Source organism: Onychostoma macrolepis, chromosome 01, assembly GCF_012432095.1.
Source record: "Onychostoma macrolepis isolate SWU-2019 chromosome 01, ASM1243209v1, whole genome shotgun sequence".
Lineage (NCBI taxonomy): Eukaryota > Metazoa > Chordata > Actinopteri > Cypriniformes > Cyprinidae > Onychostoma > Onychostoma macrolepis.
In genome coordinates this window covers 12,785,645-12,857,733 of record NC_081155.1, presented here as the reverse complement: position 1 = coordinate 12,857,733, position 72,089 = coordinate 12,785,645, and the positions used below count along the sequence as shown (strand labels likewise).

General features: G+C 39.8%; 4 protein-coding genes and 1 long non-coding RNA gene across 5 annotated transcripts in view; 4 read left to right on the top strand and 1 right to left on the bottom strand.

The window, feature by feature from the left end:
- LOC131552519 (uncharacterized) overlaps positions 1 to 3,533 on the bottom strand; it is a 13,825-nt gene extending 10,292 nt beyond the window's left edge. The window contains exons 1-2 of the long non-coding RNA XR_009274000.1: positions 3,466 to 3,533; positions 3,009 to 3,161 (exon numbers count right to left, since the gene is read on the bottom strand). This is a non-coding gene — a long non-coding RNA (uncharacterized LOC131552519). The remainder of the gene's footprint in view (positions 1 to 3,008; positions 3,162 to 3,465) is intronic.
- A 9,079-nt stretch (positions 3,534 to 12,612) lies between these two features.
- Positions 12,613 to 14,682, top strand: LOC131543650 (mucin-5AC; the record flags this gene model as incomplete). Its single annotated transcript, XM_058781213.1, has 3 exons — positions 12,613 to 13,201; positions 13,751 to 14,304; positions 14,473 to 14,682. Coding segments are annotated over 3 exons (1,353 nt in total), but the record flags the coding sequence as incomplete, so codon positions are not given.
- A 7,306-nt stretch (positions 14,683 to 21,988) lies between these two features.
- LOC131543646 (mucin-2-like) lies at positions 21,989 to 25,918 on the top strand. Its single transcript, XM_058781200.1, has 3 exons — positions 21,989 to 23,023; positions 25,631 to 25,689; positions 25,850 to 25,918. The coding sequence occupies exons 1-3, from the start codon at positions 22,051 to 22,053 to the stop codon at positions 25,916 to 25,918; spliced, it is 1,101 nt and encodes a 366-aa protein (XP_058637183.1). The 5' UTR covers positions 21,989 to 22,050.
- A 3,452-nt stretch (positions 25,919 to 29,370) lies between these two features.
- LOC131543641 (mucin-5AC-like) lies at positions 29,371 to 46,165 on the top strand. Its single transcript, XM_058781186.1, has 15 exons — positions 29,371 to 29,429; positions 33,023 to 33,081; positions 38,600 to 38,661; positions 38,996 to 39,152; positions 40,052 to 40,263; positions 40,446 to 40,507; positions 40,850 to 41,007; positions 41,906 to 42,111; positions 42,292 to 42,353; positions 42,681 to 42,838; positions 43,739 to 43,944; positions 44,127 to 44,188; positions 44,521 to 44,678; positions 45,577 to 45,821; positions 46,067 to 46,165. Exons 5-15 carry the CDS (start codon positions 40,060 to 40,062, stop codon positions 46,163 to 46,165), a joined length of 1,620 nt encoding a protein of 539 aa, XP_058637169.1. The 5' UTR covers positions 29,371 to 29,429; positions 33,023 to 33,081; positions 38,600 to 38,661; positions 38,996 to 39,152; positions 40,052 to 40,059.
- Positions 46,166 to 61,680: 15,515 nt separating this feature from the next.
- On the top strand, positions 61,681 to 65,125 carry LOC131543631 (mucin-2-like). Its single transcript, XM_058781173.1, has 4 exons — positions 61,681 to 63,966; positions 64,124 to 64,185; positions 64,333 to 64,490; positions 64,606 to 65,125. Exons 1-4 carry the CDS (start codon positions 61,681 to 61,683, stop codon positions 64,725 to 64,727), a joined length of 2,628 nt encoding a protein of 875 aa, XP_058637156.1. The 3' UTR covers positions 64,728 to 65,125.
- Positions 65,126 to 72,089: the final 6,964 nt, after the last annotated feature.

The window sequence follows — 72,089 nt, the reverse complement described above, 5'->3', positions numbered from 1 at the left end:
GCAGGAGTTCCCCTAGTGCAAGTGTCCAGGCATGTTGTTGTGTCAGCGGATGCCTCTGCCATGGGCTGGAGAGCCATGTGCAACGGGCGTGCAGCTGCGGGGCTCTGGATAGGGCCCCGACTGCAGTGGCATATCAACTGCCTCGAGTTGCTAGCAGTATGGCTTGCTCTGCGCCGCTTCAAATCATTGCTACATGACAAGCATGTGCTGGTCTGTACGGACAACACTGCGACCGTTGCGTACATCAACCACCAAGGCGGTCTACACTCCCGTTGCATGTCGCAACTCGTCCGCCATCTCTTCCTTTGGAGTCAGAAGCATCTGAGGTCGCTTTGTGCCATTCATGTCCCAGGCAAGCTCAATCGTGCAGCCGACGAGCTCTCACGTCAGCCCGTCAGCTTCCGGGAGAATGGCGACTCCACCCCGAGACAGTTCAGCTGATTTGGAGAAGCTTCGGGGACGCTAAGGTAGACCTGTTTGCCTCCCCGGACACGTCCCAGTGCCAGCTGTTTATCTCCCTGTCCAAGGGGACCCTCGGCACGGACGCACTGGCACACAACTGGCCTCGATTTCCCCATTGAGCCTTCTCACACAGACTCTATGCAAGGTCAGAGAGGACGAGGAGCAGGTCCTTTTAGTGGCGCCATACTGGCCCAATCGGACTTGGTTCCCAGAAGTGATGCTCCTTGCGACAGCCCCTCCTTGGCAAATTCCTCTGAGGAGGGATCTCCTTTCTCAGAGAGGAGGCACCCTCTGGCACCGGTGCCCAGACCTGTGGAATCTCCATATATGGTCCCTGGACGGGACGCGGAGGTTCTAGGTGGGCTACCTCCAGCGGTAGTAAACACCATCACTTCAGCTAGAGCCCTGTCTACAAGACACGCTTACAGGCTGAAGTGGAACCTGTTCGTCGATTGATGTTCTTCCCGCCGGGAAGACCTCCGTAGATGCCCGATCGTGGTCATGCTCTCTTTTCTGCAAGAAGGGCTGGAGCGAAGGTTGTCTCCCTCCACTCTCAAAGTGTATGTTGCCGCACATCACGATGCAGTAGATAGCAAGTCTGTGGGGAAGCACGACTTGGTCATTAGGTTCCTCAGAGGGGCGATGAGGTTAAATCCTCCACACCCTCTTCTGGTACCCTCTTGGGATCTCCCCTCGGTCCCGATGGCCTTGAAGGAGGAGCCCTTCGAGCCTCTGCAGTCATTGGAGCTAAAGTTTCTCATATTAAAGACAGTACTCCTCACTGCTTTGGCCTCGGTCAAGAGGGTAGGGGACCTGCAGTCATTTTCGGTCAACGATTTGTGCCTAGAATTTGGACCAGGTGACTCTCACGTTGTCCTGAGACCCTGGCCCGGATACGTACCCAAAGTTCCCACCACACCTTTCAGGGATCAGGTGGTGAACTTACAAGTGCTGCCCCGGGAGGAGGTAGACCCAGCCACTGCTCTGCTCTGTCCCGTCCGCACCTTGCGCATTTAAATGAACCACACGCAGAGCTTCAGGACCTCTGACCAGCTCTTTGTCTGCTTCGGAGGACAGCAGAAGGGAAAGGCTGTCTCCAAACAGAGACTTGCCCACTGGATAGTGGAGGCTATAGTCTTGGCATACCAGGCCCAGTGCTTACTGTGCCCCCTCGGTGTAAGAGCACACTCTACGAGAGGTGTGGCATCTTCTTGGGCATTGGCGCGGGGCGCCTCGATAGCAGACATCTGTAGAGCTGCTGGCTGGGTGACACCTAACACGTTTACGAGATTCTAAAATCTCTGTGTAGAGCCTGTGTCTTCCCGTGTACTCGCCTCAGGTGGCCAGTAACACCGGACCCGCTCAGTGTCAATCACGCTTGCTGCGCCATTCCCCTCTACGGACCAGATACGTGCGCTTTTACTACTTCTCAGTTCAGTTCCCCTTGGTGAACCCTGTTGAAGTTCCTCCCGCACCCAAGGCAGTCAGGCGTGGCGGAGTGCCAGACGCCAGGTCCAGCACTCGTGTGTATGCCCAAGGTCAGCCCTTGTGCTGGGCTATCTGCCCATGTGTAGTGATTCCCCTTCGGGCGATCCCACCTGTGTATTCTTCCACGGTACGGCTCCCCTCACGGTGAGCCCATGTCTTTCCCTGGCAGAGACCTTCTGCCGTCTCTGCTGTGTATTTATCTCACCCAAGGCTGGCTAAGTCTACCTCAGAGACTTCCATATGTAGTACTGCCCTTGGCCAGACCATATGTGTAATCTCCACATAGTACCTCCTTTATGCAGGATGTGGCTTCCGTAGCTTTCCCCTACTTGGAGAACGCTTTCCCAGTGTTATCCAATATTCACTGTACGGAACAGCAGTGGCTGTCATCTCTGCCTAAGCCCTGTCCTATCTTCCGTCCCAACTGGTGTGGGGAGACTTGCTGAAAAACTGATGTGCATCTGTACGCGCACTCCTTTTATACCCGTGGTACGGGGTGGGGTGCGCGATGCAAAGCACGCACGGCAACTGTCATTGGCTTGTTTTGTTAACACTCGAGCAAGGTCCCATTTGGGTCAGCCACTCTGATGTAACATCTCCATTCCCTCCTTCAGGGAACGAGGGTTACCTATATACCCGAGACTTGATTGGGTGCGCAAGCCTTTGACGTCAGTAACAAATAGGTTATAGGTAGCATTATCTCCTACCTTTTAAAGTTGAGAAGCCTGTATATTGTTATGCCAGCTATGCTAATGACAATAATAAACTGCAACTAACCGTAAAATTGTGAATTGTATTTTCTCTGCTGTTTTGACTGTTATACATTAGCATTATACATTCATTTCTACACCCATTATTATCATCTTGCTTATCACTTCTACTAGGTTAAGTAGAGTGAAGTGGACGTAGTGGTTAACAAATGATTAATGAATGTAACTTTCAGAGCTGGTGTTTTGGGGGGAAACCTATGAAAATCTGAAGTTGCCTCTAATCTAAACAACATTTCAGGGCATCATAGATGCTGCCTAAAAATTATTTAAAGTTAGGAAGCACCTTACTTTGGAAACAGCCCGCATGCATTCCGTCTTCAGTCCAGTTCACCTGCTGTATATGAGGAAAAACATACTGTGGGAATTTTGTGTGACTCATCAAGTTTGTTGACATTTAGGAGTAACAATCAAGTCAGTCCCTGCTGTGTGCACCGTGACCATCTGAGAGAAAGAGAAAGTTGTTTAATTACCTGCTTGAACAATTAGTCGAACTTTTCTATTATTACGAGGACAAGATACAAGTTACACCCACTCTACTGTGAAATATTTTGTCAGGTAGTCTACAAATACATCCCTTTTAATTGGAACACAAAAGAAAAGATGCTAGGAACAAACTTCCTGTAAGCTACTTTAAAAATGGAGAACAAAAAGGCAAAGGTTGCTCACATCAAAAATGAATTCAATTTGTTATTAGAAATAATTGATAAATAAAACCTGTCAGAGTTATTTTTGAAATCATCCTCACATCCACACAGCAGTTTTGTGCCTGGAGCATTCTACCTTGGCTGGTTGGTTGTTCCAAGCATTTTACAGAAGTTGCCTGCTAGAAGTTTCTTCTTATGAATTTAGTCTGTCTCAACTGCTTTTCTTCACGTAATCCCCGGCAGGCATGGTGAAACCAGATCTTTGTGTGAACCACAACTGCCATTTGTAGAACTCCTTGTTATTGAACAATTTCAATAATTTCACAATAATTTCAAAGGGAGTGTTTGGAAATCCAAAACTGATGTTTCCTATCGTGGCCCACTAAGCAAAAAGTAATTTTTGTGCAATATACAGTATATGTTCTATGTGTGTATATTTGTACATTTAGTGTGATTTAGAATAATGTGATGAATACATGATTGATTTGCTTATGTGTTTGCTAAAATATGCAGACGTGGCTAAAGTCTCTGGGCAACTACTAGAAGCTCTATCCTTCCATGCATTTTCAGATAACTTTCAAATGTTTCTCAAATCTGTGTTACATTTTCTGAAGAGCTTGAGAGTGATTTTTTTAATTTTTCTCTAATAAATGTGATTTCGCCAAGGAAGACATGTTCCTGGATCAACATCTTTTGTTGATCCTGGATCAACATTACTGTCCAAAAATACAGACTTAACCCAATCCCTACCCCTAAGCCTAACCCTACCCATAATTTATCCCTAAAATCAAAGGGAAATGATGATTGAATAACAATGTAGAAGCACTTAACTCCGGTAGTAAGGCTAAAATGGACATTTCCTGTAAACTTATCCCTCGATTCTGATTGGTTGATTTGAATGTTGTTCCAGGATCAACATGGATGTTGATCCAGGAACATGTTGCACTTGGTGAAATCACATTTACCCCCTGGGGATCTGTATACAATGATCGAACTAAAAACAGAAGAGATCATTTTACATATCTCATGGTATCATGTTAAGCACAAGCACTTCATATGAATTAATCTTGCATTGTGAACTCTGAATGAAGCCAAGTATGCCACTGTAAACCGTTTCAATGACATGCATTTTAGGTGACCTATGTGACGTCTGCAGGCAGTTTGGTTCATTTAGTCTTGCATGCTTCCTTTGCCAGGTCCCCAGTAAATAACACCATTGTGACTAATTGCCAAACTTCATAAGAGAGTGACACCTAAGCACTGAGAAAGTCTCTCTTTGTGACTTTGGGTTTTTGTTTATTTTATTCCAACTATGGGTGGAGACAGCTTCATGTTTATGTTGTGCATGACATTTGCTTGCAATGTCACCTTCAAAACTTGTAAGGTTTTGGTCCGCAATCCCCACACCTCCATCCATGTCACAAAATGAAGTTACAAGCATAATATAGTGTAACTGGCAAATTTCCTTTTTTTTTAAATTTAATTTTTTTAAGAATAACACATTTTACTATTTGGTCAATTTTATTGTTACCTGCTCTAACAGGTACTAAAATAGGATTTGGACTCATTGGCATGCAGCCTGTCTAGTTGGACGCCTGAGCCGTGTGTCATCTTTTTAAAGCCTAGTTGAAAGCACTCTGCTGTTTCTGATATGCTGATTAAAAATACAAGTATCCTGCTTGTCAAGTTTTAGATAGTTTCTTGTTATTTTAAATAATGGCAGCAGCAATAATACAATTGAACTAAACTTCCTGAAAGGAATGACAATGCTTTCAAAAGAACCATTTAAATGCGTCACGAGCATGGCAGGATATGACGAGACTGTATAATTGTTTGCTGTGTGGGATGTGTTGGTATGTGTTGTCCTGAGGGAACCTGAGCTCTTTAGATTCTAGATTTTTTGTAAAAAAATTTTATGGGCTCTATTGTCCATCTTGAATTGTGTTTAAAAACTTTTTCACTCTTTTTCAGTGGTGTTACAGAGAGTCAATGCAGCTGCATTCTCATTTTGTTAACAATCTTAATGAACCTCTTCAGTGTGCTAAAACTGATCACCTTCGCTCTTAAAAATATTTTTTTGGCATCTGTGGTTCCATGAAGAACCGTTAATGCCCAGGGAACCTTTCCATTGCACAAAAGGTTCTTTATAGTGTAAAACAGTTGTTTAGACTAAAAACTCACTTTGGAACCTTTATTTTTATGATTGTCGTTTCCTCTTTTTTTTGCCATAGTGCATTTTCTTTGCTTCCCCTCTATATCTGCACTCATTTAGTTAAGTCTCTGAATTTTGACTTTCATTGTAACATGATCACTTTTATTATCCCACAATTGCTGATGGTGTTGTTGAATACATGGACCCTCTTTCGACTGTTGAGCCTTTCAAAATGAGCATCATGCAGATTCAACAGATTTTGCATGATGCTTATTAGCCACACCAAACACGATTATTCATTTGCATTAGGATGAAGCTCTGAGGTGGAGAACAAGAGGTACACGACATCAAACCCAATTTTCCTTTTTGTATTTTGGTGTGACATTTAAAATATGCTACTTCTTGCTATTATACTCTAAAAGATGTTTCAGCATTCCTATGTAGAAAAGGGTGCGTTGGCTATGTAAAGAAAATGCATTGATTTCTTAAGTGGAAAATCGTATGTCTGATTATCCTCGTAAATGGTTATGAGCTCAATCTGTAATGAAGTAAACAATCCCATTGGAAAGGCAGATTAAATATGGGGTTTCGAGAAGAACCACTTACAGCTTCAAATGCAGAGGAAGCAAATAAGCATTGTGGTGAATTTTTATTGCTAAATTAAATTGTTATGAATATAATTATTGCTGACATCATAATGGATATACTGTATTTATATTTTCAGGAAATAACCCTATGAACAAAATTTGTCTTTATTATGCAATTATTTATGCAAATGATTTAGCCTGGAGGTGGGCCGACTAATACACACAATGAAATGCAGTTTCATTTATGTGTAATTCTGTCACACCCATGTAGGATTTAAAACACTGTCATGTGACATAAGAACCCGGCACAAGCATGATACACGGTGGATGAACCCTGGTCATTTTGTACCCATATTTATTCATTCATTCATTCCCGCACAATGTTAATGTACGAAAACATATTAGTGTAAATTTGCACCCACCAATAGCAACCACTCTCCTTTTACCATTCCCGTATCACATTTAGATGCAGTTATTCACAATACATATTAACACTGCACAACCATTCAATAAAATAACAATTAATACATATAAAATGCATACATATAAATAAATAAATAAATATATATATATAAATAAAATAACTTCAAAAATCAGTCGCATCATCAGAAAACCAGTACATAAACCAGTACAGTCATATCAATTAAATAATTTTCTTTGCTGCTGTCAATCCAGAGAATAACAATGAAAAATCAAAGGCTGAGTTATCGTGTACAAGCAGAAGTTTAGGGCAGCATGGTATATCAATCTCAAAAATATCCTTTAAAATTAAAGTGCCAAAGGAGCCTCTGGAAAATAAATTACAATTAAAAGTTTCATTAAACATTTCCCATGCAAATGAATTAATTGGTAGTTAAGGCTTCTGTGAGAAGTCTTAGATTAGCTGTTGCTCCCACATTTGTGATAATGTATGCATCAAATTTTAAATTAGCATAAGGGCAATGAGCTGCAAATCATTACTTTAAATTGTCAGACAAATTATTCTGAGGTTTCCTGAATATCAGTATTATGGATTGATTTCCTATTGTCAGAAGGAACTGTAAAAGAATATGATATCCAATGCATCTGATGATTGCAATATTGATAACATAAAGACTGTTACAATATTATTTGTAGACATTAATAATGTTAAAATCAGTAAAGTTATGAATTATTCATTCTAAACCTATAATCATTCTCAGAGAATTTTCATCTTTTGAATTCATTTTTAACAAGTATAACAATTTCTTTGCATTGCAGATCCACAATGTGTAAGAATGGAAATGTAGCACTGACAAAGAGGTACAATAAAATGTATTGTATTATAATAATATTGAATTTGTCTGTCAAAGCCTACTGGATCTTGTCAAAATGCAAACATTTACTCTCGCACGCTCTGATGTTTTGTGACATTTGCTTCAGATCCTCACCCCGGAACCTGCTCTGGAGCAAGATAAGTACACAGAAGAGGTTGCTATTATTACTAGCACACCCTGATAATTAACCTGGTTAAGGTTAACATCTACAGATATGTAAAAATGTATGTAACACGTACACACGCACACACACACACACACAGAGAGAGAGAGAGAGAGAGAGAGAGACTTATTGGACAGCATATACAGTATATTAGACAATACAGTACCAGTTCCATTATATTTTACTATTTAATATAAAACATCTCTCCTAAGTCTGGTTTCATATCATGTCCACAGCATCCCTTTGCAGTTTCAGAAAGTACAAAATGGTGGGTGGTTCACAGTAACACCCACCACACCCATCTATTCACTTCTAAGACTTGATTGTAATGGCAAGAATGACAGCTACTTGACTTTACTTTATAACAAAGTGACACTTAAAACAAAATGACTTGAAGACTAAACTTTATACTTAACACTTTTTATGACGTACTCTAAAGCTGCTTATTACTTGCTATTCAGCAGTTTAATTTAAATACCTGTTTATATTCAATACCTATATTCAGAAAATGCCATTTCTGATTTTAAAAATATTTGATTTGTTCAAATGTAATATTTTATTTCTTTCTACATCTCTAAATATTGGATTTCCACTTAAAATCATTCAAAATGTTTCTAAATATTTAAATTTTTTATGTTTTTAATTCAATTTAAACTCATAATTGTGAAAAATTACACAATATGAACAAACAAGTAAACTTATTTTTGATCATACCTACATGAATATATGGACAAACTGAATTACAGAGTACCTGTGCAGTATATACACTATTTTTCTAACTGTAAGGCCTGATATATAAAGCAATAAATCAATTTCAAAAGATCCATGTGAGAAATTTTCCCAGAAGCAGTGAATGTGAAGAATGCTTTTGGTTAACCAGGTGTCTCTTGACATCTTGCAAGTAACAAGCATGAATATTTGACGTAGGAAAAATAAACACGCATATGAAAACATGCATCTACATTCTTACCAGACATGAATCTAAGTCTTCCAGTTTTATATTTGTTTCAATTGCAAATTATTGTTTTATTCAAGGAAAACTAAATATGCATGTAATTGGTACAATATTAATAAAAAAAGAATAAACCATTTATTATTTAAAGCATTATTTATTAACATATGACTATTTTGTTTTAAACACATATGAAATAACTATAATCTTGTGAATCAATCATGCAAACAGAAAGATAAGCTTCTAACATCACAAAGAATATAATTATTTCAGCAAAAACAACAACAACAGCAAGTTTATAATTACTCTATAAAAGTAATCTCAAGGCTCCATAAGAAAATACTCTATAAAATTCTATATCGTATATTGTCACACTTAGATTTGATCATAAACCTTGTGAAGACAGGGTTATCAAGTCGTTTAACAACCTCTATTTATAAACCTGGCAAACCTTCCTTTAGCATCATCATCACAGCTGTAATAAATTGGTCTGGAGAGAAAGAGAGAGAGAAACCATGGTGTTGACAGACACAGTAATACAACAAATCAAAGCCCCTGCCAAGCAGCATTCCAGTGTTTATTTATGCATTTCAATAAAGGAGAAAAAGCTAACCACGTCATGCAGTCTATTTAAGGCAGTATTGCTACAGGTGAGTAAAGAAAATTGCTGAAACTTGAGCAAAGGATAACTAGTCCTTGAAGCAGTTGAACCAACAGTGGATTACCTAACTTTTTTAGGATTTTTATTTCACAGTTCAGTGAAAGATATTTGCTCAAGGATAAGGTAAGGACATTATATAACTATATTTTTTATTAAGGATGTTTGTGTTAATTAGGATAACAAAAAATGCATTAATTTCCAAAAATGGATTTGTAGTAAATTATTGGTAGCACAAATCTGTAGTATGTGTACTGGTACTAAATGTATTTTGTGAGATATTCAAGTTAATTTCTTCAGTTTACACATGGTCTTGATTTAAAAAAATAAATAAAAATAAAACAGTTTTAACTGATACTCTAACTTTATTTATGGCAATGGGTAATATTATTTTATCAGATAACAGAGAGTTGTCTGAATTGACACCTCTATGGACTGCAGTTATAATTTATTTAATCATTGGTCCCACTTTATATTAGGTGGCCTTAACTACTATGTACTTACAATTAAATTAATCATTTGATACAGTGCACTTATTGTGTACATACATGTTTTTAAATTGTAATTATATTTAAAAAAGAATACCTGCATGCGATTATATCTGTAATTAATTTCTGTAATTACATTTGCATATGCAAAATAAAACATATTTTTGATAGACCTTTTTGGTCTGAATGTATTTTTCCAGTATGCAGACAACATCGGCTACCTGTTTAAATACACTGTTGACCCATCCCGTACACCTTACATCAAACCTGTTCCTAACCTCATCCGTATCCCACTTCAATAGCAGCAAAAGTATTTTGCAATACAATATGAACACAATAAGTACATTGTGCTTTTTTTTTTTTTTTTTTTTCATGTAAGTACATAGTAGTTAAGGCCACCTAATATAAAATGGGACCTATTAGTTATTTAAATTTTGCTGTTTTACACAACCATCACCAATTTTAAAGTTTTTTTGAGGAGTAGAGCTTGTGTGTTTGCATTTGTGTGTTTCAACTAATACAGTAGATGGCTAATTTCATGTTTTATTGTATTTTATGTGTTTTATTTTTTCCTTTGATTAAGCAAAATATATGTGTGTATATTTTTTTTTAAAGTGATCTATTGCTTACTTTACAGATACTTTTCTTCACCACTTGACACTTTCCATGATGGAGTGGAGAGCTTTTGTTATAATATGGATTTTTATCTGTAAGTCATTCAACTTCACAGCAATAAGTATTTCTTTTTTTGTATTTATTAGAAAAAAAGACACCTACAAGCAAAATTAATTGAAAGGGTGGGTCTAAGACACTTGTGGAGAACATGTCTTTAAATTGACAAATCTGAAGTTAGAGATACTGAGGAAAGAGTAGTGAGGCTGAATAGTTCTGATGATATTCTTTACTTGAGGCGCCCTCTATCATTGGAAATGTATATCCTTTTTGTCCTGGTGTCCATGTTAACTGATATTGTAAATACTATATTGCCACCTTGTGGTTGATTCTCGTGAAATAAGGTATACAGTTTGTGTAGGGGCTAAAAAATATTGACATTAATAGAACTGTTTCATAGATATTCATAGTTAAAATATATCTTTTATTTTTTTTTTAGTTGGTGCAGCAGAAACATCTACAACAACAGAGACTTCCACAATCACAACAACTGCACCTGAAACATCTATAACAACAGAAACCTCCACAATCACAACAACTGCACCTGAAACATCCACCAATAGTGCAGCAGAAACATTTACAACAACAGAGACTTCCACAATCACAACAACTGCACCTGAAACAACCACCACTACTGCAGCAGAAATATCTAAAACAACAGAGACCTCCACAATCACAACAACTGCACCTGAAACATCCACCACTAGTGCAGCAGAAACATCTACAACAACAGAAACCTCCACAATCACAACAACTGCACCTGAAACAACCACCACTACTGCAGCAGAAATATCTAAAACAACAGAGACCTCCACAATCACAACAACTGGACCTGAAATATCAACCACTAGTGCAGCAGAAACATCTACAACAACAGAGACCTCCACAATCACAACAACTGCACCTGAAATATCCACCACTAGTGCAGCAGAAATATCTACAACAACAGAGACCTCCACAATCACAACAACTGGACCTGAAATATCAACCACTAGTGCAGCAGAAACATCTACAACAACAGAGACCTTCACAATCACAACAACTGCACCTGAAACATCTACCACTAATGCAGCAGAAACATCTACAACAACAGAAACCTCCACAATCACAACAACTGCTCCTGAAACATCTACCACTAATGCAGCAGAAACATCTACAACAACAGAAACCTCCACAATCACAACAACTGCACCTGAAACATCCACCACTAGTGCAGCAGAAATATCTACAACAACAACAGAGACTTCCACAATCACAACAACTGCTCCTGAAACATCAACCACTAGTGCAACAGAAACATCTACAACAACAGAGACCTCCACAATCACAACAACTGCACCGGAAACATCCACCACTAGTGCAGCAGAAACATCTACAACAACAGAGACCTCCACAATCACAACAACTGCACCTGAAACATCCACCACTAGTGCAGCAGAAACATCTACAACAACAGAAACCTCCACAATCACAACAACTGCTCCTGAAACATCCCCTACCTCTGGAGTAGAAACATCTACAACAACAGATACTTCAACAATCACAACAACTGCTCCTGAAACATCCACCACTACTGAAGCAGAAACATCTACAACAACAGAGAGTTCCACAGTCACAACAACTGCTCCCGAAACATCCACCACTAGTGCAGCAGAAATATCTACAACAACAGAGATCTCCACAATCACCACAACTGCTCCGGAAACATCCACCACTAGTGCTGCAGAAACATCTACAACAACAGAGACCTCCACAATCACAACAACTGCTCCTGAAACATCCACCACTAGTGCTGCAGAAACATCTACAACAACAGAGACCTCCACAATCACAACAACTGCACCTGAAACATCCACCACTAGTGCAGCAGAAACATCTACAACAACAACAGAGACCTCCACAATCACAACAACTGCTCCTGAAACATCCACCACTAGTGCAGCAGAAACATCTACAACAACAGATACTTCAACAATCACAACAACTGCACCTGAAACATCCACCACTACTGCAGCAGAAACATCAACAACAACAGAGACCTCCACAATCACAACAACTGCACCTGAAACGTCCACCACTACTGCAGCAGAAACATCTACAACAACAGAGACCTCCACAATCACAACAACTGCACCTGAAACATCCACCACTAGTGCAGCAGAAACATCTACAACAACAGATACTTCAACAATCACAACAACTGCACCTGAAACATCCACCACTACTGCAGCAGAAACATCAACAACAACAGAGACCTCCAATCACAACAACTGCACCTGAAACATCCACCACTACTGCAGCAGAAACATCAACAACAACAGAGACCTCCACAATCACAACAACTGCACCTGAAACGTCCACCACTACTGGAGCAGAAACATCTACAACAACAGAGACCTCCGCAATCACAACAACTGCACCTGAAACATCCACCACTAGTGCAGCAGAAACATCTACAACAACAGATACTTCAACAATCACAACAACTGCACCTGAAACATCCACCACTACTGCAGCAGAAACATCAACAACAACAGAGACCTCCACAATCACAACAACTGCACCTGAAACATCCACCACTAGTGCAGCAGAAACATCTACAACAACAGAGATCTCCACAATCACCACAACTGCTCCGGAAACATCCACCACTAGTGCAGCAGAAACATCTACAACAACAGAGACCTCCACAATCACAACAACTGCTCCTGAAACATCCACCACTAGTGCAGCAGAAACATCTACAACAACAGATACTTCAACAATCACAACAACTGCACCTGAAACATCCACCACAACTGCAACAGAAACATCAACAACAACAGAGACCTCCACAATCACAACAACTGCACCTGAAACATCAACCACTAGTGCAGCAGAAACATCTACAACAACAGAGACCTCCACAATCACAACAACTGCACCTGAAACATCCACCACTAGTGCAGCAGAAACATCTACAACAACAGAAACCTCCACAATCTCAGCAACTGCACCTGAAACATCCACCACTAGTGCAGCAGAAACATCTACAACAACAGGAACCTCCACAATCACAACAACTGCTCCTGAAACATCCACCACTAGTGCAGCAGAAACATCTACAACAACAGATACTTCAACAATCACAACAACTGCACCTGAAACATCCACCACAACTGCAGCAGAAACATCAACAACAACAGAGACCTCCACAATCACAACAACTGCACCTGAAACATCAACCACTAGTGCAGCAGAAACATCTACAACAACAGAGACCTCCACAATCACAACAACTGCACCTGAAACATCCACCACTAGTGCAGCAGAAACATCTACAACAACAGAAACCTCCACAATCTCAGCAACTGCACCTGAAACATCCACCACTAGTGCAGCAGAAACATCTACAACAACAGAAACCTCCACAATCACAGCAACTGCGCCTGAAACATCTACAACAACAGAAACCTCAACAATCACAACAACTGCACCTGAAACATCCACCACTAGTGCAGCAGAAACATCTACAACAACAGATACTTCAACAATCACAACAACTGCACCTGAAACATCCACCACAACTGCAGCAGAAACATCAACAACAGAGACCTCCACAATCACAACAACTGCACCTGAAACATCAACCACTAGTGCAGCAGAAACATCTACAACAACAGAGACCTCCACAATCACAACAACTGCACCTGAAACATCCACCACTGGTGCAGCAGAAACATCTACAACAACAGAAACCTCCACAATCACAGCAACTGCACCTGAAACATCCACCACTGGTGCAGCAGAAACATCTACAACAACAGAAACCTCCACAATCACAGCAACTGCGCCTGAAACATCTACAACAACAGAAACCTCAACAATCACAACAACTGCACCTGAAACATCCACCACTAGTGCAGCAGAAACATCTACAACAACAGAAACCTCCACAATCACAACAACTGCACCTGAAACATCCACCACTAGTGCAGCAGAAATATCTACAACAACAGAGACCTCCACAATCACAACAACTGGACCTGAAACATCCACCACTAGAGCAGCAGAAACATCTACAACAACAGAGACCTTCACAATCACAACAACTGCACCGAAACATCCACCACTACTGCAGCAGAAACATCTACAACAACAGAGACCTCCAACAATCACAACAACTGCACCTGAAACATCTACCACTAGTGCAGCAGAAACATCTACAACAACAGAGACCTCCACAATCACAACAACTGCACCTGAAACATCTACCACTAGTGCAGCAGAAACATCTACAACAACAGAAACCTCCACAATCACAACAACTGCTCCTGAAACATCCACCACTAGTGCAGCAGAAACATCTACAACAACAGAAACCTCCACAATCACAACAACTGTTCCTGAAACATCCACCACTGGTGCAGCAGAAACATCTACAACAACAGATACTTCAACAATCACAACAACTGCACCTGAAACATCCACCACAACTGCAGCAGAAACATCAACAACAACAGAGACCTCCACAATCACAACAACTGCACTGAAACATCCACCACTAGAGCAGCAGAAACATCTACAACAACAGAGACCTCCACAATCACAACAACTGCACCTGAAACATCCACCACTAGTGCAGCAGAAACATCTACAACAACAGAAACCTCCACAATCTCAGCAACTGCACCTGAAACATCCACCACTAGTGCAGCAGAAACATCTACAACAACAGAAACCTCCACAATCACAGCAACTGCGCCTGAAACATCTACAACAACAGAAACCTCCACAATCACAACAACTGCACCTGAAACATCCACCACTAGTGCAGCAGAAATATCTACAACAACAGAGACCTCCACAATCACAACAACTGGACCTGAAACATCCACCACTAGAGCAGCAGAATCATCTACAACAACAGAGACTTCCACAATCACAGCAACTGCACCTGAAACATCTACAACAACAGAAACCTCAACAATCACAACAACTGCACCTGAAACATCTACCACTAGTGCAGCAGAAACATCTACAACAACAGAGACCTCCACAATCACAACAACTGCACCTGAAACATCCACCACTAGTGCAGCAGAAATATCTACAACAACAGAGACCTCCACAATCACAACAACTGCACCTGAAACATCCACCACTACTGCAGCAGAAACATCTACAACAACAGATACTTCCACAATCACAGCAACTGCACCTGAAACATCCCCCACCTCTGGAGCAGAAACATCTACAACAACAGATACTTCAACAATCACAACAACTGCTCCTGAAACATCCACCACTAGTGCAGCAGAAACATCTACAAAAACAGAGACCTCCACAATCACAACAACTGCACCGGAAACATCCACCACAAGTGCAGCAGAAACATCTACAACAACAGAAACCTCCACAATCACAACAACTGCTCCTGAAACATCCCCCACCTCTGGAGCAGAAATATCTACAACAACAGATACATCAACAATCACAACAACTGCTCCTGAAACGTCCACCACTACTGCAGCAGAAACATCTACAACAACAGAGACCTCCACAATCACAACAACTGCACCAGAAACATCCACCACTAGTCCAGCAGAAACATCTACAACAACAGAGACCTCCACAATCACAACAACTGCTCTGGAAACATCCACCACTAGTGTAGCAGAAACATCTACAACAACAGAGACCTCCACAATCACAACAACTGCTCCGGAAACATCCACCACTAGTGTAGCAGAAACATCTACAACAACAACAGAGACTTCCACAATCACAACAACTGCTCCTGAAACATCAACCACTAGTGCAACAGAAACATCTACAACAACAGAGACCTCCACAATCACAACAACTGCACCGGAAACATCCACCACTAGTGCAGCAGAAACATCTACAATAACAGAGACCTCCACAAGCACAACAACTGCACCTGAAACATCCACCACTAGTGCAGCAGAAACATCTACAACAACAGAAACCTCCACAATCACAACAACTGCACCTGAAACATCCACCACTAGTGCAGCAGAAACATCTACAACAACAGAAACCGCCACAATCACAACAACTGCTCCTGAAACATCCCCTACCTCTGGAGCAGAAACATCTACAACAACAGATACTTCAACAATCACAACAACTGCTCCTGAAACATCCACCACTAGTGCAGCAGAAACATCTACAACAACAGAGACCTCCACAATCACAACAACTGCACCTGAAACGTCCACCACTACTGGAGCAGAAACATCTACAACAACAGAGACCTCCACAATCACAACAACTGCTCCGGAAACATCCACCACTAGTGCAGCAGAAACATCTACAACAACAGAGACCTCCACAATCACAACAACTGCTCTGGAAACATCCACCACTAGTGTAGCAGAAACATCTACAACAACAGAGACCTCCACAATCACAACAACTGCTCCGGAAACATCCACCACTAGTGCAGCAGAAACATCTACAACAACAGAGAACTACACAATCACAACAACTGCTCCGAAACATCCACCACTAGTGCAGCAGAAACATCTACAACAACAGAGACCTCCACAATCACAACAACTGCTCCGGAAACATCCACCACTAGTGTAGCAGAAACATCTACAACAACAACAGAGACTTCCACAATCACAACAACTGCTCCTGAAACATCAACCACTAGTGCAACAGAAACATCTACAACAACAGAGACCTCCACAATCACAACAACTGCACCGGAAACATCCACCACTAGTGCAGCAGAAACATCTACAACAACAGAGACCTCCACAATCACAACAACTGCACCTGAAACATCCACCACTAGTGCAGCAGAAACATCTACAACAACAGAAACCTCCACAATCACAACAACTGCTCCTGAAACATCCCCTACCTCTGCAGTAGAAACATCTACAACAACAGAGAGTTCCACAGTCACAACAACTGCTCCTGAAACATCCACCACTACTGAAGCAGAAACATCTACAACAACAGAGAGTTCCACAGTCACAACAACTGCTCCTGAAACATCCACCACTAGTGCAGCAGAAACATCTACAATAACAGAGACCTCCACAAGCACAACAACTGCACCTGAAACATCCACCACTAGTGCAGCAGAAACATCTACAACAACAGAAACCGCCACAATCACAACAACTGCACCTGAAACATCCACCACTAGTGCAGCAGAAACATCTACAACAACAGAAACCGCCACAATCACAACAACTGCTCCTGAAACATCCCCTACCTCTGGAGCAGAAACATCTACAACAACAGATACTTCAACAATCACAACAACTGCTCCTGAAACATCCACCACTAGTGCAGCAGAAACATCTACAACAACAGAGACCTCCACAATCACAACAACTGCACCTGAAACGTCCACCACTACTGGAGCAGAAACATCTACAACAACAGAGACCTCCACAATCACAACAACTGCTCCGGAAACATCCACCACTAGTGCAGCAGAAACATCTACAACAACAGAGACCTCCACAATCACAACAACTGCTCTGAAACATCCACCACTAGTGTAGCAGAAACATCTACAACAACAGAGACCTCCACAATCACAACAACTGCTGAAACATCCACCACTAGTGCAGCAGAAACATCTACAACAACAGAGAACTACACAATCACAACAACTGCTCCGGAAACATCCACCACTGGTGCAGCAGAAACATCTACAACAACAGAGACCTCCACAATCACAACAACTGCTCCGAAACATCCACCACTAGTGTAGCAGAAACATCTACAACAACAACAGAGACTTCCACAATCACAACAACTGCTCCTGAAACATCAACCACTAGTGCAACAGAAACATCTACAACAACAGAGACCTCCACAATCACAACAACTGCACGAAACATCCACCACTAGTGCAGCAGAAACATCTACAACAACAGAGACCTCCACAATCACAACAACTGCACCTGAAACATCCACCACTAGTGCAGCAGAAACATCTACAACAACAGAAACCTCCACAATCACAACAACTGCTCCTGAAACATCCCCTACCTCTGCAGTAGAAACATCTACAACAACAGAGAGTTCCACAGTCACAACAACTGCTCCTGAAACATCCACCACTACTGAAGCAGAAACATCTACAACAACAGAGAGTTCCACAGTCACAACAACTGCTCCTGAAACATCCACCACTAGTGCAGCAGAAACATCTACAACAACAGAGATCTCCACAATCACCACAACTGCTCCAGAAACATCCACCACTAGTGCAGCAGAAACATCTACAACAACAGAGACCTCCACAATCACAACAATTGCACCTGAAACGTCCACCACTACTGTAGCAGAAACATCTACAACAACAGAGATCTCCACAATCACCACAACTGCTCCTGAAACATCCACCACTAGTGCAGCAGAAACATCTACAACAACAGAGACCTCCACAATCACAACAACTGCACCTGAAACATCCACCACTAGTGCAGCAGAAACATCTACAACAACAGAAACCTCCACAATCACAACAACTGCTCCTGAAACATCCACCACTAGTGCAGCAGAAACATCTACAACAACAGATACTTCAACAATCACAACAACTGCACCTGAAACATCCACCACTACTGCAGCAGAAACATCAACAACAACAGAGACCTCCACAATCACAACAACTGCACCTGAAACGTCCACCACTACTGGAGCAGAAACATCTACAACAACAGAGACCTCCACAATCACAACAACTGCTCCAGAAACATCCACCACTAGTGTAGCAGAAACATCTACAACAACAGAGACCTCCACAATCACAACAACTGCTCCGAAACATCCACCACTAGTGTAGCAGAAACATCTACAACAACAGCGACATCCACAATCACAAAACTGCTCCTGAAACATCCCCCACTGCTGGAGCAGAAACATCTACAACAACAGATACTTCAACAATCACAACAACTGCTCCTGAAACATCCACCACTAGTGCAGCAGAAACATCTACAACAACAGAGACTTCAACAATCACAACAACTGCTCCTGAAACATCCCCCACTGCTGGAGCAGAAACATCTACAACAACAGAGACTTCAACAATCACAACAACTGCTCCTGAAACATCCACCACTACTTCAGCAGAAACATCTACAACAACAGAGACCTCCACAATCACAACAACTGCAGCAGAAACATCCACCACTAGTGCAGCAGAAACATCTACAACAACAGAGACCTCCACAATCACAACAACTGCTCCTGAAACACCTACAACAATGAAGCCTGTATATGAAGTGAAAATAAAACTGGTGTTCCGCTCTAAAGATACCTTTAACAATGAACTCAGTAATTCACAATCTCCTGCTTTCAAATACAGAGCTCAGCTTGTTAAGGATTTAGTGAGTTCAAACCCTCATACCGTATTTATTATCATTCTGTGTATAAACAGCAATTACATTTAATCAAAAATACTTGACATTTCTTATGGGTTTATAAGAGTGTATTCTAACTGTCTGCATTTTGTTTTAGCTTGAACGACTTTTCCAGAGATTTCGTTCCTTCTTAAAAGTCGTGGTACTACATTTCAGGTAAATACTTATATATTTCATTGCTGATGATTTTATTTACAATGCCTATGTTGGTTTGAAAGTGATAGATAACACATTCATGTGATTATTACAATTAGTGGTCAGGTGGGGATATAAAGAAATAATTCCAACATGACCATATTTCTAAAACATTTATTCCAGCCAGGGGTCGGTCATTACCACAGTGCATCTTGTTTTCAACTCAACACAGGATATCCCATCAGATGATAACATTACAGGTGCATTACGGAATGACACAGAAAGTCTCAGTGCCCTGAACGTAACTTCTTTCACTGTTAATGATACAGGTATGTTTGACAAAACCTAAAAGTAAAAAAAAAATTAAAATAAATCTTATATGTATAAGACAGTTTGCAGACCAGAAAAATAAAATTGAAGTATTAAATTACACCTGGATTTAGATTATTAAAGTCTCTTAAAGTTCTTCAAACATTTAGTTAATTGATGGTTTGGCATAAAAATTCTGCAAAAATCAATATGCATACAATTATTATTATTATTTTTAGTCATTGCTGTCACGAGTTTCACATGAACTGACTGAGCATTTTCTTACATCAGCAGTTACAACAGTAACAACTTCTACTGCTGAACCAACAACACAATACTCAACAGCCACAACAACTCCTGCTGGAACATCCACCACTAGTGCAGCAGAAACATATACAACAACAGAGACTTCCACAATCACAACTGCTCCTGAAACATCAACAACAACACATACTTCCACAATCACAACAACTGCTCCTGAAACATATACAACAACAGAGACTTCCACAATCACAACGACTGCTCCTGAAACATCCACCACTAGTGTAGCAGAAACATCTACAACAACAGAGACTTCCACAATCACAACGACTGCTCCTGAAACATATACAACAACAGAGACTTCCACAATCACAACAACTGCTCCTGAAACATATACAACAACAGAGACTTCCACAATCACAACGACTGCTCCTGAAACATCCACCACTAGTGTAGCAGAAACATCTACAACAACAGAGACTTCAACAATCACAACGACTGCTCCTGAAACATCCACCACTAGTGTAGCAGAAACATCTACAACAACAGAGACTTCAACAATCAGAACAACTGCCCCTAAAACATCCACCACTAGTGCAGCAGAAACATCTACAACAACAGAGACTTCCACAATCACAACGACTGCTGCTGAAACATCTACAACAACAGAGACTTCCACAATCACAATGACTGCTCCTGTAACATCCACCACTAGTGCAGCAGAAACATCTACAACAACAGAGACCTCAACAATCACAATAACTGCTCCTGAAACATCTACAACAGAGACTTCCACAATCACAACAACTGCACCTGAAACATCTACCACTAGTACAGCAGAAACATCAACAACAACAGAGACTTCCACAATCACAACAACTACTCCTGAACCATCCACCACTACTGCAGAAGAAACATCTACAACAACAGAGACTTCCACAATCACAACTGCCCCCAAAACATCCACCAATAGTGCAGCAGAAACATCTACAACAACAGAGACCTCCACAATCACAACAACTACTCCTGAAACATCCCCCACTACTGCAGCAGAAACATCTACAACAACAGAGACTTCCACCATCACAACTGCCCCTGAAACATCTACAACAACAGAGACTTCAACAATCACAACAACCGCCCCTGAAACATCCACCACTAGTGCAGCAGAAACATCTACAACAACAGAGACTTCCACCATCACAACTGCCCCTGAAACATCCACCACTACTGCCGCAGAAACATCTACAACAACAGAGACTTCAACAATCACAACAACCGCCCCTGAAACATCCACCACTAGTGCAGCAGAAACATCTACAACAACAGAGACTTCAACAATCACAACGACTGCTCCTGAAACATCCACCACTAGTGTAGCAGAAACATCTACAACAACAGAGACTTCAACAATCAGAACAACTGCCCCTAAAACATCCACCACTAGTGCAGCAGAAACATCTACAACAACAGAGACTTCAACAATCAGAACAACTGCCCCTAAAACATCCACCACTAGTGCAGCAGAAACATCTACAACAACAGAGACTTCCACAATCACAACGACTGCTGCTGAAACATCTACAACAACAGAGACTTCCACAATCACAATGACTGCTCCTGTAACATCCACCACTAGTGCAGCAGAAACATCTACAACAACAGAGACCTCAACAATCACAATAACTGCTCCTGAAACATCTACAACAGAGACTTCCACAATCACAACAACTGCACCTGAAACATCTACCACTAGTACAGCAGAAACATCAACAACAACAGAGACTTCCACAATCACAACAACTACTCCTGAACCATCCACCACTACTGCAGAAGAAACATCTACAACAACAGAGACTTCCACAATCACAACTGCCCCCAAAACATCCACCAATAGTGCAGCAGAAACATCTACAACAACAGAGACCTCCACAATCACAACAACTACTCCTGAAACATCCCCCACTACTGCAGCAGAAACATCTACAACAACAGAGACTTCCACCATCACAACTGCCCCTGAAACATCCACCACTACTGCCGCAGAAACATCTACAAAAACAGAGACTTCAACAATCACAACAACCGCCCCTGAAACATCCACCACTAGTGCAGCAGAAACATCTACAACAACAGAGACTTCCACCACCACAACTGCCCCTGAAACATCCACCACTACTGCCGCAGACACATCTACAACAACAGAGACTTCAACAATCACAACAACCGCCCCTGAAACATCCACCACTAGTGCAGCCGAAACATCTACAACAACAGAGACCTCAACAATCACAACAACTGCACCTGAAATATCTACAACAGAGACTTCCACAATCACAACAACTACTCCTGAAACATCCACCACTACTGCAGCAGAAACATCAACAACAACAGAGACTTCCACATTCACAACAACTGCACCTGAAACATCCACCACTAGTACAGCAGAAACATCAACAACAACAGAGACTTCCACAATCACAACAACTACTCCTGAACCATCCACCACTAGTGCAGCAGAAACATCAACAAAAACAGAGACTTCCACAACCACAACAACTGCCTCCGAAACATCCACCACTAGTGCAGCAGAAACATCTACAACAACAGAGACCTCCACAATCACAACAACTACTCCTGAACCATCCACCACTAGTGCAGCAGAAACATCAACAACAACAGAGACTTCCACAATCACAACAACTATTCCTGAACCATCCACCACTAGTACAGCAGAAACATCAACAACAACAGAGACCTCCACAATCACAACAACTACTCCTGAAACATCCACCACTACTGTAGCCGAAACATCTACAACAACAGAGACCTCAACAATCACAACAACTGCCCCTGAAACATCCACCACTAGTGCAGCAGAAACATCTACAACAACAGAGACTTCAACAATCACAACAACCGCCCCTGAAACATCCACCACTAGTGCAGCAGAAACATCTACAACAACAGAGACCTCCACAATCACAACAACTACTCCTGAAACATCCACCACTACTGCAGCAGAAACATCAACAACAACAGAGACTTCCACAATCACAACTGCCCCTGAAACATCCACCACTAGTGAAGCCGAAACATCTACAACAACAGAGACTTCAACAATCACAACAACTGCCCCTGAAACATCCACCACTACTGCAACAGAAACATCTACAACAACAGAGACTTCAACAATCACAACAACCGCCCCTGAAACATCCACCACTAGTGCAGCAGAAACATCTACAACAACAGAGACTTCAACAATCACAACAACCGCCCCTGAAACATCCACCACTAGTGCAGCAGAAACATCTACAACAACAGAGATCTCCACAATCACAATAACTTCACCTGAAACATCTACAACAACAGAGACCTCCACAATCACAACAACTGCTCCTGAAACATCCACCACTACTGCAGCAGAAACATCTACCACAACAGAGACTTCAACGATCACAACAACTGCCCCTGAAACATCCACCACTACTGCAGCAGAAACATCTACAACAACAGAGACTTCAACAATCACAACAACTGCCCCTGAAACATCCACCACTAGTGCAGCAGAAACATCTACAACAACAGAGACCTCCACAATCACAACAACTACTCCTGAAACATCCACCACTAGTGCAGCAGAAACATCTACAACAACAGAGACCTCCACAATCACAACAACTGCCCTGAAACATCCACCACTACTGCAGCAGAAACATCTACAACAACAGAGACCTCAACAATCACAACAACTGCCCTGAAACATCCACCACTAGTGCAGCAGAAACATCTACAACAACAGAGACTTCCACAATCACAACAACTGCCCTGAAACATCCACCACTACTGCAGCAGAAACATCTACAACAACAGAGACTTCCACAATCACAACAACTGCCCTGAAACATCCACCACTAGTGCAGCAGAAACATCTACAACAACAGAGACTTCCACAATCACAACAACTGCCCTGAAACATCCACCACTACTGCAGAAACATCTACAACAGAGACTTCAACAATCACAACAACTGCCCTGAAACATCCACCACTAGTGCAGCAGAAACATCTACAACAACAGAGACTTCCACAATCACAACAACTGCCCTGAAACATCCACCACTAGTGCAGCAGAAACATCAACAACAGAGACTTCCACAATCACAACTGCCCTGAAACATCCACCACTAGTGCAGCAGAAACATCTACAACAACAGAGACCTCAACAATCACAACAACTTCACCTGAAATATCTACAACAGAGACTTCCACAATCACAACAACCGCCCCTGAAACATCCACCACTAGTGCAGCAGAAACATCTACAACAACAGAGACCTCCACAATCACAATAACTTCACCTGAAACATCTACAACAACAGAGACCTCCACAATCACAACAACTGCCCCTGAAACATCCACCACTACTGCAGCAGAAACATCTACCACAACAGAGACTTCAACAATCACAACAACTGCCCCTGAAACATCCACCACTAGTGCAGCAGAAATATCTACAACAACAGAGACCTCTACAATCACAATAACTTCACCTGAAACATCTACAACAACAGAGACATCCACAATCACAACAACTGCTCCTGAAACATCCACCACTACTGCAACAGAAACATCTACCACAACAGAGACTTCAACAATCACAACAACTGCCCCTGAAACATCCACCACTACTGCAGCAGTAATATCTACAACAACAGAGACCTCAACAATCACAACAACTGCTCCTGAAACATCCACCACTACTGCAGCAGAAACATCTACAACAACAGAGACCTCCACAATCACAACAACTGCTCCTGAAACATCCACCACTACTGCAGCAGAAACATCTACAACAACAGAGACCTCCACAATCACAACAACTGCAGCAGAAACATCCACCACTAGTGCAGCAGAAATATCTACAACAGCGAAGCCTGAATATGAAGTTAAAATACAGCTGGTCTTCCGGTCTAAAGATTCATTTATAGATGACCTCAATGATTCACAGTCTACTGCTTTCAAATATAGAGCTCAGCTTGTTCAGGATTTAGTGAGTTGAAACCCACATACTTTATTCACCATGTAATTATTAAAAGAATAAGCACCAATTATGTTTAATCGTACATTCTTTAGATTTCTTATAGTTTTATAAGAGTTTATTGTAACTGTCTGTATTTTATTTCAGCTCAAAGTCCTTTTCAGGCAGTTTCGTTCCTTCCTAAGAGTCGTTGTTCTAAAGTTCAGGTAAATACTCTGTGGTAATACTCATTATTTTCAATACACTGCCTATGCGTATGTTTGAAACTGTAAGAGAAAACATATATGTGATTAAACCATTTATTGTCAACTGGGGATATAAAGAAATAATTCATTCATGACAGTATTTCTAAAACATTTATTCCAGCCAGGGGTCGGTCATTACCACATCAGAACTCGTTTTCAACTCTACACAGGATGTCCCATCAGCGGATGAAGCTGCAGATGCCTTACTAAATAACACAGAAACTCTTAATGACCTGAACATAACTTCTTTCACAATTAATGGTACAGGTATGTCTGACAAAATCAAAAGCAAAATGTTTAAACAAATCTTGTATTTTACATGTGTGAGACACCATACAGACTAGTAAAGTAGTAAGATTAGATATGCATGGATTAGATTAACTTGGGTCAGTAAAGATCATTTTTTCATAAGTACTCTGTAACAAAGAAATCAACAAAGAAATCAACAAATTTTGATAAACTTTGTAATCAACAAAGAAAATCTACATGTTTTCTTTTGTCGTTGCTTTTGTGAATGCCATCTAATCTGATAAGCATTTTCTTATCAATCAACAACAGTTTTCTCAGTAGCCACAACAACTGCTGCAACATCTACAACAACAGAGACTTCCACAGTCACTACAACTGCTCCTGAAATATCCACCACTACTGTAGCAGAAACATCTACATCAACAGAGACTTCCACAATCACAACAACTGCCCCTGAAACATCCACCACTACTGCAGCAGAAACATCTACAACAACAGAGACTTCCACAATTACAACAAGTGCTGCTGAAACATCCACCACTAGTGCAGCAGAAACATCTACAACAACAGAGACTTCCACAATCACAACGACTGCTCCTGAAACATCCACCACTAGTGCAGCAGAAACATCTACAACAACAGAGACCTCCACAATCACAACAACTGCTCCAGAATCATCCACCACTAGTGCAGCAGAAACATCTACAACAACAGAGACTTCCACAATCACAACAACTGCTGCTGAAACATCTACAGCAACAGAGACTTCCACAATCAGAACAACTGTTCCTGAAACATCTACAACAGAGACTTCAACAATCACAACTGCTCCTGAAGCATCCACCACTACTGCAGCAGAAACATCTACAACAACAGAAACCTCCACAATCATAATAACTGCTGCTGAGACATCAACCACTACTGCAGCAGAAACATCTACAACAACAGAGACCTCCACAATCGCAACAACTGCTCCTGAAACATCCACCACTACTGCAGCAGAAACATCTACAACAACAGAAACCTCCACAATCACAACGACTGCCCCTGAGACATCCACCACTAGTGGAGCAGAAACATCTACAACAACAGAGACTTCCACAATCACAACAACTGCTCCTGAAACATCCACCACTACTGCAGCAGAAACATCTACAACAACAGAAACCTCCACAATCATAACAACTGCTGCTGAGACATCCACCACTACTGCAGCAGAAACATCTACAACAACAGAGACCTCCACAATCGCAACGACTGTTCCTGAAACATTAACAACAACAGAGACTTCCACAATCACAACGGCTGCTCCTGAAACATCCACCACTAGTGCAGCAGAAACATCTACAACAACAGAGACTTCCACAATCACAACAACTGTTCCTGAAACATTAACAACAACAGAGACTTCCACAATCACAACGGCTGCTCCTGAAACATCCACCACTGCAGCAGAAACATCTACAACAACAGAGACCTCCACAATCACAACAACTGTTCCTGAAACATTAACAACAACAGAGACTTCCACAATCACAACTGCTCCTGAAACATCCACCACTAGTGCAGCAGAAACATCTACAACAACAGAGATTTCCACAATCACAACAACTGCTCCTGAGACATCCACCACTACTGCAGCAGAAACATCTACAACAACAGAGACCTCCACAATCGCAACGACTGCTCCTGAAACATCCACCACTAGTGCAGCAGAAACATCTACAACAACAGAGACTTCCACAATCACAACAACTGCTGCTGAGACATCCACCACTACTGCAGCAGAAACATCTACAACAACAGAGACCTCCACAATCGCAACGACTGCTCCTGAAACATCCACCACAAGTGCAGCAGAAACATCTACAACAACAGAGACTTCCACAATCACAACAACTGCTCCTGAGACATCCACCACTACTGCAGCAGAAACATCTACAACAACAGAGACCTCCACAATCACAACAACTGTTCCTGAAACATTAACAACAACAGAGACTTCCACAATCACAACAACTGCTCCTGAGACATCCACCACTACTGCAGCAGAAACATCTACAACAACAGAGACTTCCACAATCACAACAACTGCTCCTGAGACATCCACCACTACTGCAGCAGAAACATCTACAACAACAGAGACCTCCACAATCACAACAACTGTTCCTGAAACATCTACAACAACAGAGACTTCCACAATCACAACAACTGCTCCTGAGATATCCACCACTACTGCAGCAGAAACATCTACAACAACAGAGACTTCCACAATCACAACAACTGCTCCTGAGACATCCACCACTACTGCAGCAGAAACATCTACAACAACAGAGACCTCCACAATCGCAATGACTGCTCCTGAAACATCCACCACTAGTGCAGCAGAAACATCTACAACAACAGAGACTTCCACAATCACAACAACTGCTCCTGAGACATCCACCACTACTGCAGCAGAAACATCTACAACAACAGAGACCTCCACAATCACAACAACTGTTCCTGAAACATTAACAACAACAGAGACTTCCACAATCACAACAACTGCTCCTGAGACATCCACCACTACTGCAGCAGAAACATCTACAACAACAGAGACCTCCACAATCACAACAACTGTTCCTGAAACATCTACAACAACAGAGACCTCCACAATCGCAACGGCTGCTCCTGAAACATCCACCACTAGTGCAGCAGAAACATCTACAACAACAGAGACTTCCACAATCACAACAACTGCTCCTGAAACATCCACCACTAGTGCAGCAGAAACGTCCACAACAACAGAGACTTCCACAATCACAACAACGGCTCCTGAAACACCTACAACAACGAAGCCTGTATATGAAGTGAAAATAAAGCTGGTGTTCCGCTCTAAAGATACCTTTATTAATGAACTCAGTAATTCACAATCTCCTGCTTTCACATATAGGGCTCATCTTGTTCAGACTCATGTGAGTTCAAACCCTTATAATGTATTTACTATAATCATTCAATGTATAAACAGCAATTACATTTAATCATAAATACTTTACATTTCTTATTGTTTCATGAGAGTTTATTGAAACTGTCTGTATTTTGTTTCAGCTTGAAGACCTTTTCAGGAGGTTTCATTCCTTCCTAAGAGTCATTGTACTTAAATTCAGGTAAAGACTATTTAAATGCTCATTATTTTGTATACATTGCCTATGTGAATGTTTGAAACTGTGAAAGATAATACATGTGATTAATCCATTTATTAGTCAGGTGCGGATATAAAGAAATAATTCTAATATGACGGTATTTCCAAAACATTTATTCCAGCCAGGGGTCGGTCATTACCACATCAGAACTAGTTTTCAACTCTACACAGGATGTCCCATCAGCGGATAAAGCTGCACATACCTTACTGAGTGACACAAAAACTCGTAATGACCTGAACATAACTTCTTTCACAATTAATGGCACAGGTATGTCTGACAAATCCTAAAAGCAAAGTGTTTAAACAAATCTTGTATTGTACATGTATGAGACACTGTACTGACTGGGAAATAGTCATTTAGACATGATTTTACATCAGCTTTGGTAAGTAATGATGGTTTTTCATGAGTATTGTGTAAAGACATACATACAAAATCTACACACAATTGTTTTAATTTTTAATTGTTTTATTGACTGCCATCTAAACTGATCAGCATTTTCTTATGAACCAACAACAGATTACTCACTAGCCACAACAACAACTCCCGCTGAAACATCCACCACTAGTTTAGCAGAAACATCTACAACAACAGAGACATCCACAATCACAACGACTGCTCCTGAAACATCTACAACAACACAGACTTCCACAATCACAACGACTGCTCCTGAAACATCTACAACAACACAGACTTTAACAATCACAACAACTGCCCCTGAAACATCCACCACTAGTGCAGCAGAAACATCTACAACCACAGAGACTTCCTCAATCACAACAACTGTTCCTGAAACATCAACAACAGAGACTTCCACAATCACAACGACTGCCCCTGAAACATCCACCACTAGTGCAGCAGAAACATCTACAACAACAGAAACTTCCACAATCACAACAACTGCTCCTGAAACATCCACCACTAGTGCAGCAGAAACATCTAAAACAACAGAGACTTCCACAATCACAACAACTGTTCCTGAAACATCAACAACAACAGAGACTTCCACAATCCCAACGGCTGCTCCTGAAACATCCACCACTAGTGCAGCAGAAACATCTACAACAACAGAGACCTCCACAATCACAACAACTGTTCCTGAAATATCTACAACATCAGAGACTTCCACAATCACAACAACTGCTCCTGAATCATCCACCACTAGTGCAGCAGAACCATCTACAACAACAGAGACTTCCACAATCACAACAACTGCTGCTGAAACATCTACAGCAACAGAGACTTCAACAATCACAACGGCTGCTCCTGAAACATCCACCACTACTGCAGCAGAAACATCTACAACAACAGAAACCTCCACAATCACAACGACTGCTCCTGAGACATCCACCACTAGTGCAGCAGAAACATCTACAACAACAGAGACCTCCACAATCACAACAACTGCTCCTGAAACATATACAACAACAGAGACTTCCACAATCACAACAACTGCTCCTGAAACATCCACCACTACTGCAGCAGAAACATCTACAACAACAGAGATTTCAACAATCACAACAACTGCCCCTGAAACATCCACCACTACTGCAGCAGAAACATCTACAACAACAGAGACCTCCACAATCACAACAACTGCTCCTGAAACATATACAACAACAGAGACTTCCACAATCACAACAACTGCTCCTGAAACATCCACCACTACTGCAGCAGAAACATCTACAACAACAGAGACCTCCACAATCGCAATGACTACTCCTGAAACATCCACCACTACTGCAGCAGAAACATCTACAACAACAGAGACCTCCACAATCACAACAACTGTTCCTGAAACATTAAAAACAACAGAGACTTCCACAATCACAACGGCTGCTCCTGAAACATCCACCACTAGTCCAGCAGAAATATCTACAACAACAGATACTTCAACAATCACAACAACTGCTTCTGAAACATCCACCACTAGTGCAGCAGAAACATCTATAACAACAGAGACTTCCACAATCACAACAACTGCTTCTGAAACATCTACCACTAGTGCAGCAGAAACATCTATAACAACAGAGACTTCCACAATCACAACAACTGCTCCTGAAACATCCACCACTACTGCAGCAGAAACATCTACAACAACAGAGATTTCAACAATCACAACAACTGCCCCTGAAACATCCACCACTACTGCAGCAGAAACATCTACAACAACAGAGACCTCCACAATCACAACAACTGTTCCTGAAACATCCACCACTACTGCAGCAGAAACATCTACAACAACAGAGACTCCACAATCACAACAACTGTTCCTGAAACATTAACAACAACAGAGATTTCAACAATCACAACAACTGCCCCTGAAACATCCACCACTTCTGCAGCAGAAACATCTACAACAACAGAGACCTCCACAATCGCAATGACTTCTCCTGAAACATCCACCACTACTGCAGCAGAAACATCTACAACAACAGAGACCTCAACAATCACAACAACTGTTCCTGAAACATTAACAACAACAGAGACTTCCACAATCACAACGGCTGCTCCTGAAACATCCACCACTAGTGCAGCAGAAACATCTATAACAACAGAGACTTCCACAATCACAACAACTGCTCCTGAAACATCCACCACTAGTGCAGCAGAAACGTCCACAACAACAGAGACTTCCACAATCACAACAACTGCTCCTGAAACATATATAACAACAGAGACTTCCACAATCACAACAACTGCTCCTGAAACATCCACCACTACTGCAGCAGAAACATCTACAACAACAGAGATTTCAACAATCACAACAACTGCCCCTGAAGCATCCACCACTACTGCAGCAGAAACATCTACAACAACAGAGATTTCAACAATCACAACAACTTCCCCTGAAACATCCACCACTACTGCAGCAGAAACATCTACAACAACAGAAACCTCCACAATCATAACAACTGCTCCTGAAACATCCACCACTACTGCAGCAGAAACATCTACAACAACAGAGACCTCCACAATCACAACAACTGCTCCTGAGACATCCACCACTACTGCAGCAGAAACATCTACAACAACAGAGACCTCCACAATCACAACAACTGTTCCTGAAACATTAACAACAACAGAGACTTCCACAATCACAACAACTGCTCCTGAGACATCCACCACTAGTGCAGCAGAAATATCTACAACAACAGGGACTTCCACAATCACAACTGCTCCTGAGACATCCACCACTACTGCAGCAGAAACATCTACAACAACAGAGACCTCCACAATCACAACAACTGTTCCTGAAACATTAACAACAACAGAGACTTCCACAATCACAACAACTGCTCCTGAGACATCCACCACTAGTGCAGCAGAAATATCTACAACAACAGGGACTTCCGCAATCACAACAACTGCTCCTGAGACATCCACCACTACTGCAGCAGAAACATCTACAACAACAGAGACCTCCACAATCGCAACGGCTGCTCCTGAAACATCTACCACTAGTGCAGCAGAAATATCTACAACAACAGAGACTTCCACAATCACAACAACTGCTCCTGAAACATCTACCACTAGTGCAGCAGAAATATCTACAACAACAGAGACTTCCACAATCACAACAACGGCTCCTGAAACACCTACAAAAACGAAGCCTGTATATGAAGTGAAAATAAAGCTGGTGTTCCGCTCTAAAGATACCTTTATTAATGAACTCAGTAATTCACAATCTCCTGCTTTCACATATAGGGCTCATCTTGTTCAGACTCATGTGAGTTCAAACCCTTATAATGTATTTACTATAATCATTCAATGTATAAACAGCAATTACATTTAATCATAAATACTTTACATTTCTTATTGTTTCATGAGAGTTTATTGAAACTGTCTGTATTTTGTTTCAGCTTGAAGCCCTTTTCAGGAGGTTTCATTCCTTCCTAAGAGTCATTGTACTTAAATTCAGGTAAAGACTCTATTTAAATGCTCATTATTTTGTATACATTGCCTATGTGAATGTTTGAAACTGTGAAAGATAATACATATGTTTAATCCATTTATTAGTCAGGTGCGGATATAAAGAAATAATTCTAATTTGACGGTATTTCCAAAACATTTATTCCAGCCAGGGGTCAGTCATTACCACATCAGAACTAGTTTTCAACTCTACACAGGATGTCCCATCAGCGGATAAAGCTGCACATACCTTACTGAGTGACACAAAAACTCTTAATGACCTGAACATAACTTCTTTCACAATTAATGGCACAGGTATGTCTGACAAATCCTAAAAGCAAAGTGTTTAACCAAATCTTGTATTGTACATGTATGAGACACTGTACTGACTGGGAAATAGTCATTTAGACATGATTTTACATCGGCTTTGGTAAGTAATGATGGTTTTTCATGAGTATTGTGTAAAGACATACATACAAAATCTACACACAATTGTTTTAATTTTTAATTATTTTATTGACTGCCATCTAAACTGATCAGCATTTTCTTATGAACCAACAACAGATTACTCACTAGCCACAACAACAACTCCCCCTGAAACATCCACCACTAGTTTAGCAGAAACATCTACAAAAACAGAGACTTCCACAATCACAACGACTGCTCCTGAAACATCTACAACAACACAGACTTTAACCATCACAACAACTGCCCCTGAAACATCCACCACTAGAGCAGCAGAAACATCTACAACAACAGAGGCTTCAACAATCACAACAACTGCCCCTGAAACATCCACCACTACTGCAGCAGAAACATCTACAACAACAGAGACTTCCTCAATCACAACAACTGTTCCTGAAACATTTTCAACAACAGAGACTTCCACAATCACAACAACTGCTCCGGAAACATCTACAACAACAGAGACTTCCACAACCACAACAACTGCTCCTGAAACATCCACCACTACTGCAGCAGAAACATCTACAACAACAGAGACTTCAACAATCACAACAACTGCTCCTGAAACATCCACCACTACTGAAGCAGAAACATCTACAACAACAGAGACTTCCTCAATCACAACAACTGCCCCTGAAACATCCACCACTAGTGCAGCAGAAACATCAACAACAACAGAGACTTCCACAATCACAACAACTGCCCCTGAAACATCCACCACTACTGCAGCAGAAACATCTACAACAACAGAGACTTCAACAATCACAACAACTGCCCCTGAAACATCCACCACTAGTGCAGCAGAAACATCTACAACAACAGAGACTTCCACAACCACAACAACTGCTCCTGAAACATCCACCACTACTGCAGCAGAAACATCTACAACAACAGAGACTTCCACAATCACAACTGCCCTGAAACATCCACCACTAGGTGCAGCAGAAACATCTACAACAACAGAGACTTCCACAATCACAACAACTGCCCTGAAACATCCACCACTGGTGCAGCAGAAACATCAACAACAACAGAGACTTCCACAATCACAACAACTGCCCTGAAACATCCACCACTGGTGCAGCAGAAACATCTACAACAACAGAGACTTCCACAACCACAACAACTGCTCCTGAAACATCCACCACTACTGCAGCAGAAACATCTACAACAACAGAGACTTCACAATCACAACAACTGCTCCTGAAACATCCACCACTACTGAAGCAGAAACATCTACAACAACAGAGACTTCCTCAATCACAACAACTGCCCTGAAACATCCACCACTAGTGCAGCAGAAACATCTACAACAACAGAGACTTCCTCAATCACAACAACTGCCCTGAAACATCCACCACTAGTGCAGCAGAAACATCAACAACAACAGAGACTTCCACAATCACAACAACTGCCCTGAAACATCCACCACTACTGCAGCAGAAACATCTACAACAACAGAGACTTCAACAATCACAACAACTGCCCTGAAACATCCACCACTAGAGCAGCAGAAACATCTACAACAACAGAGACTTCCACAACCACAACAACTGCTCCTGAAACATCCACCACTACTGCAGCAGAAACATCTACAACAACAGAGACTTCCACAATCACAACTGCCCTGAAACATCCACCACTACTGCAGCAGAAACATCTACAACAACAGAGACTTCCTCAATCACAACAACTGCCCTGAAACATCCACCACTAGTGCAGCAGAAACATCAACAACAGAGACTTCCACAATCACAACAACTGCCCTGAAACATCCACCACTACTGCAGCAGAAACATCTACAACAACAGAGACTTCAACAATCACAACAACTGCCCTGAAACATCCACCACTAGGTGCAGCAGAAACATCTACAACAACAGAGACTTCCACAACCACAACAACTGCTCCTGAAACATCCACCACTACTGCAGCAGAAACATCTACAACAACAGAGACTTCCACAATCACAACTGCCCCTGAAACATCCACCACTAGTGCAGCAGAAACATCTACAACAACAGAGACTTCCACAATCACAACAACTGCCCTGAAACATCCACCACTAGTGCAGCAGAAACATCAACAACAACAGAGACTTCCACAATCACAACAACTGCCCTGAAACATCCACCACTAGGTGCAGCAGAAACATCTACAACAACAGAGACTTCCTCAATCACAACAACTGCCCTGAAACATCCACCACTACTGCAGCAGAAATATCTACAACAACAGAGACTTCAACAATCACAACAACTGCCCCTGAAACATCCACCACTACTGCAGCAGAAACATCTACAACAACAGAGACTTCCTCAATCACAACAACTGTTCCTGAAACATCTACAACAACAGAGACTTCACCAATCACAACAACTGCCCCTGAAACATCCACCACTACTGCAGCAGAAATATTTACAACAACAGAGACTTCAACAATCACAACAACTGCCCCTGAAACATCCACCACTAGTGCAGCAGAAATATCTACAACAACAGAGACTTCCACAATCACAACGACTGCCCCTGAAACATCCACCACTAGTGCAGCAGAAACATCTACAACAACAGAGACTTCAACAATCACAACAACTGCCCCTGAAACATCCACCACTACTGCAGCAGAAACATCTACAAAAACAGAGACCTCCACAATCACAACAACTGCACCTGAAACATCTACAACAACAGAGACTTCACCAATCACAACAACTGCCCCTGAAACATCCACCACTACTGCAGCAGAAATATCTACAACAACAGAGACTTCCACAATCACAACGACTGCCCCTGAAACATCCACCACTAGTGCAGCAGAAACATATACAACAACAGAGACTTCCTCAATCACAACGCCTGCTCCTGAAACATCCACCACTAGTGCAGAAGAAACATCTACATCAACAGAGACCTCCACAGTCACAACAACTGCTGCTGAAACATCCACCACTACTGCAGCAGAAACATCTTCAACAACAGAAGCTTCCACAATCACAACTGCCCCTGAAATATCCACCACTAGTGCAGCAGAAACATCTTCAACAACAGAAGCTTCCACAATCACAACAACTGCTGCTGAAACATCCACCACTACAGCAGCAGATACATCTACAACAAAAGAGACTTCCTCAATCACAACAACTGCAGCTGAAACATCGACCACTAGTGCAGCAGAAACATCTCCAACAACAGAGACCTCCACAATCACGACTCCCGCTGAAACATCAACAACAGTACTCACAACTTTTGCTGGAACTACTTCTGCAGGAGTTTCCACAACAGCACCACAAACAACATCTACAGCAGAACCTACTGTGATTCCCACTTCAACCTCTACTGAAAGCACCACTGTCAGTACAGCAACAACATCCACAACACCAAGACCAACACCAACAACAACAACAACACATCCCTCAACAGTGACATCAACTCCAGCTGAAACTACTACTGCAGGAGTTTCCACAACAGCACCACAAAGAACATCTACAGCAGAACCTACTGTGATTCCCACTTCAACCTCTACTGAAAGCACCACTGTCAGTACAGCAACAACATCCACAACACCAACAGCTACAACAACAACAACAACAACAACAACACATCCTCAACAGTGACATCAACTCCAGCTGAAACTACTACTGCAGGAGTTTCCACAACAGCACCACAAAGAACATCTACAGCAGAACCTACTGTGATTCCCACTTCAACCTCTACTGAAAGCACCACTGTCAGTACAGCAACAACATCCACAACACCAACACCAACAGCTACAACAACAACAACAACAACAACACATTCCTCAACAGTGACATCAACTCCAGCTGAAACTACTACTGCAGGAGTTTCCACAACAGCACCACAAAGAACATCTACAGCAGAACCTACTGTGATTCCCACTTCAACCTCTACTGAAAGCACCACTGTCAGTACAGCAACAACATCCACAACACCAACACCAACAACAACAACAACAACAACACATTCCTCAACAGTGACATCAACTCCAGCTGAAACTACTACTGCAGGAGTTTCCACAACAGCACCACAAACAACATCTACAGCAGAACCTACTGTGATTCCCACTTCAACCTCTACTGAAATCACCACTGTCAGTACAGCAACAACATCCACAACACCAACACCAACAACAACAACAACAACAACACATCCTCAACAGTGACATCAACTCCAGCTGAAACTGCTACTGCAGGAGTTTCCACAACAGCACCACAAACAACATCTACAGCAGAACCTATTGTGATTACCACTTCAACCTCTACTGAAAGCACCACTGTCAGTACAGCAACAACATCCACAACACCAACAGCTACAACAACAACAACAACAACAACAACAACACATCCTTCAATAGTGACATCAACTCCAGCTGAAACTACTACTGCAGGAGTTTCCACAACAGCACCACAAACAACATCTACAGCAGAACCTACTGTGATTCCCACTTCAACCTCTACTGAAATCACCACTGTCAGTACAGCAACAACATCCACAACACCAACACCAACACCAACAACAACAACAACAACAACAACAACACATCCCTCAACAGTGACATCAACTCCAGCTGAAACTACTACTGCAGGAGTTTCCACAACAGCACCACAAACAACATCTACAGCAGAACCTATTGTGATTCCCACTTCAACCTCTACTGAAAGCACCACTCAAACATCCGCAACAACAACAACAACAACAACAAAACCCTTGACAACTAAAGTGCCTACGACTACAACTACAAAATCTGTACCCATGTATCTAACAGATCTGGTGTTCCGCTCTTATGACAACTTTATAGTTCAACTCAATGATTCAAACTCTCAGGCCTTCAAGTCAAGGGCTCAGCATGTCGAATCTCAGGTGAGTTACAATAAACTTACCAAATTCACAGGTGACAAACAGAAAATATCTTGTACTCATGCACTCTTGTACCTGTACTCATAAAGTAAAAAAAAAAATCCTCAACAGGAATCAATGTAATTTAACAAATGAAAAAGTTAATTCTGACTGTGGTTTTGATTGCCTGTTATTGTATGTTACAGCTTGATCCAATCTACAGAGCAAAATATCCTTCCTTTATCAACGTGACTGTCTTACGTTTCAGGTGAATATGGAATTTATGTGCATTGTGGGTTTAATACAGGGTTCCTCAAATCTTTCCCTGGAGGGCCAATCTGCTGCAGAGTTTAGCTCCAACCCTGATCAAACTCACCTACCTGTGATTTTCTAATGATCTTGAAGACTCTAATTAGCATGCTCAGGTGTGTTTGATTAGGGTTAGAGCTAAACTCTGCAGGAGTGGGCCAGATTTGAGGATGCCTGGTTTAATATATATGTGTGTGTGTGTGTGTGAGAGAGACATGCAATAAACTTATTGTGCAGTTAAGGTATTATATATTAGTAATATGCTCATATTAAGGAATCCTATTTTTTTCCAGTCCTGGGTCAATCATCACGGAAACACAACTAGCTTTCAACTCCACACAGCTTATTCCGACCGTACAGGAGATTTCAGAGACCCTCTTTACAGCAGTGATAGTGGAAATGTCAACCCACTGAATATAAATCCTTATTCAATTTCAGTCAATGGTTCAAGTAAGTTTATTTGCATTTCAGAACACAATTTGCAAATTCTCAAAGTCTTAGAAAAACTAGCACTTTGCTGGACAGTTCTTATAGAATTTACAACTTTCTATGTAGCCTATATAAGAATGATACAAAAAACACACAGAACATTTGGGGCCAGATTTACTAAACAGGGCAAATTAGCACGAGGCGCAATTCCAAAACAGCTCTGATGGGCGTGGAAAATTCTGCACACAGACGCAACATTTCATCTACATATTGTAATATACCAAGTGCCGCGCAAATTAGCATAGTCGCAAATAAGCAAAGTTTATGCTCATCAGTTGCAGGTGATCTACTTACGACACAGACGCAGCTTGTTATGTGTAAACTGACAAACACATACATATAACGTTCAGATAATGTGTTCTTCTGGCATTCCAAATAAATTAATACGTGTGGAAAAAATCCTCTCCCTTCTATCACGCGCTCTCTGTTCTCTGCGGTGCCTCCTCCTAGCAACAAAAATTGCAGCCATTTCAAGCGCAAAATAGTTTAAGACATGCTTTTTAGGGTGTTAAATAATGGAGCAGATACCATTATTTGACACGCACAAACGTTAGTAAATCGCATTGCACGATTCATTTGAATACTATCCTCCCATAAATTTTGCATCTGAAAGAGAAACTCCTACAAATGCATATTAAATAAGGTCAGGCGCAAAAATAACTGTGTCCATGCCTTTTCAGTGCTAATTCTTCACTGCGCGTCTAGTAGTAAATCCTGACTATTATTTTATTATTTTTCTAGTACTATTTTAACACCAAAAGACGGTTTGCGCTGGCGCAAGCTGTTAGTAAATCTGGCCCTTGGTATTGTAATGAAACTTTATATTTGTTTATCTAATTTGTACATCACCTTTCTTACAGTTATAAACATGACTACTTCAACTACAGCTTCAACAACAACAACAACAACAACAAAACCCCTGACAACTAAAGTGCCTACGACTACAACTACAAAATCTGTACCCATGTATCTAACAGATCTGGTGTTCCGCTCTTATGACAACTTTATAGTTCAACTCAGTAATTCAAACTCTCAGGCCTTCAAGTCAAGGGCTCAGCATGTCGAATCTCAGGTGAGTTACAATAAACTTACCAAATTCACAGGTGACAAACAGAAAATATCTTGTACTCATGCACTCTTGTACCTGTACTCATAAAGTAAAAAAAAAAATCCTCAACAGGAATCAATGTAATTTAACAAATGAAAAAGTTAATTCTGACTGTGGTTTTGATTGCCTGTTATTGTATGTTACAGCTTGATCCAATCTACAGAGCAAAATATCCTTCCTTTATCAACGTGACTGTCTTACGTTTCAGGTGAATATGGAATTTATGTGCATTGTGGGTTTAATACAGGGTTCCTCAAATCTTTCCCTGGAGGGCCAATCTGCTGCAGAGTTTAGCTCCAACCCTGATCAAACTCCCCTACCTGTGATTTTCTAATGATCTTGAAGACTCTAATTAGCATGCTCAGGTGTGTTTGATTAGGGTTAGAGCTAAACTCTGCAGGAGTGGGCCAGATTTGAGGATGCCTGGTTTAATATATATGTGTGTGTGTGTGTGTGTGTGTGTGAGAGAGACATGCAATAAACTTATTGTGCAGTTAAGGTATTATATATTAGTAATATGCTCATATTAAGGAATCCTATTTTTTTCCAGTCCTGGGTCAATCATCACGGAAACACAACTAGCTTTCAACTCCACACAGCTTATTCCGACCGTACAGGAGATTTCAGAGACCCTCTTTACAGCAGTGATAGTGGGAAATGTCAACCCACTGAATATAACTCCTTATTCAATTTCAGTCAATGGTTCAAGTAAGTTTATTTGCATTTCAGAACACAATTTGCAAATTCTCAAAGTCTTAGAAAAACTAGCACTTTGCTGGATAGTTCTTATAGAATTTACAACTTTCTATGTAGCCTATATAAGAATGATACAAAAAACACACAGAACATTTGGGGCCAGATTTACTAAACAGGGCAAATTAGCACGAGAGCGCAATTCCAAAACAGCTCTGATGGGCGTGGAAAATTCTGCACACAGACGCAACATTTCATCTACATATTGTAATATACCAAGTGCCGCAAATTAGCATAGTCGCAAATAAGCAAAGTTTATGCTCATCAGTTGCAGGTGATCTACTTACGACACAGACGCAGCTTGTTATGTGTAAACTGACAAACACATACATATAACGTTCAGATAATGTGTTCTTCTGGCATTCCAAATAAATTAATACGTGTGGAAAAAATCCTCTCCCTTCTATCACGCGCTCTCTGTTCTCTGCGGTGCCTCCTCCTAGCAACAAAAATTGCAGCCATTTCAAGCGCAAAATAGTTTAAGACATGCTTTTTAGGGTTTTAAATAATGGAGCAGATACCATTATTTGACGTGCGCAAACATTAGTAAATCGCATTGCGCGATTCATTTGAATACTATCCTCCCATAAATTTTGCGTCTGAAAGAGAAACTTCTACAAATGCATATTCAATAAGGTCAGGCGCAAAAATAACTGTGTCCATGCCTTTTCAGTGCTAATTCTTCACTGCGCGTCTAGTAGTAAATCCTGACTATTATTTTATTATTTTTCAAGTACTATTTTAACGCCAAAAGACGGTTTGCGCTGGCGCAAGCTGTTAGTAAATCTGGCCCTTGGTATTGTAATGAAACTTTATATTTGTTTATCTAATTTGTACATCACCTTTCTTACAGTTATAAACATGACTACTTCAACTACAGCTTCAACAACAACAACAACAAAACCCTTGACAACTAAAGTGCCTACGACTACAACTACAAAATCTGTACCCATGTATCTAACAGATCTGGTGTTCCGCTCTTATGACAACTTTATAGTTCAACTCAATGATTCAAACTCTCAGGCCTTCAAGTCAAGGGCTCAGCATGTCGAATCTCAGGTGAGTTACAATAAACTTACCAAATTCACAGGTGACAAACAGAAAATATCTTGTACTCATGCACTCTTGTACCTGTACTCATAAAGTAAAAAAAAAATCCTCAACAGGAATCAATGTAATTTAACAAATGAAAAGTTAATTCTGACTGTGGTTTTGATTGCCTGTTATTGTATGTTACAGCTTGATCCAATCTACAGAGCAAAATATCCTTCCTTTATCAACGTGACTGTCTTACGTTTCAGGTGAATATGGAATTTATGTGCATTGTGGGTTTAATACAGGGTTCCTCAAATCTTTCCTGGAGGGCCAATCTGCTGCAGAGTTTAGCTCAACCCTGATCAAACTCCCCTACCTGTGATTTTCTAATGATCTTGAAGACTCTAATTAGCATGCTCAGGTGTGTTTGATTAGGGTTAGAGCTAAACTCTGCAGGAGGCCAGATTTGAGGATGCCTGGTTTAATATATATCTGTGTGTGTGTGTGAGAGAGACATGCAATAAACTTATTGTGCAGTTAAGGTATTATATATTAGTAATATGCTCATATTAAGGAATCCTATTTTTTTCCAGTCCTGGGTCAATCATCACGGAAACACAACTAGCTTTCAACTCCACACAGCTTATTCCGACCGTACAGGTGATTTCAGAGACCCTCTTTACAGCAGTGATAGTGGGAAATGTCAACCCACTGAATATAAATCCTTATTCAATTTCAGTCAATGGTTCAAGTAAGTTTATTTGCATTTCAGAACACAATTTGCAAATTCTCAAAGTCTTAGAAAAACTAGCACTTTGCTGGACAGTTCTTATAGAATTTACAACTTTCTATGTAGCCTATATAAGAATGATACAAAAAACACACAGAACATTTGGGGCCAGATTTACTAAACAGGGCAAATTAGCACGAGAGCGCAATTCCAAAACAGCTCTGATGGGCGTGGAAAATTCTGCACACAGACGCAACATTTCATCTACATATTGTAATATACCAAGTGCCGTGCAAATTAGCATAGTCGCAAATAAGCAAAGTTTATGCTCATCAGTTGCAGGTGATCTACTTACGACACAGACGCAGCTTGTTATGTGTAAACTGACAAACACATACATATAACGTTCAGATAATGTGTTCTTCTGGCATTCCAAATAAATTAATACGTGTGGAAAAAATCCTCTCCCTTCTATCACGCGCTCTCTGTTCTCTGCGGTGCCTCCTCCTAGCAACAAAAATTGCAGCCATTTCAAGCGCAAAATAGTTTAAGACATGCTTTTTAGGGTTTTAAATAATGGAGCAGATACCATTATTTGACGTGCGCAAACGTTAGTAAATCGCATTGCGCGATTCATTTGAATACTATCCTCCCATAAATTTTGCGTCTGAAAGAGAAACTTCTACAAATGCATATTCAATAAGGTCAGGCGCAAAAATAACTGTGTCCATGTCTTTTCAGTGCTAATTCTTCACTGCGCGTCTAGTAGTAAATCCTGACTATTATTTTATTATTTTTCAAGTACTATTTTAACGCCAAAAGACGGTTTGCGCTGGCGCAAGCTGTTAGTAAATCTGGCCCTTGGTATTGTAATGAAACTTTATATTTGTTTATCTAATTTGTACATCACCTTTCTTACAGTTATAAACATGACTACTTCAACTACAGCTTCAACAACAACAACAACAAAACCCTTGACAACTAAAGTGCCTACGACTACAACTACAAAATCTGTACCCATGTATCTAACAGATCTGGTGTTCCGCTCTTATGACAACTTTATAGTTCAACTCAATGATTCAAACTCTCAGGCCTTCAAGTCAAGGGCTCAGCATGTCGAATCTCAGGTGAGTTACAATAAACTTACCAAATTCACAGGTGACAAACAGAAAATATCTTGTACTCATGCACTCTTGTACCTGTACTCATAAAGTAAAAAAAAAAATCCTCAACAGGAATCAATGTAATTTAACAAATGAAAAAGTTAATTCTGACTGTGGTTTTGATTGCCTGTTATTGTATGTTACAGCTTGATCCAATCTACAGAGCAAAATATCCTTCCTTTATCAACGTGACTGTCTTACGTTTCAGGTGAATATGGAATTTATGTGCATTGTGGGTTTAATACAGGGTTCCTCAAATCTTTCCCTGGAGGGCCAATCTGCTGCAGAGTTTAGCTCCAACCCTGATCAAACTCCTCTACCTGTGATTTTCTAATGATCTTGAAGACTCTAATTAGCATGCTCAGGTGTGTTTGATTAGGGTTAGAGCTAAACTCTGCAGGAGTGGGCCAGATTTGAGGATGCCTGGTTTAATATATATGTGTGTGTGTGTGTGAGAGAGACATGCAATAAACTTATTGTGCAGTTAAGGTATTATATATTAGTAATATGCTCATATTAAGGAATCCTATTTTTTTCCAGTCCTGGGTCAATCATCACGGAAACACAACTAGCTTTCAACTCCACACAGCTTATTCCGACCGTACAGGAGATTTCAGAGACCCTCTTTACAGCAGTGATAGTGGGAAATGTCAACCCACTGAATATAACTCCTTATTCAATTTCAGTCAATGGTTCAAGTAAGTTTATTTGCATTTCAGAACACAATTTGCAAATTCTCAAAGTCTTAGAAAAACTAGCACTTTGCTGGATAGTTCTTATAGAATTTACAACTTTCTATGTAGCCTATATAAGAATGATACAAAAAACACACAGAACATTTGGGGCCAGATTTACTAAACAGGGCAAATTAGCACGAGCGCAATTCCAAAACAGCTCTGATGGGCGTGGAAAATTCTGCACACAGACGCAACATTTCATCTACATATTGTAATATACCAAGTGCCGCGCAAATTAGCATAGTCGCAAATAAGCAAAGTTTATGCTCATCAGTTGCAGGTGATCTACTTACGACACAGACGCAGCTTGTTATGTGTAAACTGACAAACACATACATATAACGTTCAGATAATGTGTTCTTCTGGCATTCCAAATAAATTAATACGTGTGGAAAAAATCCTCTCCCTTCTATCACGCGCTCTCTGTTCTCTGCGGTGCCTCCTCCTAGCAACAAAAATTGCAGCCATTTCAAGCGCAAAATAGTTTAAGACATGCTTTTTAGGGTTTTAAATAATGGAGCAGATACCATTATTTGACGTGCGCAAACGTTAGTAAATCGCATTGCGCGATTCATTTGAATACTATCCTCCCATAAATTTTGCGTCTGAAAGAGAAACTTCTACAAATGCATATTCAATAAGGTCAGGCGCAAAAATAACTGTGTCCATGCCTTTTCAGTGCTAATTCTTCACTGCGCGTCTAGTAGTAAATCCTGACTATTATTTTATTATTTTTCTAGTACTATTTTAACGCCAAAAGACGGTTTGCGCTGGCGCAAGCTGTTAGTAAATCTGGCCCTTGGTATTGTAATGAAACTTTATATTTGTTTATCTAATTTGTACATCACCTTTCTTACAGTTATAAACATGACTACTTCAACTACAGCTTCAACAACAACAACAACAACAACGATGACGACGACAACAACGACAACAAGAAGACCCTTGACATCTACAACTAAAGTCCCTACAACTACAACTACAAGATTTATCCCCGTGTATCTAACAGCTCTGGTGTTCCGCTCTTTTGACATATTTATAGTTGAACTCAGCGATCCAGCTTCTCAGGCCTTCAAGTCAAGGGCTGAGCTTGTCGTAACTCAGGTGAGATTCACAGGTGACACACAGAAAGTATCTTGCCTGTACTCGAGAACAGACAACAGATAGTTTAGACTAAAGCCAAGCATATTTATAGGGGTTTGTTATTATTTATATTACTTAGTTAACCATAAATATTTGACACATTTCTCCCCTCATAAACTAAAAAAGTAACAGTTATCAATGTAATTTAACAAATGAAAAAGTTAATTCTGACTGTGGTTGTGTTTGCCTGTTATTGTATGTTACAGCTTGATCCAATCTACAGAGCAAAATATCCTTCCTTTATCAGAGTGATTGTCTACGTTTCAGGTAAATATGGAATTTATGTGCATTATGTGAGTTTATAAATGCATTATAACTTATTATACTGTAAACTTATTATAATAGTAATATGCTCATATTAACAAATCCTATATGACATTGTTCTTTTTTTTTTTTTTTTCAGTCCCGGGTCAATTATCACGGAAACACAACTAGTTTTCAACTCCACAGAACTTGTTCCAACCGTTCAAGAGATTTCAGAATCCCTCCTGACAGCAGTGACAACAGGAGGTGTTGATCCACTGAAAATAAACCCTACATCAGTTTCAGTCAATGGTTCAGGTAAGTTTGATTGCATAATCCTGAAACATGTTCAGAAAGTTTTTCAACAACTGCGCCTAGCAATTTTGCTCTATAGATATTGTGGAATTTCTAACCTTCTATAGCACTAGTCACTAGTTGATTATATCAATATAAGAATAACACACAAAACATACAGTACATTTGGACTGAAATGACACAAAGAAAGATATTTTGTTGATCTAATTCATTAATTCTTTTTTCACAGTTATAGCTATGACTACAACTACAACTAGAGCTGCAACTACAGCTTCAAGTGGATTGAAGATTGAATTCAGTCTACTCCAAGCAACATGGCTCATTATTGTAGCAAAACTATTACAGCTTTTCCTGTAATATAGATCCATTAACAATGAATGCGAGTTGTAAGAAGCACAAATTATAATAGCAAATTATATTATTATTTTTGTATGTGTATTAGTATGTGTATTATGTGTTATTTAGTATTGTAGCACACTCTCAAAATCAAAATATAAACATAAGCTTAAAATTGCATTGATTCTCAGAGAACAATTTGTATATGTATGTGTGTATATATATATATATATATATATATCAGCAGGTTGTAGTAGTCAATCAAAAAAGGAAAATTCCTATTTTCTCAGTATTTTAAATGTAATGCTTTTGTTCACCTGTCTGCAGGTTAAAGACTATTTATACTGTAATTCTCTTTTGTCTAGTATATGCTAACATTGCAAGATCTTATTTTATCTTATTATAATCAATATCAAATAAACGTATTTATTAAGTTCATATGGTCCAAAATTGTATGATTGTTTGTATTATTTGCATTTATTTAAAATGTACAAGGGTTGTATATTAATTTAATTAAATAAAGTCTCAATGCAATCTTAACCTGCATAATTCTTCCATTGCAAACTCTTTATAGCCTTTATAGCTCAAAACTGGCAATTTAAAAAAATAATCATTAATTCAGGATAGTATGATTAATGAGGCCCATTAGATAGTATGCATTAATGAGGCCTATTTTGTTCTTTCTTTATAAGAACATGACAAGTATTGAAGACATCAATGGGTTTCACTAAACAATGTTTTTTTTTTTTTTTTACTGAAATGGAAATACTGCACATCTGACTGTATTACTGTATTAATCAGTCTTACTAGCAAAGCAAGTACTGTATATAAATGTATATTTTTTATATATATTTTATATATATATATCCAGAGTGGATTATGGCTAGGAAAAACAATGAAAGTGTCTTTAATTAAAAACAACTGTAATAACCACCTAACAACCTGCTCTGCAAACAGTGTTTTTGCAGAGGTTTTAATTTTTCACTTCAGGTATGTACTGCTCGCTCGCAAACAATGCAAAGCATTAGAACATTTGCAATGTGTGTTGTACACTCACTAATTTAATCTAATAATATCATAATCATTTGTCAGATGTCCCAAAAACTGTACAATGCCTTATGTATACATGCATATGGTATTATAAAGTCATCTTTCTGCTGAAAAGTGTCTGACTTTTTCATCTACTGTACAATTACAGATTGACAAATTGCATGCAGTGGGAATATATCTCCTTCTCGTGCCATGAAACAGAAACGTCTCTGGTTCTTTGCCAGGTGATATAATTACACCACACGAACTCTTTTCTCTATATAATTGCCTGTGTCCATTCTGGTGTGCAATGGATGTTTGTCAGAATGTTTTAATGACCAAAAGTACAATCTTCCTTATGGTTCAATGTCTTTTGCTTTGTGAAATCATACTGTGTGTGTCTGAAAGAGACATACAGTACAGTTAAAACTAATTGATGGGATTGTTTGCCCCCATAAGAGTATATGCAAGAGCCATTCTTGCTTTAAAGACAAAAGTCAGTTACATTTAATAAGCTTTTTCATTTCTGGATTTCATGTCTTCGTGCATGGCTGCTACACTGAATAGATGTCTGGGTAACGTTTATGTACAATACTATCAAGCGTATACAGTGTTTTTGTGACAGCTTACAGAATGTGACTTGACATTATCTTTGGCAGGGCTGATTTGTTTGTGGTGAACCACGGACTTGTCTTGCTTGCTTGTTTGCATTACAGACTTAACTCAAAACTTATTTTGTGACATACTTGTGGTCTGTGACATGCAATTCACTCCCAGCTGTGGTAAACCAGTGAAAAAATGGGTCATTAATATGGAACAAATTACCAAATGTTACCTTTCATAATATCAAGATAAGTTGTAGTAGGCTTATTTTTATCAGAAGGGAGCATAGCTTTACATCAGTCCTATTTTACTTCATTTTTTACTCAACTTTGCTATTATAGAGAAGGTGATGTGAGCTATTACCATAAGTAAACCCACGTCTTCATGAATGTGTTCTGAAGTGACTGGAAGATTACTTTATACGTCCGTTTGTCTTTTGTTTTCATTCATTCATTTGACAACAGACTTGTCTTGCATAACAGTTTTGCTTTTTCTAACTATGCACGTCATGTCATTTTGTGTTTCAGAAATGTCTGAAAAAATAAATTAAATAAAGTCTATGCATAACATTATTTAGGGTTAAATATATCTTTAAGGCGTTTAGGAGGTCTTATGTCAGACACATTACAAAGCATTTCTGTCATAATGGGTCTTAGTATTGTTGAAACAGGCGAGTCTTGGGTCAATGCCTGAGGGATTCTACTACCCTGACATTCAACCGCATTCACACCTGTATTTTTTTTAGGTGTTGACAGAGTCTTTTATGAAATGATCTGCAGAGATTAAAGAAGTTATAATTAAGGGTAAATAAAACGCCCACATTTTCAGAATGTCACCATGAATGGAATGTCACACAGTCACATTCTTTGCTATTGAAAAACATTGCACAACCTGCCATGTTCACCCCAGATAATGTGAAGACTGTGAAGTTTCCTGATTAAGGGGACTTCAAAGAGAGAATCTTTGTGGTTATTTGTGCTGTACTGTGGTTTTTCAAGGGTGTTTTTTTTTTTTAAGTGAGACAATGAACTGACTATAAAAGAACTGACTGAAAACTATTATGGTACACTCTAAAAAAAAAAGGTGCTATATAGCACCAAAAGTGGTTCTTGGCTCGTAATCATAGGGGAACCACTTTTGGTGCTATGTAGAACCACAAGAGGTGCCATATTGCATTGTATTTCTTCAACAAAAATTATGCTAAACAGCACCAACAGTGGTTCTTTGGCTCGTAAAGAACCTTTAAATGGGCTTAACAGGTTCTTTGTATGGCAGTGGTGCTATGTAGCACCTTAATCACCCCAAAGAACCGCTGAAGAATCATACAGGAGCTTAACAAGTTCTGTATATGGTAGCGGCAGTGTTGGGCAAGCTACTTGGAAAATGTAGTGAGCTAAGCTAACAGTTACTCTTCTTTAAATGAAGCTTAACTACACTAAAGCTACAGCCCTGGGAAATGTAGCAAGCTAAGCTACGGCAACATGGCAAAAGTAGTTTACTACATCCAAGCTATTTAAAAAAAATATAAAAATTTCTATTGAACCAACATCATACCAAGTCAATGCTCTCTCAGTGATCAAGAAAACTGTCAGTCAAGCAGATAGACAGGCATGTTCAGTTTAGTTGTTTATTCAACAACTGTTCCAAACCAATTTGGCAACATAATCAGTGTCACAAATTCAGCCTCTGTGGCTCCCTCCAATCACCACCAGAGGGAACTATCACCAGAGTATTAACCGGTTCATTAAGACTTCATTTCCCATGTACCCCGTGCCAGAGACTGATCACATGCACAGGTGTTCCTCATTGCTTGGTCTATTTAAACTGTGCCGCCCTTGCTCTCCTTGTGAAGTCTTGTTTTACTATGCAGTCATTTCTGAGCGTTTTCCCTGGGTTTGCTTACCTGTTGATGACCTGGATTGTTTACCCGTTTCCGAAGGATTGCTGCCTGCCTCTTCTGACTCTGCCTGCCTTACTGAATATCTCTATTGTCTGTTTGCCGCCTGCCTTGACCCTCAGCCCGAACTCTGTTTCTGATTCTGCCCTGCCTCTGCTATATCTGACACCAGTTACTGATTTATGCCTGTCTGACTTCTCTTGTGTTTCAATAAAACTGCACATGGATCCTGACGCCACTGCCTCCTCATTACAATCAGTATCAAATACAGGGCTGGACTGACCTCAAATTGTGACATAGGCAAAATAAAATAAAACCTCCTATTGGTAGTTGGTATTGTGGCTTTATTGTATACAGATACATTTATATGAATGGTAACACTTCACAATAAGGTTCATTAGTTAACATTAGTTAACTAGTGTAGTTAACATGAACTAAGAATGAACAATACTTCTGCAGCATTTATCTTAATGTTAATTTCAACATTTACTAAGCATTATTAAAATCAAAAGTTGTTTGTTAACATTTGTTAATGCGCTGTGAACTAACATGAACTACCAATGAACGACTGTATTTTCATTAACTAACATTAACAAAGATTAATAAATACTGTAACAAATGTATTTTAATGAAATCATATTGTATAGTGTTAACATATAGATGTTTAGGCCTACAGATAGGCTATGTTTATTTGCATCGTTGCATGTGTCATTAGATATTAATATAAACATTTCACCAAAATCAAGTTTGAATACGAAGCTTTTGACCAGCGAAGGTTTTTGTTTGTTTTGTTTTTTCCTGCCTCGTGTCCCGTTTTCCCCAGTTTTCTGTCATTATGTGGGCGTTCAGTTTTTTTCTGTTATTTGGCCAAAGTATCATATTATGAAAGATTCAGCGCTTCGCACGAGCTATTTAGCTGTGACTTGACAACAAATGCTAGAGAAACTCTTCTCCGCTGCTCAAAAAAACAAAACAAAACAAAAAAACCCATTAGCCTTTATAAATAGTGTTTTTTGAGTAAAGAAACAGCTGTACTTATTCAATCAACAGTTCTTTATTTACCTTCAGACTGCAAACAAGCTGAGATGTATGGAGCGAATTTTGTGCCAAAATTCATCAAACAAATCCAGTGTTTCGCAAATAAACACAATCTGCTTTGCAAAGAAAAACTCGACTTGCAAACAAACGCAAAGTGATTTGCAAATACAAAACTCTATTTGAGAGAAAATGCAGAGGTATGGACAAATATATGTATTGTGTGTTGCAACTGTGAGACTCATTTGCCTTTTTATGAGGAAACTTGGCTTGATTTTCTCACAAATGGGTGCAGGCAGATTTTCTCACACGTGCAATTGAGCAACTTTCTTTTCCAAAAACAGCAGATGGCGCTGTCGGTCAATTTAGGCTAGTCTCCCGAGACCTTTTCAGACCAGTATGAGTGGGGCAGGTGAGTTTCTGTCTTACTATCTCTATAATTAACCATTTAGATGTTTTCAAAAAGCGACCCTACTACAGTGAAATTCACAACAAGTGCTGTAAAACTGTTAACATGATTGATTAGTTCAAAAATCAGAAGTGACATGGCTAAACATTTAACTAGACAGTCTTTCCCTATAAACACTGATCCATTCTCCGTAACTCTTATCCTCTGTTGGATCGCGGGATATAGAATATATAACATTCAAAACAATGCAGGGGTATAACAATATATCGTGTCACAATATATTGTAATACAAAAATGCAAATGTATAATGGATAGCAACAATATTGTGTACCAAAAATGAAAGCTTAGACAATTTAATTTAGTATCAGATATAGTAATACCACCCAAGAGGTCATTAATTATTAATAAAAAAAATGAAAACAAATCACATTATACACATAGATAGCGTACTGAAAGGAGTAGGCTAAACTAATTATACAAATAGGCTACTATAATCATTTAATAAACTAAAGTTCAGGTGAGCTTTATTGTGATTCAGCTATGTAAATGTACCAAAATATAATCTAAACATTAATATCCCTTACGAAAATTAACCATGGTTTTACTAAATAAATACCATGGTATTTGTAGTAAAGCTGCCTATATTGAAATGGTAACCTGCAAAAAAACATGATTACCACACTTTTACTATAGTAAAACCAACTTTAATTTTTATAAGGGATATCATAGTTTATTATCATATTTATGTTTATATATAGTACAGTAATATACATGCCTTGTACAACATGTAAAACTAAAAGTGGCCTGTAAGGAGATATTTCATATTTCAACCAATATACCAGCAGATTTTAGTCTGACAATAGCCTGTTTGGAAAAATCCAACTAAAATTATGTAGCTTTTTATATAAGGCCGAGCAACATTTTATCTCATGAAGTTAAGAATAAAAGGCTACCGTCAGGAATTATATTAGTGGCTCTTCAAAATGCAAACATTCGTCATCTGAGTCACTCCGAGAAGAGTCCTCGCTGTCCAGAGTGTCTCTTCACCCGTGTAGCACGCTGTTTATTAAACCACTGTTTATTAAAATGCTGAATTTATTATTACATCAGCATGAACTTGTTCCTTCTCCCCAATTCACAGGACAAGAGTGACATATAAGAGAAATATTCATCATTTTGCTTAGCTAAAAAATACGTAATTATTTAATCATTTTAAAAAAAAGTTTAAGATATTGTACTAAATAATGTGATTTGTTTTCATTTTTTTTATTAATAATTAATGACCTCTTGGGTGGTATTACTATATCTGATACTAAATTAAATTGTCTAAGCTTTCATTTTTGGTACACAATATTGTTGCTATCCATTATACATTTGCATTTTTGTATTACAATATATGGTGACACGATATATTGTTATACCCCTGCATTGTTTTGAATGTTATATATTCTATATCCCGCGATCCAACAGAGGATAAGAGTTACGGAGAATGGATCAGTTTTTATAGAGAAAGACTGTCTTAAATGTTTAGCCATGTCACTCCTGATTTTTGAACTAATCAATCATGTTAACAGTTTTACAGCACTTGTTGTGAATTTCACTGTAGTAGGGTCGCTTTTTGAAAACATCTAAATGGTTAATTATAGAGATAGTAAGACAGAAACTCACCTGTTCCCCACTCATACTGGTCTGAAAAGGTCTCGGGAGACTAGCGTAAATTGACCGACAGCGCCATCTGCTGTTTTCGGAAAAGAAAGTTGCTCAATTGCACGTGTGAGAAAATCAGCCTGCACGCATTTGTGCAGCACTTGACGAAAGAGGCAGGAGGAATAATGAGGTTTGACTGACAGTTTGAGGAGCCAATGGCGTTACGGGGTTTAGTGGCGGAGGCGTCACTTACTGATCCAGGATCAGTGATCCGTAGCTGTTATATTTCTGATTTGAGCTCGAGTTTCAGAATGCTTTCTTTGGAAAATGTAACGTTAGCTTTTGTTGACGCTACCGCGCTACTTGATCAAAATAATGCTGTAAAATAATGCTGCCCCATCAAGTTTTCGAAATGCCCCCCCAGTCACGCAATCCTAGAACCGGGCCTGCGCTACTGCCCATCCCTGGGTAGCGGTGCTATATAGCCCCTCAGTCATCCCAAAGAACTGGTGAAGAACTGCTGAAGAACCACTGAAGCACCAAGATTTGGTGCTATACAGCACCAAAAGTGGTTCCCCTATGATCACGAGCCAAAGAACCACTTTTAGTGCTATATAGCACCATTTTTTTAGAGTGTACTTATAATTGTGATCAGCCTAAGTAGTTAAATTACACTGCTGGAATTGAAAAGTTTTTGTTGCAAAGTTTATTAATTTATTTAAACATTGGGTCATTATTTATTCACCCTCGTTGTTAAGAATCTGAGAACTTTCAACTAACTTTCAAAATATATTCTTCTGTGTTCCACAGAAAAAAGAAAGTCATACAGATTTGGAATGCCATGGGGTGAGTAAATGACAGATTTTGGGGTGAACTATATCTTTAAGTGTTTCAGTGCCAGTATTACTTGTGTTAATAACACATGGTTGAAGATGTAGTTTTAGACAGGTGTTCATCCACTAGGGTTATTCACTAGCAAATTCAAGCCTTCCCTCTGCTGGCCAAATACAAGCTTTTCTTTTAAAAAAAGCCATAAAATAGTAGGTCATCTGAGGACAGAGAGTAACCAGGACATATCTCTGCGATTTTTCTATCCCATGAACTTTAATTGTTTCGGATTCCCAGTTTTTCTCCTACTTGCTTGATAGTGTCCCAAATAACCAGACCTACTGCATAAAGTACCCAACCGTGCTCAAGTTATTTAAAAAAAAATAAATAAAAAAAAATAAAAAGCTAAATTAGTTTATGAGAAATTATACTTATGAACAGTAACCGATATTAAATGTACAGAAGTATCAAAAGTACATGTAAGTGCATGGCATAAATAATAACAGCTGATTACAACCATGTTATAAACAAATCCCTATGTGTGTTAGAAAAAAAGGTACAAAAGCTGTCACTTGGGCAGTACCCTTTCAAAAGGAACTAATATGTACCAATTAGGTAATAATATGTACATTTTAGGTACTAATATGTCCCTTTAAGGTACTTGTGTAAGGTACTTATGTACCCTTTAGGAGTAAATTGAACCTTTTAAAAAGGTACCGTCCCAGTGACAGCTTTTGTTCCTTTTTGTGGAATGTAGACTATTTGCAATGACACACTTTCCTCTTTTCTTCTAATCTAAAAAGATAGTTTCATTGTGAATGTTGTTTCATTGCTTAGCAATAATAGTTTTCTTTTCTACGTGTTCTTTCAGTCTTCCAAATCCACCTGCAATGTGCCAATTTCGCCAAAAGATGGCGCTTTTGCTCCATTTTAACCCCTTTTAATCTTTTTTTTTTAATCGAGCTGTGTGCGTTGGTGGGTAGAGCAAAACATGAAATTTGATCTAAAAAATTTGAGATGCAGATTAAATAAACAGGTATCCTGATCATCAAGTTTGATATTCTTCTTATCGTTTTTAATAGTGACAATACCTTTAATAGCAGTGCACTAATTTGAATTTGAGTTTCGCGAGGCAAACCAACAGTAGGCTATTGAATTGTTGAATCCATGCAGGAAGAAGGAAGAAAGCCAGATATGGAGAAATATGGTTTGAAAATCTGTATTGAGGGATTTCAGTAAAGTTCTGCGTTGGAATTACTGTAAGAAATATAAATTAAACATGAATTCAGACTGAGAAAGAGAAAAGCTCTAAATCTATTGGATGATGGCTGCCATAGATGAAAGCAAATAACTGCTAATGAACAATCTTTGCATTTGCTGTTAAGCAGAATCCATTGATTATTTAAATTCTTAATTCTCTCTACAAATCAAACTTGACCACACATGGATTTCTTTGCTATTTAGACTGGAAACCCTTTTTTCCCCCTGTGAAAATGCAATTCATAATACAATTAAAAGATAATAATAATAAAAAATAATAATAATAAATCATCTATTCAGAACACAAAGTAAATGTACTAAACGATGTGTAAACATCAATTGACTTCCAACGAGTACACAAGCATCACTGTACCGTTTCTAGAAATAAAGTGATGGGTGTTCACCTGTACCACCCACCACACCCAAGGATTCATTTCTCAGACTTGATTGTAATGCGAGGAATGACAACTACTTCACTTGACTTGATTATCAAAGATAGCACTTACAATACAATACAATGCAAATACTTATGCTATTATCATAGCCCACTTAGCCACTTACTGGCATTTCGCCTCTTCAACATTTCTAATTCTAATTATGAAATCATTTTTATATATCTATATACCTTGTTTTTTTTTTCTCTTTCCACTAAATAATTTATTGATTTTCCTATTATAGCCAAACACATTTCAGGAAGATTATTTTTTTAAGTGTCTCTTCGATAAAGCTGTAATTATATAGGCTAGGCCTAACTATAATTTTCCTGAAATTTGTAAGCTCTTTTTTTTTTTTTTACAGAAATGTTCAATAGCCCTAATGACTTTAATGAAATAAAACCATATAGACAATAGGTCGCAATTGAAAACAAATTACGTGATACAAGCACACCAGCAAACTGATCAGTCATCAAAAATTCACATTAAATGATTAAATTAAAGCGTCAGACGTTCCACCGATTTTTTTTTTTATTATTTTGAACTTTTGTGTAAACTTTTTTTCTAACCAAACAAAACACGTGTTATTATCCTTTTATGTCAAATATTGTTATGCAGATAATTCAAATATATTGTCAGTCTGAATAATTTTTATAGGCTATGTCTAAAATATTTACATTAATAGAAATGGCTACATCAATTGTTACAAACAAAAGACAGCAATTTAGAAAGGGATCGCTGTCTTCTAATTTGTAATGAGTCCCGCGATACTGAAACAACTAGCCTACAATGCAACGAAACAGCCTACCAGGTTTATTCTATGCGCGTCTCGACAATACCAGATCAGTTTTGGGCTAGTGACGCTTCATTAGAAAGGGAAACTTTCTCAAAATCGTCAAGGAAGCCAGTGAAACTAATTGTCAGTATGTGAAAAATGCATAAGTAAACCTAGTGGTTTTGTTGGTCCCTTTTGACATCTTACATGTGTAGTAATCGTTGACGTAGGATCTATAAAAAGATCACGTGCTCCACGATTAAACTCAATCTCTGTGTTTGATGTTGTTTTTTGTATAATCCCATTCTCTATTGTTTCCACTAACATATGCAGTAATATCGACAAATTAGGAAAATAAAACGTACTAATTTGAACAATGCCTGAAACTTTTTTTATTACGAGCACTTCCTGTGCTTTAGGCTATTTGCCTCTTTATGATAAATCGCTTGTTGTATTCCTCAATTGAAAGTCGCTTTGGATAAAATTGTCTGTTAAATGAAATAAATGTGAAAAACAAATTGTGTAAACAATTAGGATATGTGCCCTCAAATAAATCGCTCTACTCTACAATTTTGGATACATTTAAAATAATGTCTCATAAATTGTTGCACACGCCCGACACTTTAGACGGGCACAATACAAAAGAAAAACAAACAAACAAACAAACAAAAAACGTAAATATCGTCACGGTGTCTGCCACAAAGCATTCCATACACCTTATCAATGAAGTAACAACCGCAGGTCAGGACGTCACTAAATGGTATTTAAGAGGCAGCTCCATGAGGTGACTGAACAGAACTGGAAGAACTGAAGCACAGATAACCATTGGACATATCATATCTGCTCAAGGACTGGTAAGAGCATTTTATTTCACTAAATATATTTTCTTAATTATATTTATAGGCCTATTATACATTTTAATCGTTGGAAATATTGCAACTGGGGCATAATAACAATCAAAACATTAGGCTACTATTTTAATGACATAGGGCCTAAATAATGTAGTAATGTGATCAAATGTAACATTTTTCCCCCCTCATATTTGCAGTCTGTGTTCTGTTATTTTTGAATGCATTTTAAATTAAATGTAGCCTATGTAGTCAGAATATTTAGAATTAATAAGTGATCATTTATCTTGATATCTAAAGGACATTCATATTAACAAGGGGCATCCATTTGTTTATTGAACCATTTGTGTTTAATATTAAGGAGTCATGATAAAAGAATATTTTAGTTTGGATAATGATAAACAGTTTGAATTTGATTTCAATTTTGTGAAATCTAGTGATAATTAGAAGCGGGCTAATCATGATGTATAAATGTAGGCCTATAATGTTCATTTTTTTCAAATGGAGAAGATAACTATATGTTATGTGTGTGTATACCATATATATTGTTACCACTATATATATATATATATATATATATATATATATATAGCCTATATTGCTGTCAAAATTAGCATGCGATTAATTTTTGCAGTTTAACGGCGTTTAACCTCAGTCAGATGAGATGTTGTCTGGTCATATGTCAGCAAAAACTAACTTACCTCTCCTGTCTTCTGTGAAACTGTTCTTGTAACGTGCTCTTCAACTGCGCGCACAAATGCACTGTGTCATTTCATATTAAAGCGCAATTATATAAAAGGTTGTGAGAAAATACGATGCGTGTCAGATCCTTGCCACGTTAAGCAGCAGCAGGTCTTAAAGAAATAGCAGCCAAATAACCTAAAAAAAAAACAAGTTTCTGTGATGTCTGTTAATCAAAGAACAAAAGAAAAAAAGAGGAAATCAAGGATTCACTATATTTAACTCAGAATTTAGTGTTTGATAACTTTATTCAATTTCTGTATATTTCCTACTTACTGAAAGGGACAGGTAGCTAAATATGACATTTATTATAAAGGGTTTATGTGAAAATTGTTTCAAGTTAAATTAAAAGATGTTATTTTTTTAAAGTCTAATACATGTTAAAATTGATAGCTCTCATTTATACTGTAATGTTGAATGGCTAATAAATGGTTAAATATTGGGGGGGGAAATCTATTTTATAGAGACATCAGTATTGGTATCAGTGATACTCCTTCAGTCATAAGAGATGGCACTAAACAAATATTAAGAAATAATAATGTCTTTATGTACTTTGTACATTAATTTGAAGACTGAATGTAAAATTATTGCAGTATAAAAGTATACAGTATACAGATTAATTTCAAATTAATTAAATAAGAAAAAAATGTGTGATTAATTAGTTAAAATGTTTTAATCAATTGACAGTACTAATATATATATATATATATATATATATATATATATGTGTGTGTGTGTGTGTGTGTGTGTGTGTGTGTGTGTGTGTGTGTGTATTTAAACTTTCTGCATATTTCTTGTTTTGCAGACTCTTATTATCACCATTGGACTCTCTTTCCAGAATGGAAGGAAAAGGTTTTATTATAATGTGCATTTTTGCTGGTAGGTGAAATGTAAAACAAATCATACAAAACAACAACAATTCCCCAATTCAAAAATAAAATATACATGTTTAAAATATGTAACTGTAACATTACACAAACTTTTTGTTTTTTTTCTAGCAATAGTTCAATCCCAAAGTACAACAACTCAGTCCACAACAGATTCAACATCATCACCATCATCTGTTAGTACAACAGCTGTTACTGAATCATCCACCACTACTGCAGGAGTTACCACAACAGCACCACAAACCAGTCTTACGACAACTGAATATTCCACAACAGCAACAACAACAGCAGCGCCCTCAACAACCACTACAGCTGTTACTGAATCATCCACCACTACTGCAGGAGTTACCACAACAGCACCACAAACTAGTGTTACGACAACTGAATCCTCCACAACAGCTACAACTACAACGGTGCCCTCAACATCCACTACAGCTGTCACTGAATCATCCACCACTACTGCAGGAGTTACCACAACAGCACCACAAACTAGTGTTACGACAATGGAATCTTCCACAACAGCAACAACAACAGCAGCGCCCTCAAAAAGCACTACAGCTGTTACTGAATCATCCACCACTACTGCAGGAGTTACCACAACAGCACCACAAACTAGTGTTACGACAACGGAATCTTCCACAACAGCAACAACAACAGCAGCGCCCTCAACAACCACTACAGCTGTTACTGAATCATCCACCACTACTGCAGGAGTTACCACAACAGCACCACAAACTAGTGTTACGACAACGGAATCTTCCACAACAGCAACAACAACAGCAGCGCCCTCAACAACCACTACAGCTGTTACTGAATCATCCACCACTACTGCAGGAGTTACCACAACAGCACCACAAACTAGTGTTACGACAACGGAATCTTCCACAACAGCTACAACTACAACGGTGCCCTCAACATCCACTACAGCTGTCACTGAATCATCCACCACTACTGCAGGAGTTACCACAACAGCACCACAAACTAGTGTTACGACAACTGAATCCTCCACAACAGCTACAACTACAATGGTGCCCTCAACATCCACTACAGCTGTCACTGAATCATCCACCACTACTGCAGGAGTTACCACAACAGCACCACAAACTAGCGTTACAACAACTGAATCCTCCACAACAGCCACAACAACAGCAGCACCCTCAACAACCACTACAGCTGTTACTGAATCATCCACCACAACTGAAGTTACCACAATAGCACCACAAACTAGTGTTACAACAACTGAATTCTCCACAACAACAGCACCCTCAACAACCACTACAGCTGTTACTGAATCATCCACCACTACTGGAGTTACCACAACAGCACCACAAACAGGCGTTACAACAACTGAATCCTCCACAACAGCCACAACAACAGCAGCACCCTCAACAACCACTACAGCTGTTACTGAATCATCCACCACAACTGAAGTTACCACAATAGCACCACAAACTAGTGTTACGACAACTGAATCCTCCACAACAGCTACAACTACAATGGTGCCCTCAACATCCACTACAGCTGTCACTGAATCATCCACCACTACTGAAGTTACCACAACAGCACCACAAACTAGCGTTACAACAACTGAATCCTCCACAACAGCTACAACTACAATGGTGCCCTCAACATCCACTACAGCTGTCACTGAATCATCCACCACAACTGAAGTTACCACAATAGCACCACAAACTAGTGTTACAACAACTGAATTCTCCACAACAACAGCAGCACCCTCAACAACCACTACAGCTGTTACTGAATCATCCACCACAACTGAAGTTACCACAATAGCACCACAAACTAGTGTTACAACAACTGAATCCTCCACAACAACAGCAGCACCCTCAACAACCACTACAGCTGTTACTGAATCATCCACCACAACTGAAGTTACCACAACAGCACCACAAACTAGTGTTACAACAACTGAATTCTCCACAACAACAGCAGCACCCTCAACAACCACTACAGCTGTTACTGAATCATCCACCACAACTGAAGTTACCACAACAGCACCACAAACTAGTGTTACAACAACTGAATCCTCCACAACAACAGCAGCACCCTCAACAACCACTACAGCTGTTACTGAATCATCCACCACAACTGAAGTTACCACAACAGCACCACAAACTAGTGTTACAACAACTGAATCCTCCACAACAACAGCAGCACCTCAACATCCACTACAGCTGTCACTGAATCATCCACCACAACTGAAGTTACCACAACAGCACCACAAACTAGTGTTACAACAACTGAATTCTCCACAACAGCCACAACAACAGCAGCACCCTCAACATCCACTACAGCTGTCACTGAATCATCCACCACAACTGAAGTTACCACAATAGCACCACAAACTAGTGTTACAACAACTGAATTCTCCACAACAGCTACAACTACAACGGTGCCCTCAACATCCACTACAGCTGTCACTGAATCATCCACCACTACTGCAGGAGTTACCACAACAGCACCACAAACTAGTGTTACGACAACTGAATCCTCCACAACAGCTACAACTACAATGGTGCCCTCAACATCCACTACAGCTGTCACTGAATCATCCACCACTACTGCAGGAGTTACCACAACAGCACCACAAACTAGCGTTACAACAACTGAATCCTCCACAACAGCCACAACAACAGCAGCACCCTCAACAACCACTACAGCTGTTACTGAATCATCCACCACAACTGAAGTTACCACAATAGCACCACAAACTAGTGTTACAACAACTGAATTCTCCACAACAACAGCAGCACCCTCAACAACCACTACAGCTGTTACTGAATCATCCACCACTACTGGAGTTACCACAACAGCACCACAAACAGGCGTTACAACAACTGAATCCTCCACAACAGCCACAACAACAGCAGCACCCTCAACAACCACTACAGCTGTTACTGAATCATCCACCACAACTGAAGTTACCACAATAGCACCACAAACTAGTGTTACGACAACTGAATCCTCCACAACAGCTACAACTACAATGGTGCCCTCAACATCCACTACAGCTGTCACTGAATCATCCACCACTACTGCAGGAGTTACCACAACAGCACCACAAACTAGCGTTACAACAACTGAATCCTCCACAACAGCCACAACAACAGCAGCACCCTCAACAACCACTACAGCTGTTACTGAATCATCCACCACAACTGAAGTTACCACAACAGCACCACAAACTAGTGTTACAACAACTGAATCCTCCACAACAGCAGCACCCTCAACAACCACTACAGCTGTTACTGAATCATCCACCACAACTGAAGTTACCACAATAGCACCACAAACTAGTGTTACAACAACTGAATCCTCCACAACAGCCACAACAACAGCAGCACCCTCAACAACCACTACAGCTGTTACTGAATCATCCACCACAACTGAAGTTACCACAACAGCACCACAAACTAGTGTTACAACAACTGAATTCTCCACAACAACAGCAGCACCCTCAACAACCACTACAGCTGTTACTGAATCATCCACCACTACTGGAGTTACCACAACAGCACCACAAACTAGTGTTACAACAACTGAATCCTCCACAACAACAGCAGCACCCTCAACAACCACTACAGCTGTTACTGAATCATCCACCACTACTGGAGTTACCACAACAGCACCACAAACTAGTGTTACAACAACTGAATCCTCCACAACAACAGCAGCACCCTCAGCAACCACTACAGCTGTTACTGAATCATCCACCATTACTGAAGGAGTTACCACAACAGCACCACAAACTAGTGTTACAACAACTGAATCCTCCACAACAGCCACAACAACAGCAGCACCCTCAACAACCACTACAGCTGTTACTGAATCATCCACCACAACTGGAGTTACCACAACAGCACCACAAACTAGTGTTACGACAGCTGAATCCTCCACAACAGGCACAACAACAGCAGCACCCTCAACATCCACTACAGCTGTTACTGAATCATCCACCACAACTGGAGTTACCACAACAGCACCACAAACTAGTGTTACGACAGCTGAATCCTCCACAACAGGCACAACAACAGCAGCACCCTCAACATCCACTACAGCTGTTACTGAATCATCCACCACTACTGGATTTACCACAACAGCACCACAAACTAGTGTTACGACAACTGAATCCTCCACAACAACAGCAGCACCCTCAACAACCACTACAGCTGTTACTGAATCATCCACCACTACTGCAGGAGTTATCACAACAGCACCACAAACTAGTGTTACAACAACTGAATCCGCCACAACAACAACAGCACCCTCAACAACCACTACAGCTGTTACTGAATCATCCACCACAACTGGAGTTACCACAACAGCACCACAAACTAGTGTTACGACAGCTGAATCCTCCACAACAGGCACAACAACAGCAGCACCCTCAACATCCACTACAGCTGTTACTGTATCATCCACCACTACTGGATTTACCACAACAGCACCACAAACTAGTGTTACGACAACTGAATCCTCCACAACAACAGCAGCACCCTCAACAACCACTACAGCTGTTACTGAATCATCCACCACTACTGCAGGAGTTATCACAACAGCACCACAAACTAGTGTTACAACAACTGAATCCGCCACAACAACAACAGCACCCTCAACAACCAATACAGCTGCTACTGAATCATCCACCACTACTGCAGGAGGTACCACAACAGCACCACAAACAGTACCTGAGGTGCTAACAAAGCTGGAGTTTCGCTCTCTTGAAACATTTATAGATGCACTCAGTGATAGAAACAGTGATGAGTTCAAGAATAGGTCTAAGCTTGTCAAGGATGAGGTGAGTTAAAATCCGTTTATTAGTAGAACACGCTGATGATACTTTTCTTGACTTTTAACATTTAATTAATAAAAGAGACAATTATGTAACAAAAACGTAACCTAGATTACCCTGTTTTAAGTGATGTCTGTAATATATATATTTATTTTTGTTCCAGCTTGAGCCCATCTACAGAATCAAGTATGCTAACTTCCTCAGATTGATTGTCCTAGGATTCAGGTAAATGCAGCATATTGCAATTTGCTCATTTTATGCATGCTGTGTGTGTGTGTGTGTGTGAGTGTGTGTGTGTGAAAGAGAGAGAAAAAACTTGCAATAAACTGAATTTCTAAAGGTAACATTAATTTCAACATTTATATATTCTAGACGAGGGTCAATCATCACATCAACAGAACTAGCTTTCAGCTTCAATCAAGCTATTCCATCTGTTGAGGAGATTTCGATAACTCTCTTGACAGCAGTGGAAACAGGAGATGTCAAGCCATTGAACATAATTCCTCAATCAATTTCAGTCAATGATTCAGGTAAACTCTATTACTCAGAACATTTAGGGTCTTCTATACCTGTAATCTATCTATAACTGTAGGTCTATAAGGATATCCAGCTAATTTGCTTATGTTTTTTATTTTTTTATTACAGCTTCAGCAACCACTGTCACTCCTGTAGGAACTACAGCTTCAGGCGGATTAAAGATGGAATACAGTCTGCTCCAAGCAACATGCCTTATTATTATGTCTAAAATATTAATACTTTTCCTATAGATGCCATAAACATATATCAACCATACATGAGAGTGCAATAAGACATGACATAAGCCGTAACAAATTAATTAATCAACAAATGTATTTATTATTATTACATGGCATATAGGTTCAATATATTTCCCATTTTAGCACACTCACAAATAATGTTATAGAGCAATATAAAGATATGTTAGATGATGCTTTGTTGCTAAAGAATATAATTGCAGATATAAGTTTAACAGCAGGCTGTTATGGTAGGGAAAAGTGGATATTTTTCCTCATATGTTTCCTAATGTACGTTTTCAAATGTAAACAATGTCAATGTTGTTTAACTGTATACTTTTTTCCCTAACAAGTTCTAACTTGTCAAAGTGTCATATTTTATTTTAATTAAATAAAAATATTTATTATGTCTATATAGTCCAAAATATTTTGTTTTCATAAAAATACAATTAAATACTAAACATGCTAAACATGGCTTTTTACGGTACAGTGTTCACTGCTAAAATGCAACTAGACTAAGTTTTGCATTAACCTTTACATTAACCTTTACATTAACATTAACATTTTAGTTGGTCTGTTATCATCATTTCTATGTTGGATGTTCTGTTTGTGCTTGTAATAGTTAGCTTTGAGATTTTTCCTGTTGATTGAACCCTGTTCTTGCAGCTTGCTGTTCTAAATTATGATGATTGGTGATCTTTTATATGTTAATGACATTAATTACGGGTCTTTACAAGGCAGAGAGCTGAAACCATTCAGATGCATGCAAGTTCAAGACCATTTGTGATACATAGATTTCACATCTGAAAGAGACGCGCACATGTGTTTTCTGTTCGTACGTTCATTCTATGTTCATTCTAACATTTGGTCCCACTTTATATTAGGTGGCCTTAACTACTGTGTACTTACATTTAAATTAATAATTTGGTACAAATCACTTATTGTGTACATACATGTTTTTACATTGTACTTATATTTTAAAAAATACCTTTATGTAAGTACATTTATAATTACACTGCTGACCCATCCCTTACACCTTAAGCCACCCAGGCCCCAGATCTTTCACGTGTAGAGAACATTTGGCACCTCATTAAGCAGAAAATACGTCAAAGACGACCACAAACTCTTCAGCAGTTGGAAACCTATATCAGGCAAGAATGGGACAAAATTCCAACACCAAAACTCCAGAAACTCATAACCTCGATGCCCAGATGTATTCAAACTGTTTTGAAAAGAAGAGTTTACCATGGTAAACATGCCCCTGTCCCAACTATTTTGAGACCTGTAGCAGGTATGAAATTTGAAATGAGCTCATTTTGTCCATAAAATTGAAAAATTACTCAGTTTAAACGTTTGTTATGTTATCTATGTTCTATTTTGAATAAAATATTGGCTCATGTGATTTGAAATTCTTTTAGTTTTTATTTTATTCAAATTTAAAAAACGTCCCAACATTTCCAGAATTCGGGTTGTAGCAGCAGTCAGAATACTCCTGATCTCGCAGGGGAACCAATCCCTGGAGTCACACACATACCTGTTTTTGGACTTATAAAATCTGGTTCATTATGACAATGCCAGCCTATGTGTGTTTTTTCCGAGCAGGCTTGAATAAAAGGACCAGGGCGCACCTGCCCGGAGATGAGCCTCCAGAAAAAAGATTTTTTTTACCGGTCTTGAAACTCTTTTTGCAAAAACAGGCAGTCATTACTACTACAATGACTAAACATATTTACAATGTTTTTAATTTGTCCTTTACTTTACTTACAAGAAAAAAAAAGAAAAAAAAAGATTTATAGATTTATCTTTTCTTTTTTTTTTTGTCCCTCAAAAACATTGAGATTCTTGTTCGGCAAACGGAGCAGGCCATCGTGTTATGCCTGTTTCACACATACTCAGTTTGCATTGCGAATGTGGTACGTATTTTTTCCACACCCATGTTAATGGATTAGAGCAGGGCTATTCAATTAGCTTCATTTGTGGGTCATATCGAACTGAAAATTTGAAGGGGGCCAAGGGGGTAGGGGCCGTCCCGATCTCTTTCTGGGGGGACCTATAAAATTTTAAATTAAATTGAAATCTAAAATCTATATAAGGTTAACATTAGAGCTTTCTGTCAATCGATTAAAAAAGTAAATAAATCATACATTTTTTTGTAATTAATCATGATTAATCGCATGTTTATATTGTTATGTGTTTCACATTGAACCTCCAAATTAATGTAGAAACAACATAAAGATAGTTTATTTTAAATATGTTTTTAATGGCATCTTTTTACTAAGTAGCCTATTATTAATAAAGTATTGATACCAATACTGCTACTGGTGTCTCTATTAAATGCATTTTCCCTCAATTTTCCCTATTAATTATAGCCATTCAACATTACAGTATAATTGAAAGCCGTTATTTTTAACATTTAATAGGCTCTGAAATTTTAAGTGATTTTAAAACAATCTTCACATAAGCTATAAATTGCATATGCATAAGGTATACAGATTCATCTTTATTAATCAGCGACTAGAGAAGTCCAGTGATTTCTGTTTTTCTTTTTTTCCTTGATTTACATCAGTGACAGACTTTAGCGGGTTTTACTTTAAAAGCAGCGCTGTCTCTTTAAAACCTGATGCACATGACGCGGATCTGACACATATCCTATTTTCTCCAAACTCTTTACGGTCATTTAAGACTTTATAACTCATTTAAGACTTTGTTTACGAGGTAACTGGCCAAAACCGCGTATTTTGACATAATTGTGTGTGTTTTCGTCCATTGAAGAGCTACTGGTGTGCTTTCTGAAGCTGCTCGGTGTATGTGTACAGACCATGGTACAGACGAACGTAGCCTACTTCACTGCACTGTTTAGCCGGCGTAAGCCCAGGTATGTGTCGCCACATTCTTGAGTTATGAAGAATAAAATTAATCTTCCGAAATGAAGCAGCAATATCTTCTCAGATAAAAGTTATTAGAACCATGTCTAGGGACAAGCTGGCCATCACACTGCTCTGACTTTATCAGCCCGTTTGTATCTATTATTTGATTTGCTCTTGTCGCTTATGACAGAACAGCTAACCAGTCATGATGAGCTCATCTTGGGAAAATATTATTTTATTCGCTTACGTCAGAAACAGCAAATCCCTTTTAAACCTGGCGGTTATTCTCACTACATTGCATTGTTATATTTCGGAAAAGTTGCACCCGCCAATTGGCGACTGACGCTGTTACATTTACTCACCAACGATGATTTTTACTCGCATTTGGCGCTTGGCGAGTGTTAATTTTAAGCCCTGCTTAAAGTATTATGTGGAATGTGTCCTTCTCTACAATGGTTCCCCAATTATGATGTGTGAGGGCAAAGAGGAAATTAGTGCTCCAGAGCCCAAGCAGCCATCATCCTGCTGCAAAGGCATGATGCCTGAGCCCACCACAGATGCAGGCTTGAACCTGTCGCGATGCACAAGTCAACGCCTAAGAACTGAACGAAAACATCGCCCCAGAGCGTGAGCCTTACGGTGAGTCTGACCAGGTGTGTGCGCTGGCTTCATGTGCTACCGAAGGACTATTAGTTGAGTACAAGGGAATGGATGAAGACCCCTCCCACACTCCCACTACTGAGGGTGAGCTGCCGCTGAGCTCTGGAGATTATGTAATGGAAGAGGATTTTTGCACGTATCTCCCATCCACTGGTCCCATCCAATTCAAAGTCTCCTGTACCTCTGCTGGTTCCGTCCAGCCCTGAATCTTCTGTGACTCTCTCCACTGGTTCTGCCCAGCCTCCCTCTCCTGCCTCCTCTTCCAATAACAGCAAGTTCCTTAGCCTGGTCTCCGATGGCTCCTTTTTGCCTCCCGACTGTTCCTCTAACACCTGCACTCTGCCTCTCTGCTCCCTTGGCTCCACCAGGCTCTGCATTCTCTCCGACTTTACCTTAGTCCTCAGGCACTCTGGCTCCATCTTGAATATTCATCACTGCAGCTCCCGGCTTGGTTTCCTAAGCCATCGATGTTGTTTGGTCCTATCTGCTCTCCATCTATGCCTTGGGCTCCTCCACGTTTGGCTGCATCTCAGTTGTTCCCCTGATGCCATCAGCCAAACCTCCACCATGGTTCCTCCCTCCCTCAACTCAGCCATGGGACATAATTCTGGCTGTGGTCTGGGTCCCTGCCTGGCTACATTTCATCTTGCTGCAACCTACATGTGGCACATTTACTCACCCTCATGTTGTTCCAAATCCAATAATTAAACCAATGAAATTCAACTGACTTTAAAAATATCCTCTTTTGTGTTCCACAGAAAAAAAGGTTGTAAAGGACGTGAGGGTGAGTATTTTTAATTTTAGAGTGAACTATTTTGCTGATCCTGAACTGTTACAGGACTTTTTTTTTTTTTAATTCTGATTTTTTTTTTCTCCTTGTTCAACATAGTGTTCCAGTTAACCTGTATGTAAAAAATTATATGAATGCAAAGAATTATTAAAAGCACAAGTTGGATTAAATAATGAACCAGCTGGACAAGCATAAAATTGTTTATACCTACCTGGTCTCATGGCATTTACGTACCTGGGTGCAGTTTTAGCGTGACATGAAATACGTACCAATAAGTACATATCACTGCAGTTTCCAAAATAAATGAACACTTTCACACAAATTTACAGAGTTGCGATTAATAAAGCGTAATTTTCGCACAATTATTTGAAGAATATCATGCTATGACTTCAAAACAATATTAATATGCTGGGAGATTTGAAAACTGATGCTTTTGAACATTAGCATCGCACACATCCAGCTTCATATCTATGGGTTTTCATAGCTGACAAGTTTGTTCGGTAGCTCACGGAGTACGGAGATGGATTTAGGAGACGAGAAGCAGTGGTTCGAATCCCGTGTAACTACGGTTCAACAAAGCAGTTAAAATCTGTGTAAAAGGAAGTTTAAATGGCACAGTTGCATCAGCTAATACGTTTTTATATCAGTTTTGCATTTGTTAACACTGTCGGGTAGGTTTAGGGCTGGATTTGGTGTAGGGCATATTTCCAACACGATAGAGCATTAACCTTTAGCGACAGTCCCCGGATATCTGAATTCTGAACTGCCGCAAAACGTATCTGAAGCAACGTAATAAAAAAAACAGCAATACGTACCAATATCTACGTAATAAAATGTGCCAGGGTTCACATATTGAACCTGTGTTTTAGCGCCACTCAGTGGACATTTCTATTTGAAACTGCGGCGAAATGTGCAGCAAGGTACGTAAAACGGTGTCGCACAAAAAGTGCGCAGAGATACATATTAGTGATATAAACAGACCACTAACCCTAAGTATCAAGTAACTCACTGACACAGTTTGTTCTAAGAATATGATTAAATTACAAAGAGAGCTATTTTACTTGACCAGGCATAAAATAAATGGGCAAAATTTACATTTACGGAAGGATGTGAGCCATATCTAGAAACCATAATACCAAAGAGACTTGGAAGGAGGGCTGTTCTGACTTGGACCAATATGCAAGTCTAATCTAAAAATATTGCACATCCATTATGTGAATCTCCTGTTCCACCACATCCTAAAGATGCTCTATTGGTTTGAGATCTGGCTACTGTGAGGGCCATTTAAGTATAGTGAACTCATTGTCATGTCATGTTCAAGAAACCAGTTTGAGATTATTTGAGTTTTGTGTCATGGCGCGTAATAATGCTGGAAGTAGCCATCACAAGATAGGTACACTGTGGTCATAAAGGGATGGACATGGTCAGTAACAATACTCATGTAGGCTGTAGCATTAATGCTCAATTGATACTAAGGGGCCAAAAGTGTGCCAAAAATATCCCCCACACCATTATACCACCAGCAGCAGCCTGAACAGTTCTGGTGATCGTGTGTGAATAGTAGCCTGTTTCCTGTTCTTAGCTGACAGAAGTGGCACCTGATGTGGCCTTCTGCTGCTGTTTGCTCATCTGCTTCAAGGTTCAACATGTTGTGCATTCAGAAACGCTCTTCTGCCTACCTCGGTTGTAATGAGTTTTTATTTGAGTTACTGTCTTTCTATCAGATCAAACCAGACTGGCCATTCTCTACCCTCTGGAATCAACAATACATTTGCCAACTGAACTCCCATTCACTGGATAGTTTCTCTTTTTCAGAACATTCTCTGTAAACCCTAGAGATGGTTGTGCGTCACCAGCCCATTTGGAACCAACAACCTTGCCATTTTCAAAAGCCCTATTCGGACAGGATTAGTTTTGCCAGGGTAGACTTGAAAGTGAAAGTTCATGACTTGAAAGTGACGTGACATGTGGCCAAGTATGGTGACCTATACTCGGAATTTGTGCTCTGCATTTAACCCATCCAAAGTGCATTAATATGAACCGTGAACACACATCCAGAGCAGGTGGGGCCGGCAGGGCAGGAGGCCAGCGAGGCTCCAGCCGAACAACAACAACCCCGGCGGATGACCAGGGCAGAGCCAGGAGCTTTGGCAGACAGCAAAGGCGGAGCTGACGACCACCTCAGCGGAGCTGACAAGGCCGATGAACCCCCTAGCAGCTCATGCAGGACTGCAAAGAAGAGCACAGAAAGGTTAGTAACAGCCTTGATGGCTGTAACAGGACAGGCAGACAGTTCAGCAATAGTCTCCTTGATCGAAACAGGGCAGGCAGACAGTTCAACAACAGTCTCCTTGGCCATGACAAGGCAGACTGAGAGTTCAGGAGTGGACACCACCGCCAAGAGGGGAATGGAAGTGGATGCCGTTGCCTCGAGAGGCTCCACAGCAGAAACCACCACCTCGGGGGGAACTAGAGCAGACTCAGTAGTAGACTCTTGGACTGGAACGAGCTCAGGAGTGAACTCATAAACTTGAGTAAGCTCTGGAGTGGATTCGCAGACTGAAACAAACTCTGGAATTAATTTGTAGACTTGAGCGGGCTGTGGAGTGAACTCATAGACTTGAGTGGGTTCTGGAGTGAACTCATAGATTGGAGCGGGCTCTGGAGTGGACTCTGAAGGCTCCCAGACTGGAGCGGGTTCATGAGTGGACTCTGAATGCTCCCATGCACGCAGAACAGCCCAGAGGCCTCCAGAGACCACCGGACTAGAGACCCACGGAGTCGGGTCCTCCAGGACCACCAGACTAGAGACCACCAGAATCAGGTCCTCCAGGACCACCGGACTAGGAACCACTGGAGTCGGGTCCTCCAGGACCACCGGACTAGAGACCACCAGAGTTGGGTCTTCCAGGACCACCTGACTTGGGTTAGACTCATAGACTGGAGCGGGTTCTGGCGCAGATTCAAGGACTGGAGCAAGCTCCAGTGAAGATTCACTATCCACTGAAGTGGGGCTCGGAAATCTCCGGAGGCATTGCAATGGACTCAGACCGACATGAC

What these genes read in the sequence shown, in the direction of transcription:
- LOC131543641 (XM_058781186.1), top strand. Translation starts at nt 40,060, where the DNA reads ATGACTACTTCAACTACAGCTTCAACAACAACAACAACAACAACAAAA. An exon ending in AATTTCAGTCAATGGTTCAA is followed by an intron (nt 41,008 to 41,905) that starts GTAAGTTTATTT and finishes CCTTTCTTACAG; the next exon opens with TTATAAACATGACTACTTCA. An exon ending in AATTTCAGTCAATGGTTCAA is followed by an intron (nt 42,839 to 43,738) that starts GTAAGTTTATTT and finishes CCTTTCTTACAG; the next exon opens with TTATAAACATGACTACTTCA.
- LOC131543646 (XM_058781200.1), top strand. Translation starts at nt 22,051, where the DNA reads ATGACTGCTCCTGTAACATCCACCACTAGTGCAGCAGAAACATCTACA. An exon ending in CTCCGAAACATCCACCACTA is followed by an intron (nt 23,024 to 25,630) that starts GTGCAGCAGAAA and finishes ATTTTATTTCAG; the next exon opens with CTCAAAGTCCTTTTCAGGCA. An exon ending in GTCGTTGTTCTAAAGTTCAG is followed by an intron (nt 25,690 to 25,849) that starts GTAAATACTCTG and finishes CATTTATTCCAG; the next exon opens with CCAGGGGTCGGTCATTACCA.
- LOC131543631 (XM_058781173.1), top strand. Translation starts at nt 61,681, where the DNA reads ATGGTGCCCTCAACATCCACTACAGCTGTCACTGAATCATCCACCACT. An exon ending in TTGATTGTCCTAGGATTCAG is followed by an intron (nt 64,186 to 64,332) that starts GTAAATGCAGCA and finishes TATATATTCTAG; the next exon opens with ACGAGGGTCAATCATCACAT. An exon ending in AATTTCAGTCAATGATTCAG is followed by an intron (nt 64,491 to 64,605) that starts GTAAACTCTATT and finishes TTTTTATTACAG; the next exon opens with CTTCAGCAACCACTGTCACT.